Raw genomic sequence first — 72,089 nt, forward strand, 5'->3', positions numbered from 1 at the left:
GGAATTTATTTCTGGGAAGATTGCTAAAAAGAGATTGAGCATTCCAGAAGGATGTGTCTAGAGAACTAGATATCCTCTCAAGGTGATTTAAGACTAGGACACAAATAAGTTTAAAAGAACGTTTTTATTTGTTTTGTTTTTGTTTTTGTTTTGTTTTGTGAGGAAGATCAGCCCTGAGCTAACATCCATGCCAATCTTCCTCTTTTTGCTGAGAAAGACTGGCCCTGAGCTAACATCTATTGCCAATCTTCCTCCTTTTTTCCCCCAAAGCCCCAGTAGATAGTTGTATGTCATAGCTGCACATCCTTCTAGTCGCTGTATGTGGGACGCCGCCTCAGCATGGCCAGACAAGCAGTGCATCGGTGAGAACCCGGGATCCGAACCCGGGCCGCCAGCAGTGGAGTTCGCGCACTTAGCTGCTAAGCCACGGGGCCGGCCGCCTAAAAGAACGTTTTTAAAGCAATGTGACCTGTGAAAATTTTAGTTGGCCCAGAAAATTTCTAGGCTTTGTTCAAATTAACCAGTACTTTATTCTTCTATCTATTTTCACTTTTTTTTTTTACCACCTACCAGAGAAATGAGATGCCAAGATCTTCCATAAGGGATGTAAACATTTCCTCATCATGATAGTCTCTGACCACAAGGGGCAGACAGAAAATTTATTCCGAAGCAGTGAATCAACCACAGCGGATCTATGTTCAACATGGCAGCGTGGGGTGGGGTGGCAAAAGGAGCATTGTTCTAGGGGCGTAAGGGCCTAGGCCTGGCTGGGCCACTGACTAATTGCAGCTTGGGCAAGTCACCTCACCCCTCTGGTCTTCAACCTCTTCACCTGTAAAATGAAACTGGACTAGTCCAGTGGTCAGCAAACTTTGGCCCTCAGCTTGTTTTTGTAAATAAAGTTTTATTGGAACACAGTCATGCCCATTCATTTACATATTGTCAATGACGGCTTTCTCACTATGACAAAGCAGTTGTAACTGAGATTGTATGGTCCACAAAGCCTCAAATATTTGCTATCTGGCCCTTTACTGGTAGTTTACTGACTCTTGGACTAGACAATTTCTTAGGTACTGTTTCCTAAGCTTCTTCATGATAAGAATCACCTGGCAGGGGCTTATTAAAAATGTAGATTACCAGGCCCTGCCCGTGGAAATTCTGATTCAGTAGATCTGGTGCTGAGTACAGCCGTCTCTATTTTTAACTAACATTCTGTCAACTTCAGGCAAAGGCATGGTAAGGGCCTTCAACCTCTAAATTATATCAATGCATTATTGAATGTGTTTTTCCCTATGCCTTTATCTTTCTAATTATGTTTATTTTGATAAGCACACTAATTGGTCTGGGTAAGAGGATGAAGGTGGAAATGAGGACGATAGTTAAAATATGCTGGAGGGAGACGGAGTCTCTTGTGAGTCATCTTCCACGCATAATTCACCAAGTATGAGATGCACGTGGAGCTGATTAAGAGTTGGCACCATCTCAGGTATGAAGTTAGCTCCGTTCCTCGTTAATTATTGTGTTCTCTGTAACCTACCTCAGAGGTCTCTCTTTCTCTTTTGTAAGGGAATGTATCTGGTCCTAACATGGAAGGTTACATGTGAGAATGAGAATGTGACAAACAGAAACCAATAAAAAGACTGAGGCAGGGCCGGCCCATGGCTTAGCGGTTAAGTGCTCACGCTCTGCTGCTGGCGGCCCGGGTTCGGATCCCGGGCGCACACCGACGCACCGCTTCTCCAGCCACGCTGAGGCCGCGTCCCACATACAGCAACTAGAAGGATGTGCAGCTATGACATACAACTATCTACTGGGGCTTTGGGGGGAAAAATAAATAAATAAAATTATTAAAAAAAAAAAAAAAGACTGAGGCTGATTTTGTCAGGAGAAGAGTTTTACATGGAATGAGGCCGGGTTCAAAGCGACTTGACTTTCTATGAACAGCCAGACAAAGTGAGACAAAAATGTGTTCATTGTGTGAAAGCAGAAGATGAATTTCCTCCCGAGAGCTCAGCAGTGATTTATGATGCCAATTAGTTTTGTTTGCTTTTTGCTTTGGTTCTTCTGTTTTTCTCTCATTCACTCACACCCGACTTTGTCCTTTACGCCAGGCTATCTCTCGTGACAGTCACAGTTTCCAAAGAGCGCTTATAAGTTACCTCCCCACCCTCCCAAACCCCTGGAAGATTCCCTTTTCAGCAAAACTGGAAACTCACAGGGCTGGCTCAGTCTTCCCTTGAGGTTTATATCATGCATGTCTGGGAGCTGAGCCCTCCCTGAAGATGAGGAAGAAAAGATTCTTATATATTCTAGCATAGGCGTTTCTTTTGAGTTTGAGGAAGCCTCTAACGCCATGAGAAAGCAAATCAGAAAAATCCCAAGCAGTGCTTGTTGGTGGCCTTGAATCAGCTAGGATGTGGCTCATGGCCCCACCACCTTCTCTTTCTGTTGGGCTCACAGCGCCATCTCTTGGTCTCCAACTGACAATGCTCTTGATTCTGGAAGAGTCAAGAGATTCTAGAGTGCAATGGAATATCTTGCACTGCTCTGAGAGCTGCTGCCACCTGTAAACAATCTCCTGAAAGCGCATCTTGAATTAAGCAAGCCTCCTCCTGTGAGGTTGACTTTTGGATCTTGGCACCAGCGGGAGCCCCCACAAGCCGCTGAGTTTAGGGTTCTTACACCCCCTGAATCTGCCTTCCTTTGGTTAATGGCTGTCTTTCCCCACATCCCAGAAAACAAAGTGTTCCAAAATACCACTTAGAAATAGTCATTTCAGTCTCTGCACACACAGGTAACTGTGAGGCATCTCCTGGTCATTTTTTGGTGAACTACAAATAGCAACAAACCAAAAACACAAAAATTGATTTCTAGCAGCGAATTGCAGATCTAGTCAAACAATTTTATTGAAGATATTTGTTCTGAGACTGTTCAGAGACAAATAAAACAGAAAGACTGGGAAGGATAAAGTGAGCAGCAGGAAAATAGAAAAGAAAATGGGTGATGCCCACAAATGCAGTTCCCATTTTTCTACAGCCTATTTTGGTTCAGTGTTCCCTTTGACCTTTCTTTAAGAGTGGGAATAGGGGCCAGCCCAGTGGCATAGCGTTAAGTTTGCACGCTCCACTTCGGTGGCCTGGGTTTCACAGGTTCGGATCCCGGGTGCGGACCTGTGCACCACTTATCAAGCCATGCTGTGGTGGTGTTCCACATAAAATAGAGGAAGACGGGCACAGATGTCAGCTCAGGGCCAATCTTCCTTAGCAAAAAGGGGAGGATTGGCAGCAGATGTTAGCTCAGGGCTAATCTTCCTCACCAAAAAAAAAAAAAAAGATTAAAAAAAAAGAGTGGGAATAAAGAATGATCTGCAGAAAAAATGAAAACAAATACAAAGGAGCCAGGTCATAAAGCAACAATTTAATTTCATAAATAGCAAAATAAAAATTAGTTTAAGTCATTTGGGGGTCCGATGTCCTGTCTTTCCAAATCAACCAAGGACACATGTTTATGGCTCGATAAATGAGCACAATCCTTCTATTAAAAACAGGTCACCCTTTCCAATCAACCACCACTCCTAACACACACACACACACACACACACACACACACACACACACTTTTAGAGTCAGAAAGGGATTGAGAATTAATCTGATAAAGTATAGGAAAGCAGTGGTCTTTTTTCTCCCGAGGTTTTCATTTTGCAATATAAAGAGCCTTGGTTTGGAGAAGAGGGTCCTTGGCCACACCGATGTGCCCCTCTCTTATTTCATGGCATTCTTCCAAAAGCATTCTTGTTAAATGCACAGACTCTGGAGCAGACGGATACTCCGACCTTGAACAGGTTACTTGTGTCTACATCTTCTTCCCTCATCTGTATAATGGGGACGACGACAATAGTACCCACTCAGAGGGTTGTTCGAAGACTAAATAATATAGAGTAAAATGCTTAGAACACTGCCTGGCCTGTAGTCAGTGAGCATTATATAAAGTGGCGTCTATTACTACTATGATCTAAAAATCAGAGATTCTACTTCTTGTCTTGGTGGCCAATTTAATGCTTTCTCACCCTGGTGTTTACATTGTTTGCTCTCATATACATGAAGTGGTCCCTCACTATCCCAGGTTAAGTTTTTCATACAACAACCTGCTCCTTCTCTGCTTCCCTCTGAAGACTCAGACAGTGATAAGGGGCTTGGGAGGAAGAGTGGGCTCCCAGGGGAGTCGGTTGTTCAGAGTAGGTGACTAACAAGAAACCTGAGGTTTCAGTGGGCCCCCATAAATCCCAAATGAGTGGAAGCCCCATAGGTCATGAAAAGGATAGAAACGTGAGGACTTGTTAATATTTGTCTTATTAGTTTGCTAGGGCTACCAAAATAAAATGCCACAGACAGGGGGGCTTAAACAACAGAAATTAATTTTCTCATGGTTCTCGAGGCTACAAGTCCAAGACGGAGGTGTCAGCAGGCCAGTTTTCTTCTGAGGTCTCATTCCTTGGCTTACAGATGGCCACCTTCCAGCTGGGTCCTCACAGGGTCTTTCCTCTGTGCATGTGTGTCTGGGTCCTGATCTCTTCTAAGGACACCATTCATATTGGATTAGGGCCCACCCAAACGGATTCATTTTACCTTAATTATCTCTTTAAAGCGCCTATCTCCAAATACAGCCACATTCTGAGGTACTGAGGATTAGGACTTCAACATACAAATTTGGGGGTGGGGGGGGCGCGCAATTCAGCCCATAACATTTATTATAAATGTTTTAATGGGGAAAAAAAAAAAGCCATTGTTTTACTGATTGCAGAGAAGAAAATTCCCGGTCCTTTGCCCCAGAGATTCATCTTCTCAATCCTCAAGAGAAAGCATGTATAGCAAATTGAAAATTCTGGGGACTTAGATCTTTACTGGCTATTTTAGTTAGCGGTTTAGCCCAAAGCAAAGTTCATATGAGATATCAAATATGATCCTTCACAATAATTTTAAAATTAAATTTATTTTTTATTATCCATTTATCTATTTTTCCATGTAGTGGCTCATTCCTCCATCCATCCACCCAATTATTTTTTTAAAAATTCTATTGAGCACTTCCTGTAGGCACTGTATTTGAAAAACAGAGATGAGAGACAAAAGCGCCATCAACAAGGCACAGATGGGGGCTGGAGACAAGGGACAAATGATTACAATCATGACGATAGCATGTCCAGAGTCGGGTATATTTGCCTGAGGCTGACATGGGGACGAAGGATGGCCAGGGAAGGCTGCCTGGATAAGATGGTGCCCAGTTGAATCTTGAAGGAAGAAGGTTTTGGCCAGGTGAGGAGCACATGTGTGTGTCCCCAGGGTAATTTAAGGGAGAAACATAGGATATCTTTTGAACTAGCACCTTTACTCATTAATAAGCAATTTAAATATTAAACATACCTTTCACCCACTAAGGTATCTTGGCTAGGTCAGAGCTGAGATTCATTAGCTGTCTCTCACTTCCACCCCTGAAGACTAGCTTTGTCTTTATGCTCCGGGTGACACTTTCCGAATGGCCACTGTGTGTTTGGGGAGTGTTAACAGGGGTTTGGATTTGAATGGGACCCAGGAACCCCATGAGAAAGAATTTGAACCTTGTTCACAATCAGAGTTTATTATGAATATATCTAACGGGCTGAGACCCTGACGACAGCCGGGCTATGGAGAAGGACAATGGAGCCCCTGAGATTTGAAAACAAAAAAGCACTGAATGAGTAGATCTGGCAGGGCAGTCAAACTCAGTGGGAGGATGTTTAAGTCAGGCAGGAACAGCGATTCCAGGCAGTGTGGGGCTGTGCTTGCCCCTCACCCAACGCCCCCTGGCATCCCCCCTGAGCCCAGGAGGGCTGCCTGCTGGAAAGTGAGGACTGAGGTGTGGAGGAAAGGTGTGAAAGATGTGCTCTGCTAGGAGCCTCTTCTATGACGCGACAAGGGAAAGAGTTTCCCCAGGGCCCAGACAAGCACAGTCAGCAGGACAGGAAGGGGCCCAAGGCCAGCAGAGTGACGCGAGATGACAGAACACAGGGCTTATGGAGCTGCCAGACATTAATATAATTTAGGAGAGACACTCTCATTCCTTTCTGGCTCCTGAAGAAACACAGGAAAAAAAAAGGATGCTATCTGGACCCTGGCCTCGTGCAGGGCTATTGATTCAGTGAACTTAGGGACGAACTGTGAGAGGACCCACAAGCTTATGAGAGTGGAACATTAGGGTACACACATAAAATCCCCCAGACTTCCTAGCAGAACATAGGGCAGGAACGCCTGGAAAAGAGAGGACCACAAGTGGGGGAGGAGTGGGGCTTGGCCTTCTGAAGTCTGATCATTTCTGCTTATATGACCACAACCGGTCACATTATGTCCAACAGTGTGTGGCTGAGATATATTTTGCAGTAGAAATGCAAAATCGCACTCGTTTTTGAAACGAAATATAAGGTTTCAAAAATTTCTAGAGATAACTTTGCATTACCTTCAAATGTTAGAGTGTGATTTCACTCTCTTCTGGATAAGGGGGATGTCAGTGGAGTAACTGGAGCAACTTGAACTTCGGGGAGCCACTTACCCATCTGTGGGTAAGTTTGATGCACATGTGGGTGGGGAAGGCAGGGGAGATGAAAGATGAGGTGAGGCAGTGGGTGGACAGATCAGCCAGACCCTCCCTCTCCTCAGGGTCCCCGCTCCAGGGAGCTTCCTCCATGTCTCCGGGTGTCCGCAGCTCCCTCCCTGTTCTATCACAGCCACTGCCCCCCACCTAATGCCAAGTTTATCTCAAATTTTCTCCCCCTTCACTTGTCAGAACTTATCTATCTGTGTTCTTTACCAGAATATCAGATACATATTTGATTCGCAATTAAAATGTTAATATATGCAAATAGATCATATATTTGCATTTTTTACAGTGGTATCTCAGAGACAACTCCTTAACTCGAAGATTGATTCTTGGCAGAGGCATCTCAAGCATTCCAGGCGTGAAAGCTACCTGTTCATTTTCACCTTGGGTGTAAGCCTATGACAATTTTAATGTATGATATTGTCTTTTACTTTGCTCTGGAAACCAGGACTTCAATTATAGTGTAGTGGACACAAGTCTGGAATGTAGAGCCAGACGGACATGAGTTCAAGTCTTGACTCCAGCCTTCTCTGGAGCAGGTGACTGAAGCCCTCGGAGCATCAGTTTCCAAATCTGCAAAGGAGGGCAATACATCATCTCATAGGGCTCTGGTGGAATGTCAGGGAAGAAACTGGTGTCAAGTTGTGGCAGACACTCTTGCATATCTGCCAAGAGCCATTCCCCTCCCCTCCCTTCTCATAACAGAAACCACCTCCCATACAGATGCTGCAATCGGAAAGTTTCTTTCCAACCACAGGAGAAACTGGGGATGAGGCTGGGGAGACTGCTTCTCTGGCCCTGGCTCCTTGGGTGTGTGGAACTGTGGTGGCCCTCTTGAAATCCTGAGGGGTTCCCCTTACGCTGATGAAGGCAGAGTGACAAGATGAAAGAGCTCGTGTCCTGGAAGACATCGCGGAGCTGTGAGTTAACCCATGCAGGTCTCGACCACCCATAGGATTCTTATCATCCCCCCAAATCCCCAGGTGTTTCAACCATTTTCAGTTGGGTGTTCTGCTACTTGCTATCAAATCACTCTGATACAAAAGCATTTTGCACAGGTTCCTATGAGAACTTGGTAGTATTAACTACTTTTCTTCATCTTGATGTTCACTGATCACTCAGGATGATCCACTTCTAGGCATCCTGCTAATTTAAATAAAAGACCCAGGTGGTCTAGACAGGCAAGGGCCTCTGCACCCCCAGCATCTGTGCTCATTAGCTCCTAGAGACGACAGAATGTTTTGACTAGTTATCTCAACATATCTCAAACCTTCACACATCCCCAAATGAAAGATCAAATTAGTCTTTTCACAAAAGTAAAAGAGAATTGTATTTGGTGCTACAAAGGACCCTAACAGCTAGTCGTCGTTGATGGTATTCTGAAATGAACACTCTTTAAAGCAATGAAAATTCCAGGAGAATTTGTGTCCTCACCCACATGACTGTGGTAGAAATGTCACTCCAGGTGACAATATTTGTGGAAATATCTTTGCATCCTCCTGCATTCCGTTTGATCCAGGGTGATGTTCCTGGAGAGTTTCTGGGGGGCTGGTGGTGACTAGAATTCTTGGAAGGGCGGTAGGCACCTGGGCTGGTGCTGCCTGCCGGGTCCCCTCCCCCCAGCACCCAGTCACCCCGCCTGCCTCCTCACACCAAGAATTAAGCAAGCCCTAGCAGCCTGATGGCAGCTTAGGAACCCACCAGTCTTCCTTTTTTTCTTCCTTGATCAATAATGTTGTGTTGTTTTAGAATTAGACTCAGTTCAATAAGATTTTTTTTTTTGCTCCCATTGTAACTCAATCTAATTCTCATTTAAATCAAAAGCAAATTTGCAAAGCAAAAAGAACAATGGTGCCCTGCTAAAATCATTTAGACCAATGAGACACTTGGGAAGGACAGGGAGACTACAGACGGGGAGAAACAACAAAAACAGGCTAGCTGCCTTGAGTGCTTTTGAATTTTGCACATGGCATTCTCCCAGACGGAAAACCTGGCTTCCCAACTGTGACATCTCCACTGAAATTTTGGTTCACCTCCAAAATGTTGTATCTTGAGACCTCGAAAGGGACATGAGGAAACTTTTTTGGGGAGGTGGAAATATTTGATACCTTGATCCTGGTGGCGCCCATATGACTGTATTCATTTGTCAAAATTTATGGAACTATACATATAAAAAAAGCAAACTGTACTGAATGTAAATTTTAAACCTGATTTAAAATAAACAAGAAAATATAGTACTTATGGAAATTTCACAGGCCCAAACCCAGCCAATTAGATTAAAATCATTCCACTATCTTTTGTAAGGGTGTTGAGGGTTTTTTTTTTTAATGTTTTATTTACCTCTATTCTATTCTGCCTCTCACTTTTCTTCCAGAAAATACCATTTCAGATGCTACAAACTTGAGTTCACTATGGAGTCGTCGTGAAATGAATATTTACTCTTTCTTTTAAAAATCGTTGTATCTTGGGTCCAAAACAAGGGAGTCGGAGGGATATTGGAAGTAACACAGTTACACAAATAACTGTCGGAAAACATGATCTTCTCCTGGAACAATTTATCTAGCACACCTCTAAACAAATTCCTTCAAGTGACTTAGTTCAAAAATAATAAGAAAATCACTTATCTTTTCTGTTTTCAGGTCCTTCAGAAATAAATTGCAGGGTGGGTGAGATTGACCTTAATTGTACCAATCTCTGTTGCTGGCTCTGCCGCCTGAAGTATGGTATTGAGAGAAATCCAGTGATCTGCCACCATGCCTTCCAACTACCCTGGCCTCCTCGAGGGGCTGGAGAACTCAGGTGGTGACATCCGACACCATTTGCCATCTTGGAATCTCCTACACGACAGTCAGCTCCACACGGATGGGGACTTGTGTGCTTAGTTCTCTTCTGAGCCCTTAGTACCCAGCACAGGGGAACGCAGACGGCATTCAGTGACTAGCGTTACAAACAAATGAATGAATATACCGGATGATGGGTAAGGCCCTTTGCAGCTCTAAAAATCTAGAGACTGAAACTGTGCCAGGTAGTGGGCCACAAGTCAGGCACATTGTGCCGTTGGACAGAGAGGGTATCTCTGAAGGGTCTCCCAGAGACCTTACCCCACAGAAGCTTCTCTCCACTGTCTTTCATTGGGTTTCCTTTCCCTAGCCTCAGGTGTAGATGTAAGTAAGATAGAAACACCTCTGGGCAGTATAAAATGTACACCGATTATAGCAATGTACAAATTTCTCTGAACAAAATTTCTCTGAACAAAAATTTCTCTGAAAAAAGCTCTGAGGGTTTTTTTATTAGGGAGAGTGAAATATAGTGTTGCTTAAGGTCATGGCTGGAATGAGGTGAGGGGGGACAGACTGGGATCCAGGGAGAAGGAAGTGCAAATCTTGCTGATTTCACATGTGTGTCCAGGACCGGCCCCAAATGCCCATCCTGAGTTAAGGAATTCCAAGTGAATCGCCCTGTCTCTGTAAGCCACAGCGGCCCAACGTGCAGGAAGGCAGCGTTGCTTTAGTGTGTTATCAAATGGATCCATCCCCAGTGTACGTTTCCATGACTTAAAAAATATATGCACCCGTGTAGCCACTCCTTAATCAAAACAGAGAATATTTTCATTACTTCAAAAAAATTGCCACATGCCCTTTTGAAGTTAATCCCCGACCTGGGGCCTCAGCTGACCAGTGATCTGCTTACTGTCGATATAGATTTGTTTCACCTCTTTTATAAAGTCATATAAATGGAAACACGTCTGGCTTATTTCACACAGCATGATATTTTTGAGACTTAGGATGTTGTTCCATGAATCAGTAGTTCATTCCTTTTTATTGCTAGATAGTATATCAGCATGGCTTTTAAGGAAAAAAATTGTGTTCATTTATTTTACAGTTTAAGTAACCAATTTTATTTATTTAGCTTGATTTTGAATATAACATTTTTTTTAATATATAAAAAAGATACTTGTGGAGCCAGCCCTGATGGCCTAGTGGTGAAAGTTCAGCGTGCTCTGCTTCAGCGGCCTGGGTTCAGTTCCTGGGCGTGGAAACACACCACTCGTCTGTCAGTAGCCATGCTGTGGCAGCAGCTCACGTAGAAGAACTAGGAGGACTGACAACTAGGATATACAACCATGCACTGGGGCTTTGGGGAGGGAAAAAAAAAAGATACTTATTCATTTATTTATTCAAAAAATACAGAAAAATACAAAGACAATGATAAAAATTACCTGCAATTCAAGCATCTAGTGAGAACCACTGTGAAAGTTCTAGTATTCCTCCTTTCAGACATCTTCCTGTGTGTATGTGTATGTGTATATATATATGTATATACAAGCATACCTAGACACACATTTTTTAATAAATGGAATTATAATATTTATTCTGTCTCATAATCTTTTATTTTCACTCAACAATTTATTAATTGTCAAGTATAGATCTATAATATTCCATTCCATGTATGAACCATATTTATTTAATCACTTGTTTGCTTGGGAACATTGGTGGTTTTCAAATTTTTACTCCAACTATGAATATTCTGCTATATACATCTTTTGGCTCTCGTGTAAACATATCCTCCATAAACTCCCTATGATACGATTCCCAGGTCAAATATTAACACGCCACATCTTGAAGCCTATTGTCAAAATACCTTCCTGAAAGGTTAAACCTATTTATACTCCCAGCAATAGGGCTGTGTGTTCATTTTTCATATGTCTTTCCTGGGTTTTGACAATATTTTAAATTTTGCCAATTTATGTAAAAATAAAAAACAAACAAAAACCCACATTATTTTGAGCATTCCGTCCATTTTGTACCTTTTAATTGCATGATTTTCTAATTATTTCTATGAGATGATTAGGAGACTAGATATCTTTTTTGTAACTCTAGTTTTACACCCTGAAATGGGTACAAATCTACTCCTGAGCGTTGTTTCAGAGAAGTGTACTTGTCTCCACTTTTTCCCACTATCTTGCCACTAGAGGGCGCAGACACTGCAGAAATGTAATCTTGAACCGGGGCACTTCTAAGAGCGACCGGAGGCCCTGTTAGTAACCAGGCTTGGATGGCAGGCCTAATCCAGGACGGACGGCCGTTAGCTCCCCAGATCACAGCACACTGGTGTGGTCGTCTTGCTTCCAGGCATCATTTGGAATGATAACCAAGGATACCCATGTCTAGATTGGTGATACCTGGGTTATGTTTAGAGTTGGTCTAATAACCTCAAAAAATTTGTCAAAACAGCGTTTTAAAATTTCATTTCACTTAAAGATTAAGTATATTGCATATAGCGTACGATCCCTACATCAAGTCCAAATTAACGTTTTAGTTACCTTAAATTTGCAACGTGAGACAGAAACTCAGTATGAAAGAAAATTCACTATGATCAGAAAATGTAGACTTGGGGTTTTAACCAGTAGCTGGGGCCTTAATTTCTGCATTATTATTTTATTGATAATTATTCACAATTTATTATTATAATATAATTATAAATAATTATTTAGTAATAACTTATTAATTCCTATTATGTTATTCCTATACGCAGAAGATTCAGGCCATGAAGCTGCTGCATTAGCAGAGTAGCATTGAGTGGCATCTTTCTCCATGAAGATGTCTTGAATGCATCTCTTCTCTGCCTCTAGGTGAAGGGGATGCCTGTTATCTACCCGGAGAACACGCCTCCTCCCAATAGGTTCTGAATAAGAAGTGTCCCCACAGCTTCCTTCCCAGAACTGTGGATCATCAATAAATCCACCTATTAAAAAAAATCTCTTTGGCACTAAATCCTCCAGCATTCCTGTTCACACTCTCTTTCCCTCTCTCCCCATAAAGCAAACTTCTCAATGAGTTAGCCAATGTTGGTAGAGCCCAATTCCCACCCTTCAGCTCTTGGTGAGGGGAGCTCTGACTGCTCTGTCCACAACTAGGCAGAGATGCAGTTTTCCCAAACTCACCAGCGTCCTCCTAAAGAAATCCACACAGATGTAATAAATATACTACTAAGGATTTTACAAGCTTATATGGAATAGCATTTAGCAACCTTGTTAGAATCGGCGTAAAAACGGGGAACAGAGAGTGCAAGTGGGGATTCACCCCACAAACAGTGATGGAGCCAGCTGTGCATGCCAGGCACTGTTCCAGGAGCCGGGAATGAAGTGGTGAATTAGTCCAAGTCGCTGCCCCGTGTTGCTTACATTCTAGCGTGGAAGAGAGACAATAAAGAGTTGACTGATATAATGTTAGGGAGTGACCGTGCAAGAGAGAAGCAGCAAACACATGAGCAGACAGTGAGGGATGGAGGGTGCTCTTTGGGGAGCGGAGGGGAGACAGGAGCAGAGACCTGAATGAAAACAGGGAGAGAGCTATGTGAAGGTGTAAGGAAGCCTATTCCAGGTAGAGGGAAACGAAAGGGCCCAGGCCTCGGGGTTGGACCGTCCCTGGCCAGTTGAAGATCAAGGCCTGAGCCCCTGACCAGGAAAGAGTGAGGAGGAAAAGGTTGAACAGATAACCAGGGGCAAGGTTCTGCAGGGCCTCATCAGCCATGGCAGGAATTTTGCATTTTATTCCAGTGTGATGGGAAGCCACTGGAGGGTTGAGAGTGAAGGAGTGGTGTGATCTGATTAATGTTATAAAAGGTCACTGGGGCGGCTGTGTGGTGTGAAGGAGAAAAATAAACAAAGATTACTTTGCATAACTGTGCTGATAATGAGCTGTGAATGAGAAGTATGATTAATTCTGCACATGAAGTCCAGGAAAGAAAGAAGGAAGACAAAAAAAAGAAAAATTTATTCCAAAAGCCTGCTTTTCAGGCCCACGAGATCACTGTCCATTCTTTATGAATTTTCCCAAACCCTTCATAATCCTGCTCATCTCCCTATGCTAAACCGTTTCCAGTAAATTCTCCCCTGTGCTTCAGTGGTATTAAGTTTCTCAGGGGCACATCCTAATCTTCACTGGTTTGCAGCTCCACGGTTCTTAAAGATCAGCCGGGGCTGTCCTCTCGTTGCACGTGGCTGGTCTGACGCAGAGGTCTCCCCTGGCTCGCAGTCCAGGGTCTCCGAATACAGCAGAATTGGTACAATTTAAAGTCAGTGCCAAAGAGGCCCTGCCAAAGTAGCTCCTGTCTTTTTCCCTTTACACTGGAACTTAAATGAACCGAAGAAAATATAGAAATGTATCAAGAATAAATAGGACACCATAATATTATTGTTAAATAACAAAAATTCAGCTGAGTACATCTTTTTTTTTTGCTGAGGAAGATTCGCCCTGGGCTAACAACTGTTGACAGTCTTCCTTTATTTTGTATGGGGGTCGCCACCACAGCATGGCCGTCGACGAGTGGTGTAGGTCTTTGCCTGGGATCTGAACCCAGGCCGCTGAAGTGGAGCGTGCTGAACTTAACTGCTAGGCCACAGGGCCAGGGCTGGCCCCCGTCAAGTGAGTACATTTAAAGATCAAATTGGCTTTATTGTGTGATTCATGAATTGGGCAGCATCCCATCAGCAAATAGAAAGGCGCTCCACTGAGCTGCAGAAAGGAAAGATTTTTTAAAGGTGGAGAGGGAGCAGAACAAAGGAAATTATTAGCAAAGAATGTGTTGTTTTAGGCAAGGTGCCATCCTAAGGAGAACAGAACGGGTCTATCAGTGGATGACCTCTTAGTGCCTGCCAGGAAATTCCATGTTGACGGGTCAAAGGTTACGGTTCCTGGGAAGTTGAAACTGCAATTATGTTAGGTATCAAGTCTTCGTTTGCTGATGTGGGGCCTTAACATAAGTGACCCCATTTTGGGCCTGCTCTTCCCTTTTTAACAGTGTCAAGCGACCCCAGAATTGAGGGAGAATGGTTTCTCTGACATTTGCTAGCTTATCCTTTATCTTCCGCTGCCCAGGTAGTTTGGGGCCTGCCCTACACATAGACAGAATCAGCTTGGCCTCCCCCATGTGATACGACAGGCAGGGATCGCAAGCAGGGCCCCTGGGACACTGAGGCAAGCCTGGGTCCCTTCCATTTTTTGGAGGTTCAGGTATATATTTTTTTTTACACACACTTTGCTTTCTTAAGTTTATATATACTGTTTTAAAATTCAATAAAACATAATTTTATTTCCTTTTCCATTCTGTCCTAGACAAAGTTTTGAAACTAAATGTCAAAGTTGTTTTCTTCTCCTGACTACTGGTATTTTGGAAGACTTGCGTATCTCTTAAACTTCTTTTCCTCTGTGTCCTAACTGCAAAACAATTGTTCATCCTAAATGAAGATCATTAACACCTATATGCATTTTGTAAGCCCTTGAGGCACTTGTGTGACACACATGTATTTATTCTACACATACGTAATTTTTTTTTTTTGCTGAGGAAGATTCACCCTGAGCTAACATTCGTTTCCAATCTTCCTCTTTTTTCTGCTGAGGAAGATTCACCCTGAGATAACATCTGTGGCCAATCTTCCTCTATTTTGTATGTGAGCCACCACCACAGCGTGGTCACTGAGGAGCGGTGTGGGTCTGCTCCCGGGAACTGAACCCGGGCTGCTGAAGCAGAGCATGCCAAGCTTAACCAGTAGGCTACCGGGGCTGGCCCAACATATATGTAATTTTTATCCCCCTCTCTCCCTCATTCCTACTTCCATCCAAACAGCTTTTAGACCTGTCCATTTTTCTTCTGAAACGTCTCACTCTCCTCCTTTTCTTACCATCCTCTCTTTTTTTAACTGAAATATGTTTCACATACAACACTGTGTAAATGTAAAGTGTATGACATGTACGATTCATTTATATGTTGTCACGTGATTCCCATTGCAGTGATAATTAGAACCTCTATCAGGTCACATGATGTTCAGATGTATTTAAAAATGAGGAGATTTTGGGGCCAGCCTGGTGGTGTAGTGGTTAAGTTCACACGCTCCACTTCGGCAGCCCAGGGTTCGCAGGTTTGGATCCTGGGTGCAGACCTACACACCGCTTATCAAGCCACGCTGTGGTGGTGTCGCATATACAAAATAGAGGAAGACGGGCACAGAGGTTAGCCCAGGGCCAATCTTCCTCAGGAACAAAAAAAAAAAAAGGAGAATTTGAAAATACTGTGTGCTGTAGGATAGAATAAATGAGTAAATATTCTGATATTGGTGGCAACTAGGGTTCTCACTGTGGGAGAGGGAATATAGAAATACAGAAGAAAGGAAAATAAGGGAAAATCCTATACTGTAGGATTTGGATTTGAACTGGAGGTATCACTAAAAACTCGTTGTATGGATATAATGAGCCCTGTCCACTGAAAGGGCAGAAAAGCAATACAAACCTGGTAGCAATTAGCAAACTAGGCACTCTGATCTTGTTCTCTAAATACAATAACTTCCCTATCAAAAGGAACTTGGGATCCTTGAAGATATGTCTGATTTTATGTGTGAGACAAAGCACAGGTGAGTCTAGAACATCTTCTTGTGCCAAAAGCAATGAGGTGTTCAAAGACTGATGGAGATGTGTGAAAGGACACAGCTTGGAAGGAATCCCACTGGCCAAATTTGGGACCATTAGAGCATCAAAAAAGAATAATGGCAGCAATGGATGTGAACGTTTAGTTTTTTTTTTTTAAGTCAATGAACAATTAAGTAAGTAGATGGCAGAGGTTGGGAGCCAGATTTCTCACTGTTGCAATGGGAGGTTACAGACAAGCAAGGGGAGGAGGCTAGAGTGATCCATGTGGTAACGGATTAGAGTTGGAGACATCAGTATGAACTCACGTTCAGCTTAACGTAGACACAGATGATTACATATAGAAATATTTATAAATAGGTGTATATGCACAAGTTAGCGCCTTGCTCTGTCAGCTGAGAGGGTCCAGAAGTAACAACATCCCAGTAACAATGAGCATACCTAGCACCCAGATCTTGGTTTCTAATCTCATTCTCCAATTTTAAAGGAAGCAGGGCTCCTTGGAGAAATGGCTGACTTTAGGACTCAGGCAGAAAATATCCCAGATGAGCCAAGAGCATCTTGTTGTGGCACAAAATAAGAAAGCGTTCAAGACAAAACAAAAAAAAACCTAACCAAAACCGCACAATAATGAGAGTCCAGTCTATCAAAAGGACACAGGAAACAACGGAAAGAGCTCCCCCCAATGGCCAAAGCTGGAACAATTTGAGCAACAAAATAAAAAAAAAATATATTGGATTACAACCTAAAGTGTAAAACGAATATCCAGAGTCCATACTGATCTAAATAAACGATTGAGAACTGTTGAAATATAAACTGAGGTGTACTAAAAATTTTAAGAGTTTATATGAACTAGAATCAATTTCAACCCGGGCAGCACCAAACCGGAAGTGGTCAGGAGACTCCACCAACAGGAGCTGGGGAGAAACTTCAGAGAAAAGGCAGAAGCACCGTAAGCAAATGGTTAACTGGCTACAGCTTCAAGCCCAGTGGGCTGTTTGTGATGGGTTGTCCTTAGGTTTCCATTTCGTAGCCTGGAGGCATTTACAAACTTAGATTTTGGTTTGCTTGTTTAGGCCACCAGGCATGAGAGCCACCTAGTCTAATGGGCTCCGTGTTTAATTACTTTAACACTACATAAATAAATGGGGTGAAGAGACAAATCTCCTGAGCCGAAGAATTCCAAATAATTTTTGTAGATTCTCCGCCCTCAAGGGGGTGGAGCATAATTCCCTGTTTGTTGATAGAATGTACCTTTGATACCATGTGATAATAGCATTGTCATTATTAAGAAAATGATTTTATTCTCAGGAGACACATACTGAAGTATTCAGGAGTGAAGTGTTGTGATTTCTGCAACTAAATTTATGATTTAGCAAGAAAAAGGATATGTGTGTGTGTGTTTTTTTCCATATGTATATCCCATAGGTATTTGGAAATAGGGACAGAGATCAAGAAAATTGGCAAAATGTTAACAGTCGGTGAATTTGGTGAAAGATATGTTCATTGCATTCTCTTTCAACACCTGGAGATTCTCAATTTTTCAAAATAAAAAGTTGGGAAAAACAAATTCCAAAAATATTAAGTGTTTTAAATGTGCACATTTAACGAATGCTTTTAAAACAAAAATATGATAGAATACAATTATGCTGAAATACAATATCAGAATCAAACAGTAATTACAGAATCCATAAAAACAATTGGTCCATGGCTGTGTGGTCTGCTAACGGACACAAATTTGAAGCTGTATGAAGAACATTGTTCACTACCATGTGATTATCTTTGGGAAAGTTCTTTGGAGAGAACATCAAGGATCCAAATTTGAGGCCCTTCCTGAGTGTGAAGCCTGAGCCACATTCCCTCTCAGTGTAGACCTAGATCTTGAGGCACTGTTTACATGCAAAGATCTCCCCCAACGCACCCCCTGCCCTGGGGCTATTCTCCGCCACCAGGGGCTGGGAAATTCCCTCCAGTTAAAACATTCCTGTGAGGCAGGCGGGGGAGGCCAAGGCATTGAACTACTGTTCAAATGCACAACCGTCCCTCCTTTTATGGTGTCTCCCTAATCCCTTCCCTTCACCACAGCTTAGTTTAGAAAATTATCGCTTTGAAAGGCACAGCAGGAATGAGTATGGGTTGGTAAGGTCCACTGGGGGCAGAAAACAGAAAGTCTGAGGCTGGCAGGTTTCTGGGGAGGGAGACTCGTCAGGGCAGACAGATGTGGGGGGATCGGGCAGCTCGGGTACTTGGGTCCCCTGTGGGGCCATCTGGGATCCGAGGTGGAGCGGTGACACCAGAGTGAGAGGGGGAGCCCTAACAAAAGGGAGCAAGAAAGGAAAAGTGAGAAGAGGCCCTCTGATTTCACCTACCTGACTCTATGCCAGGTGCATTTTGGGGAAGAATGAAACTGGGGGGGGGGGGACTCCAATTTAGTATTTGGGGAGGTAGAATTTCCCTCTTCCCTTTGCTCTCCTACCTGACGAATTCTGAGGCGAGGCAGCCTAGCCTATTTCAGAGTGCACTGGCTGGATAACTGCTCTGTGCAGGACCTCAGGCCGCAGCTCACTCTCACCAGCCCCCGGTTGCAGTCAATTCACAAGGCAGCAGGTGAGCAAGGGTTGAAGTGTCACAGAGACCCTTACTCCTTGAGATCCATTCCACCAAGGTGCAAGCAAGTTGTCCTCATGTAGAAAGTACTCCAATGTTACCCGCCTCCCCCAGCAGAGTGGCTACTCCCGGGGAAGCAGAGGGATGAGGTTGGGAAGGGATGGAGAGGAGGTTTAAATTCTAGCTGAAACGGTTTAATTGTTCAGCTGGATGAGGTGGTTACAGATATCCATTGCGCTAGTATTTACAGTATTGGTTTGCCGAAAACATTTCACAAGAAAGTATGTTTTAAGTAGACCTCATACGTTACTTCAGGGCAAATTTTGGAATGCATAGTGTTGCACTGATTTTAGTTCAACACCAGAAGCATACTGACATGAGAGAACCCTGGCCTAGGAGTTAATTAGACCTGAAGCTTGAAATCTGTATTAGCTGCTAACTAGTCCTGCAATTTTGTGCCAAGAACTCCACTCCTTGTGCTTCAACATCCCCATCTTTAAAGAGGGGAAGCTGGGGCCGGCCCAGCGGTGTAGCAGTTAAGTTCTCGCTCTCCGCTTTGGCGGCCCAGGGTTCGCAGGTTCAGATCCCGGGAGCGGACGGAGGCACCACTTGTCAACCCATGCTGTGGCGGCATCCCATATAAAGTAGAGGAAAGTGGGCACGGATGTTAGCCCAGGGCCAATCTTCCTCAGCAAAAAGAGGAGGATTGGCATCGGATGTTAGCTCAGGGCTAATCTTCCTCACCAAAAAAAAAAAAAAAAAAGGGGGAAGCCACCTGTTCTGCCTAACTCTCAGGAGGATCATGCAAGCAAGTCCCATAAAAAACATAAAGCAATATATCAATGCAAACCATTATAAGTGGTACTTGGGGTCTGGACTATCCATGATGTTAAACTCATAATTGCTGGATTTTGGGGGTTATTAGTTTGAGCACTTTTGTAGGCGTAAATTATGGAGAGGAAGGAGAGCATTGTTCCAGAACCATGAACTGGGTTAGCAGGCTCCCTGATCACCACAAGGCCTGTGTTATTTTCCTTAATTCTGTTCTCAACTCGCTGAGTCTCTCTGAAAAATAGCAGCACTAGGGGCAATGAAATAGCTCTCATCTCACTCTGGTGTCTGTGTGTGGGGCGGGAGGTGGGGTGTGGGGGTTAGCAATCAAATTTTTTCCTCCTAAGCATGTACTTTAAAAGTAAAACATTTTAAAGTTCTCTTTATTTTTCCCTAAAGCATTTTCCCCTTCAGAAGTGTGTGTGTTTGAGCCATGCTGTAAATTCACACAAATTTATTTTAAAAATGCATTGTGATTTCTAGCCAGAGTATTGTCACTTTAAAACAGCCACTTGGGGAAGCTATGCTTCTTGCCCATGATCTCTACTTTGCTTAAAAGATATATGAAACTCTTCTGGGGTTGCTTTCAGAATTGAGTTACAAACCATACAAGAATATCCATCCCATGAGTCCAAACTGGGTTTTAGACCCCGTGTTACCCAGATGGACCACCCGCATTACTCAAAGAATAAACTTTAAGTTGTTTCTGGAAAGCAAAGCTCCAAACAGAGAGAAAAGATTTGACACCCCAGAGTATATTCAAAGAATCGATCTTGGGTTCTGAAAAGTTTCCAGAACTTTCTTGGCAATGAGACGGTTGAACGAACTGTGAGGACAACCCTGAAGGCAATTACTCTTATCTGGATGTATAAGTTTTAGTCCAGCTTCTTTTAAAATTGGGCTTTTAAACTTCATAATTATTAAAATATGTTTTGGAAGCACAATCTAATGAGAGCATCAGTGTTTTTTATAGCTCATAGATTGGACCAGTGACAAAATGATACTGGAATTTGCTTTTGGGCAGATAAACTCTCAGATGAATCAGACTGATGAACAATGACAAGGAAAATGAAACCCTGGGCGATTAGGCAAAGACATTACATTTTCAATGTGAGGAATTAAGTCTGGTTGGGACTTTTGATTAGGTCATCGTGATGGTTTTCAGACCCCACTGTCTCACTGAATGACTCACAGATTTGTTTTTTCTGTCAGAATTGTGTCTTGTCATTTTCTACTATCCACTCTAGATTCCTCTGGACACTGTTGAGAGGTTGAAATGCCACAACATAAGTTGAAAATCTTTCTTTCATTAACTAAATTTAAGTTAGTTAAAAGGAAAATGGAAAATGGAAAAATGATTGGGTTACTGTGACTAAAATAATCCTCAATCATAGATCTACTTACTCCTAAAAATAGCGTTAAGTATTTGACTTCTTATTCTAACCAAATTATTATTTTCTTATTATAACCAAGTTCTTATTATAATCAAATTATTAATTATTTTATTATAACCAAGTTCTTACTATAACCACATTATTAATTATTTTCTGGGGCTTAGCAGTAGACATTCTAAACATGTATTTACATTTACCTTTTAAACAATTTGAATGTATTTAAATGGACTTTCCATGGAAAAGCAAATGAATTGAAGTTGAATAGTAATAACTGGCAATAAAAAAGGAACTATTTCAAAGAAATGAGAAACTATTATTTCCAAATCACCTTCCCTAAAGTGGTACAACAATAAAAGACTGAGCAACCAAAAAATCTTTATAATTATCCTGTGTGTGTGTGCCATCAACGTACATTAAGACAAGGGTATTTCACTATATTGAGTGAGAAATCTATTCAGATTCAATGGTCTAACCTCAACCCACCAGCTCACGGCATCAGGGCAGGGTGGATGATCTAGTCTGACCTTGATTGCTGCCAGGGGAAAACTTCATCCAGGACAAAGCCTGACTCTGAAGGTCGGCTTGTTAAAGTACACCATAAAACTTTAGTGTTCCTTTCAGAGACCTGGCTAAGTCAACCAGATAATAAAAGGCAGATTTATAAGCCTAGTTGCCTGCTGGCACCTCAGTAATTTAGAGTTAAGTAGCTTGGATTGGCTCCCAGATGCTTTATTAGTCTGAGGTAGTCTTAGTGGACCAATCAAAAATAATGAAGGGGCAGGCAGGAAGGCTCTCATCCTGTGCCCCTTGACCACCTGGGCTGTGTCAACTCTCAGCTCTGGTTACAGTGCTTGCATTTCACCAGACGGCATTTCTAAGTCACATTTGTTCCCTAGGCCCTCCAAAATTCTCTTTGCAACTCCCATAGAACTTTCTAGATTTAGTGAAAACAGCAATAGATGCAGAAATGGGCACTGCTGCCTGCTTCCCTTCTGGTTAAAGTCAAAATGGAATATTTGGTTCAGTTCTTACAAACCAGAGGAAATTCAGGAGACCATGTCCTTTAAGTATCCCTCCCTCCCTCCCTCCCTCCCTTCCTTCCTTCCTTCTTTCCTTCCTTCCTTCCTTCCTCCCTGGGATACCAGGTCTGGCTCTGGTAAATTCATTTGTGTCCCAGGTCCAAAGTTGAGCTTCTGTCTGATCCCTAAAACGTGATCACTTCTTTTTTCTTCAGTCCTAGCAATTGAGTCTCCATCTTTCTTTCTGTCTTGGATAGTTGACCAATAATCAGCCTCTGAAATTCCCTTGCTTTGCTCTTGCTGGTCCCCATTCTGGGAAGGGAACTCCTGTTCCAGACACTTGGATGATGGCCCCACCACCTGCCACACACTCCAGGTGCCCATCTGCCCTCTTGGCCTCCCAAGGAATACTGACTACTCCTTTTCGGCTATCACTGTGCTCAGCTGAGCTCTCCAGAGACCCCTGGGTTGGACCTTCCAGATGGTGGCTGATGTATGGGACTACCTCCTACCACCTCTTGTACTGATGTTTGGGCTGAGTGGTCACAACAAGAAATGAGCAAATGCTTCAGGATTACTAGGTGGTAAGTTTCTCCACTTCAGAGACTGAGTCTTGCTCAGCATTTTATGCCCAGGGCCTAAGTGTTGGCCTGGCCCAGAATAGTTGCACTAAATCTCGGTTCAAGGATGGGTGAATATGTTGTGTCCTCCCCGGGGCCCACAGCTGGGTCTTTCATGCAGGAGCTCCCACTGGGTCTCTTTGTTCTGCTTAAGTGACCGTATATACTCATGCTTCTAGATACCAACAATTAAATCGCTCAGTTGACAGGAATAAACATTCAATGGGCTTGTTGGTGTTCATTAATTTTACCAATATTTGCTGAGTGTTTTACTGTGTGTCAGGTAATACTAGGTGCAACCTATGTAAAAGTGAAATTTCATGGCTCCTGATAGAGGAATTTGCTGTCTGGAGCAGTGTTTCTTAAACCTTAATGTGCACATGAATCGCCCAGGGATCTTGTTAAAATAAGATTCTGTTCTGTGGGTGTGGGATGGGGCCTAAGACTCTGCGTTTCTAGCAAACCCCCTGCTGATGCTGAAGCTACTGGAGTAGAAAGGGTCACAGGTGGTCCTCAAAGTGTGACCCCAGGATTGGAAGCTCCCGGGCCCATCTGGGAGCGTGTTAGAAATGCAAGTGCTCAGGCCCCATTTCAGAACCACTGAGTCAGAAACTTTGGATGTGGGGCCCAGCCAGCAAGCCATCCAGGTGGTTCTGATGCATGCCAAAGTTTGGGAACCCCTGGTCTGGAGTGGGGGTCCTCAACTCTGGTCGTGCATTAGCATCACCTGGGAGAGCTTTTAAAAAACACAGGGCCCCAACCCAAACCAATGGAATCAGAATCTCTGTAAGTGGGGCCCAGGCATCAGGGTTTTTTTTTTTTTTTGACTCCCCAGGTGATATTAAAGAGCAGTGAGCTAGAAGAACGCTGCCACATTAGCAGAAAAATACAATCCAACGTCATAAGTGCTACTACTACTGCCATCTAGAAACAGTCTGCCTGGGGCGTCAGGGGGGCTTCTCGGAGGAGGGAACACCTGAGCCGCCTCTTGAATTTAGCCAAAGAGTTTGTCAGGGATACAAATAGGGACAAAGCATTCAGGCAGAGGCTGTGTAGAAGCACAGAAGTGGGAGGCTGCGGGGGTGGTCGAGGGCTTTTCCAGACCCTAGTGGATAGGGTCAGAGCAGAGGAACGAAAGTTGGAGGGAAGGGAAGGTGGAGTGGGGGCTGGGCACCTGAGAGGAGGGCAGGGCAGACTGTGTCCTGTGTAACTGAAGGCACTGGGCACATTTAACCTGGAGCATGACTGACCAAGTGGAGAGCAGCCTTCAAAACTCTGAGCACAGTCCCTCATCAATTGTGGCCAGAGGATAGCAAAGTGCCTTCTCACTGGTCCCCTCCTCTGGCTTTCCAAACATCTTCTACAACGCTGTCCCGTGACGTGTTGTGACCATCTTCCTCCCAGATTTAAATCTTTCATCACTCTCCAGGAGAGAATCAAGGCCCTTCAAGGTTTGGGTCTTGTTTTCCTCTTTACTCTCCCTTCTTTGTACTCTCCAGCCTAGTGGGTCTATGTAATCAAGGACTTACAATTCCCCAGGTGTACCAGTGGGCTCTCTCTTGCATGAGCCGCTGGCTCACTCCCCCTCAGTCATGATTGGCTCCTGTTATGGGTTGAATTGTGTCCCCCACCAAAAAAATATGTTGGAGTCCTGACCCTAGTATCTCAGAATGGGACCTTATTTGGAAATAGAGTCTTTACAGAGCTAATCAAACTAAAATGAGGCCATTAGAATGGGGTCTACTCTAATATGACCGTGTCCTTATAAAAAGGGGAAATTTGGACACAGAGACAGATACATACACAGGGAGAACACCAGGTGAAGATGAAGGCAGAGGTTGGAATGATGCTTCTACAAGCCAGGGAGCACCAAAGATTGCCAGCAAACCACCAGAAGCTAAGAGGCTTGGAACAGATTCTCCCCCACAGTCCTTAGAAGGAGATAATGTTGCCGACATCTTGATCTTGGATTTCCAGCCTCCAGAACTGTGAGACAATAGATTTCTGCTGTTTAAGTCACCCAGTTTGTGGTACTTTGTTATGGCAGCCCCTGCATTTTGTTCCCAAACCCTCTGATGTTATCTCTATGTCACTGGGTATGTTCTTGTCTACTTCCCAACTCCTTCTTGAGAAAACGGCTCCATCTTTCACTGCTACATCCCCAGTACCTAACTTAGGGCAGTGGATGGGCTGCCAAGGATTGGAGGAGGGGGAAGGTGCTATTCTGAAGAAGAACCGTGGGATTATTCTGCGCTGCTTCCAAAAGCGCCATTAGAACAAGGGGTGGATGCTGCAATGCAGCAAATGTCATTCTAGAAAGGAAAACATCACTACCTTCTCTCTTAAGTGAAATGGTTGAAATTTGTTAATAATTTTCTTGTAACACGCATTTTTCATACAAAAAGACAGCAAGTTTGTTTTTGTTTTGCTTTTTAACTATTTGGGTGGTAGGTTACAGGTGGTGTTTATTTTCTTTTTATACCTTTTTGTATTTTCTAACTCTTAAGTGAGGAGCCTTACTTTTATAATTAGAAAAAAGAAACAGAATAGATAGATGGGCTTTTGCCACCTATGAGGGCATTTGCCATCCTCCTGAGTCCCTCGCATCTCCCATCTCCCTGGGGCGCTCTTCCTTCTTTAGGACCCTCTGGCACCTCGTCTGAGCTCTGAGGAGCGGACACCCTTACTGGTTAATGTCTTATGCATTTCATCAGCCATTTCATCTGCCAACTTGGTGGCAGCACCCATTTCTTTCCCTCTGAATGTCCCATAGCAGCTTTCTCCAGGTGGCCACCAATGAAAACGCGTGGGGTGAAACCAAGAATACACACCATCCTCCAGAATCTCAGGTCCTCAGTCTCCTCAAGGCAAAGGCTGACACTGTCCCCACTTTGAAATTTCCCCTTTCCCCCTGTCAAATAGGCTGCAGCATCCCTCACTGGATGGTGGAAATCCCCTCAGGGAAAACAGCCAGGTCAACCAAGTCAGAGGAAACCGACTGAGCTCAGAGCTACACGTCTGTGTCTGGAGACCGTGGAAGGTGTCAGGGACACCGTGGTTCCAGGTTCCTTTAAAGGAGTGTGTGGGTGGGTGAGCCAGCTCGGATTTTCCAGCAAATAATCCTCATATAATATTGCTGGCCGGCACAACCATTTTTAAAAAGCAATAGCTGATACTTACGTCATGTGCAACCAATGGGGGAAACTGGGTGAAGTGTACAGGGAATCTCTCTGCGCTATCTTTGCAACTTCCTGTGGATCTATAATTACTTTGGAAATAAAAAGTTAAAAGAAGGAAAAAAATAAACAGATGGCTGGCTGTAGTTTGCCAAATCCTGATATGGGTCATTATTTTGGAGTCTGTTCTCAAAACAGGAGAGACCAAAGAGCCTGCATGAATTAAGGATTTGGATGGGTTTCCATTGTATTCATTTCTCTCTCTCTCTCTCTCTCTCTCTCTCTCTCTCCTCCAGCTGTTTACCACACTACAGAAGAGACCAATACCATAATGCTACTAAGTTGCTGAGGGTCCAGCCCCACCACAAAAGTAAAGAATCCAAACTTCCTAAAGCACAAGAGAAGAAAAATGAACAACTCCCTTGGTGTTCCTTAATTCATATTTTTTACAGGTGCCTCTGATCCTCAAATGTTTTCACTATTAAAAAAAAAAATCTATTTCTGGAAACTGAAAAAGCCGGGATATTAGGTGTCTGATAGCAACAGGGTTAAATGACTTGCATGTTAGGCCCATGTTTTGGGTTAAATTGTGTTCCTCTCAAGAGATGTTGAAGTCTTAACTCCCAGTACCTGTGAATGTGACTGTATTTGGAAATAGGGTCTTCACAGATGATGAGTTAAGATCATCTGTTAAAGTCATTAGGGTGGGCCCTAATCCAGTATGACTGATGTCTTGATAAAAAGGGGTAATTTGGACATAAAGACAGACAGAGGACAATGCCAGGTGAAGATGAAGGCAGAGATTGGGCTGATGCTTCTAGAATCCAAGAACGCCAAAGATTGCCAGCAAACCACGGGAAGCTGGGGGAGAGGCAGGGAGCAGACTCTCCCTCACAGTCCTCAGAAGGAACCAACACTGCAGCAACTTGATCTCAGACTTCTAGCCTCCAGAACTGTGAAAGAATACAATTCTGTTATTTTCAGCCACCCAGTTTGTGACTTTGTTGTCACAGCAGTCCTAGGAAACTAATATAGCCTGGCCCCTTGGCAGGCTCCCTTCCTTTATAAGATGTCACCATTATTAGCTAGCCCATCTAAAGCCGGAGGAAACTGTGAAGAGTGAAAATAAATATTGAAGCACACATCATTTGAGGCACTGGGATAATGAATATGAAAGTATTTTGATTAGTATAAAATTGCAGAGAATGGGGCCCGCTGAGTGGTGTAGCGGTTAGGTTCGTGCGCTCCGCTTTAGCAGCCCGGGGTTCGCAGGTTCGGATCCCTGGCTCGGACCTACGCACCGCTTGTCAAGCCATACAGTGGCAGGCGTCCCACATACAAAGTAGAGGAAGATGGGCATGGATGTTAGCCCAGGGCCAATCTTCCTCAGCAAAAAGAGGAGGATTGACAGCAGATGTTAGCTCAGGGCTGATCTTCCTCACAAAAAAAAAAATTGCAGAGCATGAGCTATTATGATATCTGTTACTTCAACTGAACCATAGCAAAGAAATGGATAGAAGATGTTGACAGGTTAAGAATTAGGGGCAAGTTCTAGCATATTTTTCCGGGACAAGAATTTTCACAGTACTCCCTGTAGCAAAAATACCTAGGAGCTACTGAGCACATACCATGTGCTAAATGTTTTATGCCATTATCTCATTTAATACCTACAGCTTCCCAACGAGGTAGGTACTGCTATTATCCTGACTTTGGAGACAAAGGAAATTAGGACTAAGTAACCTGTCCCAGGTTGCAGTGCTACATCATGGTTGAGCCACAATTTGAACCCTTGCCTCTGAGGCCACCCTACGAACAACTGCAGCACCCCACTTGACTGCAAGGGGAGTAGAGCCCCCCGGTCACCCATCTCTGCTCATTCCTTGGTGGCTGTATGTCCAACAGTCCTTCTTCTCCAGCAGCTAAGTAGCTATAAATGAGAAGAAACAGGCAACAGTATCTAATAGATTCAACTAGAGTTTTTAAAGGAATCTATACACATAATATCAGTTCCTGGGTTGAGTTGTGTTCCTCTCAAACAGTGTTGAAGTCTTAACTCTCAGGACCTGTGAGTAACTCATAACTCATCCAGTCCCTGTGACTGCACAGAAGGGAGTGAGCAAACCCTGCTTCCTAGAAGGAGACGCTTTTTCTAATCAAATGCCTTAAAATACATACTCTCGTGCAGACGTGATTCACACCAGGGCTGGGGATTTGGGGATGAGGGTAGAGAACACGTGGGCACTTCTGGACTCTGGCAGAGAAGGGCAGAAATGAGAGACAAGCCATTCTAGAGGAAGGAGACCACCACTCCACCCAGAGATTCACTGAGGGAGGACCAAGGCCAGCCACAGGGACTGACCAAAACATCCTGATCATCCTTGCAGGGGGAAGCTGAGACTGAGGCAGAACTAGGGGAAGGAAATGGCTGTCTCAAACAATTTCCATACGCATTTTCCTGTCTCAGAAGGACTGACTTTGAGTTTCAATGAGGAAATGCATGTTGGTATTTTTTCCCACTTAACATCGACAGTTGATTGTTCTGACTGCTTTCTAGGGCTTTTAGGCCAGATGCAGGCAGGGTGGGTAGCTGGCAGCCTGTCTGTTACTCACCCCTTCAACATGGCGCCAAGGCTCTGATGCAATACCAACGCAGCTGCCCGTGCTACGGGGAGACAGCCAGCAAGGCCTTCCGTCTCACCCCACAGGGCTGTGCAGCAACATTAAGGGCAAGCAGGGCCCACTTTCTAGCACTTCCTGTTTTACTAGGCTGGGTGCTAGACTGAGTGTCATGACTCCAAACTCACTTTGCACATCTCTAGCAACTGAGTGGTGGCTTGATGTAGGGGAAGTTCCCCAGGGCCTTGGAGAAAAATGAACCTCCTGACTTTGCCACTCCCAGCTTTGTGGCTTTAGGTAAGTTGCCTAATTTCTCTTAGCATCTGTCTTTTCCTACCTAAAAAGAGGACTTTTCTGTCTGTCTTGCAAGGTGGTTGCATTGACTAGAGATATTCTGTCTCTACTCTGACACTTTGTTGGAGATCAATAAGTGGTAACGATTGTTATCCAGTGATTGGGGAGACTGTGTCAGCTCTGTTGGACCATTGGCTCTACCACCTGGTAATGTTTCCACAATGACAATCACATTCCACTTTATCCGTTCAGTAAATATTGAATACCTTCTCTGTCCCAGGCACAGGCTAGCCACTGGGCCACTAAAGACTTGGGCAGGGATCCCACCTTCAAGAAGTTTAAATCTCTAGCACAGGACATAGGACTTGTACTTACAGGGCTATAAATCAAGGCAGAAAGAGATGAGTCTCTGTTCCAAATAGGTAAAGTCGGTTGGTAAACAACATTTCTAGGTCTGGCTCATGCAGAGCCAGTGTCCTAAAGAGCCAGTAATTAGCAGGAGACAGGGGACCTGGGCCTGGTTATCTGAGGTGCTGACAGACATCTGGAATAAGCAGTAAAGAAGAACTCGGGAGTTTCTCTGGTCCCTGGGGCACATTCGGCCCAAGCTGCGCCCATGTAATTAGCATCAGGACCAGGCCTCTCTGGCCATAACCACAGTGGTTATTGGAGGGTCTGTTTATGTCTCCCCAGCTGGTTGACCATCACCCCCACCCCTCCAAATATACTAGTAAGATCCTCCTCCTCTCATCGCAAAAGGATGCACTACCTAGTTAAGCATCCCTTTCCCAGTTCCAAAAGGAGAGGAGTCAACACTTGGAACCCTCCTAAAAAAAGTTTCAGACCTCCTCGAGGAGAGGCGGAGACAACCAAGATGGAAGTCAGTTCAGTCCACAACCGCTGAATAGATGCTCATCTCGGGAAAGTCCCAGCCAGCTGGAGGCGACTAACACAAAGCCATGAGTTTTTCTGCATATTCCAAAGATTCCACGCACCTGCAGAGATCCTTAACAAAGTCATTACCATCACAATGAACCACGGCCCTGGGAAGTTTGGGCACTGTGGTCTTCTGTATTCATCTGCAGGGGTTTGGGAAGTGTTTTTCTACAGAGCTGACTTTCTGGTAAACAAAGTTTGCATCACAGATAGGATTACTCTCTCATTCCTTGCTTTTCAAAACCAGCTCAGGAAAGGTGTATGTCTCCAGCCATGAATTATTGCCTTTATGACACATCTGAACAAAGGTCAAGGCAAGAGTTAAAAATAAGTATGTCAAAACACCATATGATTTCATTCATATGTGGAAGATTAACACAAGGACAGAGAGAACAGCTTGGTGGTTACCAGGGGGAAGGGGGTTGAGGGGTGGGCACAAGGGGTGAAGGGGCACACATATATGATGACTGACAAATAATAATATACAACTGGAATTTCACAATGTTATAAACTATTATGACATCAATTAAAAAAAATAATAAGTATGTCAATAGGCGGAAGAAATTCCAAACTGAAGGCCTGATTTCTAAGAAATTCTAGGGAAAACACTCAACTTAAAAGCCATACAAATGAGATAAGGCAGATAAAAACCCCGGACATGTGTTATTTATAAAGTGATTATGTGGCTACATAGGGGCCGATGAATAAGAGGAACTTGAGAAACTATTAGTAAACACAGTTATTATGACCTAATACTGTTAGAAAAGGAAATGGAAGTTTGGAGTAGGTGTTCAGGCTAAAAATAGAATTGAACGTCACTGAGATTCTGACATTATAGAAAATAGCCTGCAATGGTTAAATTACAGAAAATTTCACTGATTAAAAGCTATAAGGGATGGATAGTGGGTTGCTGCTTTTTGTGTAAGAAAAGCCTACCGCAGGGGATAGTCTAACTTGTATTAACTCTCCTGATTCTACACTGCCAGTCCAGAAAAGAGTTGTTTATATTTTTCTAAATATAGACTTTCACATCAGCATCCTCCTCTACCACATCCAGAGTCCCAGTTTCTTACCCCAGCTGTCCCCAACCCTGTCGCCCCAGCTATTGAGTAATTCAGGGCCAGGCAGGTGTCGGTAAGTGTGGCTACTGTTTCCCTATATGCAGGAACTTAGCTTTCCCAGAGTTTATGACCTTATCCTCAGAGTGGTTTATAACTCAAACTAGGCAATGATGTTTTTCTATCATAACCATAGCATAATGGAATGAAGATGCCTCTCACCTAAGTTGCTTTTGGTAGAAGTAGAGCTTTTCAGAGTGTTTCTAGACGGTTATGCCATGTGATGGCATCCGGCAGGTCTGTCAGACCACCTCTCCCTGTTTCTGCTCACTCCCTCCCACCTCTCTGTGCTTATCTTTCTTCCCCTTGACTTAACTTCATCTTTAGATAAGACTGATTACAATTCAGTGCCACAGAAAAAATGGCAGGTGAAATAGAGACAGCAAAGGAGAGATATATATGTGCTTTTTTCATAACTGCTTAGAGATTCAATCAATTTTCCTAATGAGTACAAGATTTGATGAGGTCACCCTTCCCTTTCAAGGTGGTGATCACGAGCCTTCTCAGAAAGGTTACAAGCAGCATAGAGCATTTTGTTTACCTAATTCTGTTTAGCATATATTACGTAGACTCTTAGTAGTAGTTCCAAGGTTCAGGAACGAGGAAAAAGCCCTCATCTCTGACCACTGCACTCCAGTTCATTTGCTGATGCTGGTGCTGGTGGTGGTTGTAGTGGGCTTTGGCTTTGCCTGAAAGCAGAGATGCACCAAAACTCAGTATCTACTCAGGTGAATGGACACACCTTGATTGCCATGCAGAAAGTTTCCAGTCATTCTAGTATGATAATCAGGAAACGTTAACTAAAAGTGTTATCAAAAGGCTCATGGCAAACAAAAGTGGAGCAAATAATGACAAAGGTTCAATAGGGGGACTTGAATCGGGCACTAATGTGTTGAGGCTATGTACTTGCAGCAGTGTAAAAAGGAGCTATTTCCTGGTATGGCTGCCTAACACTGAGATAACGTGCAGGTACCAATGGAAATTTGTACAGCGGGATGGGAAACATGCTGCTCTTTTACTTGTGTGCCTACATGTTAATGAAACAGGAGTGTAGATCGTGATGTCACACATAGCTAGGCATAGCTGTGAGGGGGCCAGGATTCCAAATCCAGAGCTTCGAAATAGGGATATGCAAAAATCACAAGTTTTGACTTTGAGCATTATAGGCAAAGTATATCACAAAAATATTATGTTTTCTGTGTTGGTTGCCATAGTGAGTGAAATGCACTGGTCTATGATTGCTAGGAGTAGGGGTGGGGGGTGTAATTTGAAGCCCAAACATCTTTGACTCTAGAGCACTGGCTTAAGGGAAAAAGCACATTTCTGTTATATTGCAGAGTATTTTACGTGTTTAATTCTCTATCCTCACCCACGCATCACATGGGTAAATCAAAGCAGAGACAAAATACATAATTTTGTCTATGACAATCTCCAAGAGCATTTTATGGAGTCTTATAGGCTTGGTGAGCCCTGAAGTCTGCTGAATTCCCCCCTTCCCTTCTAGGCACTCCTTTCTTCTGTCATTTTCCCTATGGCCCTTGGTGGCCTGAGCCCAAATGCACACACCTGCGGCTACCATCAATAGGTAAGTGTTAGCATGAGAATGAGTCATGCTTTTTGGCAGCTTGTTGTTGGGAAGGGGTTTGTTCTGTCTTGGCGTTTACCATAAACTGTTTGGAGAGTTCTCTCTACCCACCCTCTCCAGTCCCCACCCCTTTTGGTGTTTACCTCCATCAACAACTGGGATTGTGCAATCTGAGGCCTCATCACTATCCCATAAGGTTTAGAATACAATTCAAAGTATTTTCAATATGTGTAATGAAAAAAGGGTCCTATCCTTCACATCCTTCTTCTGGATTTTGTTGTAAATGTATATGAAAATAGAAAGAACTCTTGCAAATCAGTAAAACAAAAAAAAAAAATGAAGGCCAGCAGAAAAATATAGCAAGCACATACCTAAACAAGTTTTAGGAGAAAAAAATCAAAATTGTAAATGAACATATCTTAAAGGATGGTTTCATGAAAAATAAAGAAAATGTGAAGTAAAATAAGAGGGAAATACTTTTTTCTTTTCAAATTGACAAATATTAAAATGAAAGACAATATGCAGTGTGGCAGGAGACTGAAAATTTATATTCTCATTCACTGCTGGTGGGAATGTAAATGGGTATAACCTTTCTGGAGGGCAGCTTGTATCAAATCATTTTCCTCTGGGGAGAAAAAGAAGTAAATGCATGGATGACCTCAATGAAGTCAAAGAAAACATTGGTAGAAAACAGTGGAAAATATTTTTATAAGTTTGATGGGATAGCACCTGCTTAGAATAGAACCAATGCTAAAACCCATAAAGTGAAAGATAGACAAGTTTAACTACCTAAACAAATTAAAGCTCTATATGCAAAAATATAACATAAAGTTAAACACAAATGTCAAATTAGTGAAGATAATTTCCACGGTGTGGATGACGGACAAATGTTTGGTGAGGGAAGGTAGAGCGTGCGTTCTCTAGCGCCAGGAGAGGGAACGCCATACTTTCTGCAGAGTAGCATATGAAAAATTAAAATGTATTTGATTCAACAATCCCACTTAGAATTTACCTATTCGGAGACATGTATAGAAGAATGTTAAGGTAGCTATGTTCAAGGATGTTCTTTGTAGCATGTATATAATAGCAAAATACTGAAAACCAACAAAATATCCATCACTGGAGGATTTATTATTAATTACGGCATGTTCTATTATTTATGCCACTTAACGAGAGAGATATATGGAAAAGATGTGAAGATATATCACTAAGTGTAAAAAGAAGATTACAAAACAGGATATGCAGTGTAATCTATTCTAAATATATAGGTATATATGGACATATATTTGTATATTAATATAAGTGTCTAGAAAGTTATATACTAAAAATAATGAGTTATCTCTGGGTAGATTGGATAACCGGGAATTTACCTCTCAATTCTTACATTTCTAGGCCTTTGAATTTTTTATAGTGAACAGACACGGGTTACTTATATAAAAAATATATTTATATTTTAATAGAAAAAATGAGAAGATAGAAAGATTATGTTTTTCCTCCATTCTCTCTATTTTGTATTTTCAGTGCACACAACAATTCAGCAATGTTATGGGCATAGTAAATCGTATTACCCAAATTTCATTTAAGAAAGAAAAATACTGTAATTTAAAGATCACAAATGAGAGGAGAAAATTCATGTCACCAGACCTATTAGGATTGTAAGAATGTGATAGTTTTTGATTTATATCTTATTCATATTTTACTATATATTTTCATTTTGTGTGTGTGTGTGTGTGTGAGGAAGATCAGCCCTGAGCTAACATCTATGCCAATCCCCCTCTTTTTGCTGAGGAAGACTGGCCCTGGGCTAACATCTGTGCCCATTTTCCTCCACTTTATATAGGACACCGCCACAGCATGGCCTGACAAGCAGTGCATCGGTGTGTGCCCGGCCACCAGCAGCGGAACGCATGCACTTAACTGCTACGCCACTGGGCCGGCCCCTATATTTTCATTGTTGTAAAGCCAACATTGTTGCTGAAGAAAGAACATGCATTTTCAAGTAAAGAGAGCATGTTGATATAAAAAGGAATTTCACCATTATAGAAATAGTTGAAAAGCATCCCAATTACACTCAGCTGTTTTATCATGTGGCAATGGGACCATATAGGCAGATACCCCATGGCAAATTTTAATGGAGACTTTTGCTGTATTGAAAATTGCCTTTACTGTAACCAAAGACAGATAGTTCCTTTTTCAAAACTTTTTTGACTATGCAGATGAGCAATCTAATACTTAAAAAGATTAAACTAAGTTCAGGTCTTGGAGTGTAAGTATTCAACAAAGTGTTAGTTCCCCCGAAGTCCAGAAACACGAGGTAACCTGCCCAAGATCACATACTGAGTTAGAAACAGAGGCAGAATTAGAACCCAAGACTCCCAGTCCTAAACTTGTTTTCCTTCTCTATTTTATAAAATGACTTTAATTCAGGAATTCTATTCCTTTTTAAAATTTAGTGTTTTTGGTTATAGCCTCTCGTTATTTTCTTCTGTTTCTTTTAAAAACTTAATGAGTTACATACATTTTAGCAACTATTTCTGAAATTTATAAAGGATATAAAGATTTATTTTTCTTGAAATATTTTTGAGGACTTCTTTTTAATGTTGCGCCATTTAAAAAATCTAGAATTATTAATATCTTGCCTTCTTTGAACAATTCATTATGCTGCTTCTTTCTATTTCTTTCAATGCTACAATGAGTATTAAATTAAAGACACCTACTCAGATAAGTACTGTCCAGCTGGGAGATCTATCCTAGTTTTGAGTCTTATGACATTGGGCCTTCACAATAAAACTTTGGCTTGCATCCTTAATTCTTTAAAAACAGACAGGCACACATTTCCAAGTTTCTTCTTGTATCTGAGTAGGGCAGGAAATGACTCTATCTGATGCTGATCTAAAAACAACAAGGCCGCGTCCTTATGCCTATACAAACACGTAGAAATGAGAATCTCTAGGCGTTATAGAACCTTCAATCTATTAGAATGAAAGTCCAGATTTTGCTCCAAGATTGTGTTCTCCATCTTCCACAAAGAATCCTAGAAAACAATCAGAAAAAGCCTAGAAATGTTCTAAACTAGAGATGAGGTCACAAGAATGCTTCCTACTTTGAGGGAAGTATAACTCCACTGTTCTATGAGATCAATCCTTTTAGGACAAAACTCTAAATGGGTATGATTCCATTAGAAAGTATTACAGCCTATTTATTACAAAGTCTTCCTGGATGACACTTTTCCAGAAAAGCTCCCACTGAAGGCTAAATAAACGACAAGCTACTCATGACCAAAATATGACTACAATAAATCCTCTTAGTTTTACAAAGTTGTTTTAGGATTTTCAAAGTGATTTTATATATATTGGGTCATTTGAACAATCAAAGGAGAAATTATATTGTATTGATATGCTTTCAAATTGCCTGGACTTAACCTTCCTCGGTGGAATTCATAAAATGTTGAAGTGATCCAGCAGCAAGGACTTTAACCTTTCTCAATGTCTCAGACTTTACTGTTGATATTCAAGTTCAAACATGGATCTCTTCTCTTTTATGAGCTGCGCAAGAGAAATCCATAAAAACAGGTTTGATTGGGGCCAGCCTGGTGGTGTAGCGCTTAAGTTCACACTTTCCACTTCGGCAGCCCAGGGCTCGCGGGTTCGGATCCTGGGCGAGGACCTGCTCACCACTCATCAAGCCATGCTGAGGTGGCATCCCATATAGAAGAGCTACAACTCTACAACTATGATATACAACAATGTACTGGGGCTTTGGGGAGAAAAAAGAAAAAAAAAGAGGAAGATTGACAACAGATGTTAGCGTAGGGCCAATCTTCCACACACACACAAAAAAGTACTTGTTAAAAAAAGAGAAAAACAGGCTTGAGAGATGGTATGAAATAGTGCAAAGATCCTCAGCGTCAGGAACTTGCCTGAATTTCAAAATCAAAAACTCTTATGTTTGAAACTAGATTTTTGGTGGTGAACATGATGCAGTCTATACAGAAGCTGAAATATGATAATGTACACCTGAAATTTACACAATGTTATAAATCTATGTGATCTCAATAAAATAACTAAAAAAAAAAACTTTTATGTTTGAATCCCAACTCTGCCCTCACTTTACTAGCTAAGTAGCCAAAGGCAGTTTTCATATCTTGTAAAATTGAAACAATAGTTATTTTACATGGCGGCAGTGGCAATTAAGTGAGACACTATATGAGATTTATACCCATTTACGTTATCTAACCCATTTACATTATCCTAGTTATCTAGGAGCCTATAAGGATAAAATGCAAAAACAGGAGACATATTTACTGAATAACAGTGTAGAACTGAAAACTTGTGACTTAAAAACAAAAACAAACCCTCAGCTAAAAATAGCATCTCAAAGAGATTCCCCTCCCACTGGAAAGTGACCTCAGAAACCACAGCAACAAAGAATCTTCTCAAGTTATGGGAACTAATGGAGGGCAGGGGTGACTCTGGAAAACTCAAGAAATAGTATGTTTTATGCAAGCCATCACTTTTCAGTCTCAACTGGTGAGAATTTTGTGCTCCAGTCCCCGAAGTTCTCTTCAGGTAGTAGAGTGTTCTCTAACTCCATTGGAAATATTTAACATACTATATCTATAGGTTACGACCTTGTGATAAAAAAAAATATCTGTAATCAGAGCAATCATAGAGACAGCGTATTTAATTTTATTGACTAGTCCTAAAGTAAAATCACCCTTTTTGCTGGGGGGAAGGAGGCTTTTTTTCTCTTCCTCTTTTACATAGATGGATATCCAAGGAACTAAGGATAGAAGACTTCCGCTTTTTACGTAGGAGAGCTCACCCAAGTAAGAAACCATTCGACTACACAAACATTCCTCGTCCTTCCAGATGCCATTTTTCTCTTTATATTATTTTTATTATACTATTATATATTGTGTTTGATTAGAAATATATTGATTTGTTTAAAATTATTTCTAGGCTCCTGAGAAAGCATAGCAATATGTATATTTCCTCTTCTCAGTTACAAGATATTCCTTAACTCAGAAATTAGAAATCATTGCCTTTTATAACTATATTTATTTGCCCTGGTTGTTGTGTCCCCCCTGCCGTGTGTGTGTGTGTGTGTGTGTTGGAATGTGTCAGTAAAATAATTTTGGACACTGTGACCAAATTGTCATGCAAAGCCATGGAATCTATAGACTTCTTATCATTAAGAATTGTGTGGTCCTTTCAGTTATAAGATCAATAAGGTTTAGGGATATAATGTACAACATGGTAATTACAGTTAACAATACCATATTATATACTTGAAAGTTGCTAAGAGAATAGATCTGAAATGTTCTCACCACAAAAAAAGAAAAGGTAACTATGTGAGGTGCTGGGGGTGTTAGATAATGCCACAGTGGTAATCATTTTGCAATATATAAGTGTATTAAATCAACACGTTGTACGCCTTAAATTTATACAATGTTATATGTCGATTATATCTCAATGAAGTTGGGGACAAAAAAGGGCTTGTGTGGTCCTAAGAGTGGAAGTTTATGAAAAGAATCTAGGTGAGATGAAAAACACATTTACACATCTTCAGATCCAAAGAAATACAAAATCATTAAGAGACTAACAGAATGGGAATTGCAGAAGCCAATGGGTAGAAGAGCATGAGGGAAGGTCACAACAGGCTATGGGACCTACGAATGAGGAAGTCTCTATTCTAGACTATAAATAAAGTTTAGAATGTTCCATCAAGTGTCTGACGAGGCTTCAAGAGCTTTTCAACTCCCCAAATTACATGAGAAGATAACCACCAAATTTGTGTAGTTTGAAAGGACAGTTTCTTTTTTAAGAAACATCTTTCAGGAATTTGAATTAGGTTTAAGAGAATCAAATCTTTAGGATTAACATTTGGAGAGGAGATTGTGCATGTGTAGTCCTCTGTGTACTCTAATGTAAGATAATAAGATGTGTTCACTCATATGTGGAAGATAAACAAACAGAGATAAGAGAACAGATTAGTGGTTACCAGAGGGGAAGGAGGTGGGGGGAGGACGAAAGGGGTAAAGGGGCACATATATATGGTGACAGATAAAAACTAGACTATTGGTGGTGAACTGGATAGTCTATACAGAAACCGAAACATAATAATGTACACCTGAAATTTACATAATGTCATAAGCCAATATGACCTCAATAAAATAATTAAAAGGAAAAAAAAAGAAAATATGATGTGCAAAAAATTTTGACCTATATGTTATTCTTTGTAGCTAGTGTTTAAGAAAATTAGGCCTAATTTTTTTTATTTTTGATGAGGAAGATTCACCCTGAGCTAACACCTGTTGTCAATCTTCCTCTTTTTCTTTTTTAATGTGAGCTGCCACCACAGCACGGCTTCTGACGAGTGGTGTAGGTCTGCGCCCAGGAACTGAACTGGGGCCACCAAAGTGGAGCTCGATGAACTTAACTACCAGGCCACCAGGGCTGGTGCATATTAGGCCTAAGTTTAAATGGAGTTACTAGACCAACTCCTCCCCACCTGGACTCCTGTGTAGCTGACTTTCCAAAGCCTCTTTTCCCTGCCTCTGCCCACCTCCTCAAGTACAAAAGTAATCTAAACAGTACATCATTAACTTGTTCAAGATCTGGTCAGAGGGGTGCCACTCAAGCCCCCACTGCATGACAATACAATGGTGGCCATTTTAAAGGTGTGCCCATTGATGCCCACAGTCAACAAGGAGCCAGTTCAGGGTCCCCCCCCACCTCTCCCATCCCCCCCACCCCCTGCCCAGCCAAATACCCAATTAATCAGCACTGCTCCTTCACGAGGTAACTAATGTTAAACATCTCGTTTGTTCATTTATTTATTTTACAAAAGCTCTTAAAGCATTTAAAATTTGTCAAACTTTTGTTTCTATCATTTGTAGATTTTTTTAAGATTGGGAGCAAGTCATGCCTCCTACTCACTGTCTTCCAGAAAAATGACAAAAATAAAACAAAACCAAATAAGACCAAACAAATCAAATAAGAAAAGGATGAGAAAATACAACTTTTACACATCCCAACAGGTGTCAGAGGTTTTGTTTTTTTAAACTGCTAAATGCATGGAAATCATAATGTATTTTCTTGTTTCCAGTTGTTCTGTAAATGCCCTGACCTCAGCATGTTATGGGCACAGAAACATTGCATAGATTCTCTGAGATTACATGGTGCTAGCTAAAAAAAAAGCTAACAGTGAATGAGGTTAGACTGTGCTTCTCAAACTTTAAGTTGCATAGGAATCACCCAGAAATGTTAAAATGCAGAGTCTGACTCCGTAGGTCTGGACTGGGGCTGAGATTCTGCATTTCCAGCTTCCAGGAGGTGTAGATGTTCTTGGTCCCCTAATCTCATGTGGAGTAGCCAGGATGGTAGCGATGAGTTACATCAGTCTAGAACTAGAGAGTTTAGCTTTGCTTTGGAGGCAAAAATTGGTAAGGCAAGCTCTGCCAAGAAAGAAGTTCATTCTGTACATGGCATTTTTCTTTCTTAGAACACTGGCGGGTGGTGGGGTGGATTTTTTCACACGTCATATCGACACTGATGGGTCTCTCTTACATTTGAATTTTTCCTCCTTTTCTTGGATCTCTGTCATTCAGTGTATTAATGGAGATTCCACCGGAAATTGCCTAGATCCCTTGAAATTCAGGACATATGAAAAAAAGAAAGTGGTTCTATTACTGAGGTGGGAGCCAGTAAATTTTGGCTTAGTGACTATTTGTTTAAATAAACTTCTCTGGTAATAAACCTTTAGGGCAGGGAGGCTAAGTTTTGAGGCTGAGATGAAAGAAAGCACTGGCTGAAGAAACAATGACCAAAGTCATTGAATTGTCACTTCAATGCTGTGAGTGTGGATGCAGGTGCCCACCAAGGCCTGACAGCAACATCCCTTGGGGTTAGTTGTGACCCAGGCATCAAAGAAGGCCACCTGGAAGCCCAGCTGCCAGGAGGAAAATGATAAGCAAAGGAGAAAACAAGGGTGGGGGCCCCTGTGAAGAGACCAAATGTACCCTCACTTTCATCAGCAGCTAGGATCAGCTGGGCAGTTTACTGAGCCCTTGTGTAGAGCTCTGCAGGACTCAGATTAGAGAGAGAGAGAGAGAGAGTGTGTGTGTGTGTGTGTGTAAGGATAGCGATGGGAAGGGCAGTCCCCACTGCTTCAGATTTTACAATAGCTGGGTCAAAATAACTAAAGAAAAGACTGTGGACAGAGCCATTCCGGGCAAGTTCTACTTTTTTTTATCACTGTAATCAGTATTGTTATTACTACTGAGTGCTTCCTCTTTGTTTGTTCTTCTAAGCCAACCTTTGTCCTCGATGCCCAGACTCTAATTCTCCTGGTAAGACATTTTGAGTTCCAGAAGGATAACCAAATGAATAACTGGAGACAGGTGAGTAATAACCCATATGCAAAACCACAGCGCCTGCCTGCCATATAGAACCCCACACGTGGAAACAGAAAGTAGAAGTCCAGGGTTTCTAGAGCCCATAGGACTTCAGAGGGCCACTGCCCTCCTGGAAGGGGGAAGGGCGCGAATGATTTCAAAAATCCAAGGGCTTTTGAAGTCTGAGTTGAAATAAAGAGAAGGGAGGAAGCTGGACCTGAAAAAGCAGGAACTCTTAGCAAAGCCAGCTCACTGGGGCAGAGTTGCAGGTTCAACTGCCCTCGGCGAAAAATTCTCTCTCCAATCAGTTCCACTGTTTTCTCTTATCATGCTGCCTGATAGTCTAAAAATAGAGATTAACGTGGAACATTATCTTCTTAAAATGCAACCCTCTCTGGGAATGGTAACAGTCATCAGCCATTCACACGTCGTTGTGAATTACCTTAATTTAGAGAGTGGGAATTAGAATGGAGGAAACTTAGAGAACAAGTAATCAGCTAAGCCTTTATTTTACCCATGAGGAAACCGAGGTCCTGGGAGAGGAAGCTTCTTGGCTCAAGAACAGGGAAGGCGTGTGGCAGAGTTAGGCAATAGCTACTACCCTCTTGGTCATCCATGTGCTCAGACAATTCATGGCGCCCCGGCAGAAGTAAAGACTGAATTATTTAAAATCCTCATCTGTTGAGAACCTCCTGGGTGCCAAGTGCAGGAAGAAGACCTGAAGACACAACAGTCATGGCCTTCGCCTCACCGAGCTTACAGTCTGGTTCAGGAGACAGATCAACGAATATAAAGTCAAGTACTGCCTCCCAATTAATTGAGCAACCACACTTTTGGATATGTTATGAAGAAAGAAAATGAGGACTAGACATCAAGAGGGAGAACTATTTCAGATTAGGTGGCAGAGGAAGGCTCAGCGGCATTTTAGCTGAGATCTGGAGGATAAGAGAGTCAACCTCAACAGAGTCTGGGGCAAGTGTAAATAGGTGCAGAAGGTTTGAGGAAAGAAAGAGCTGGTGTGATCTAGACGCTTGGATATTGGACTTTAAAGATCTGGGTTCAAAGCATGGCTCCACTACCTACCAGCTCTGTGCCCTCCACGCCTTAGCCCTGGGATTTTGAGGTCATAAGATACAGGGGCCAGACATATTGTCTTCATCTTGATGGCCACTGAGATGAGAAGTCACCAATGTCAGATTTCACTCAACTTCTACTTTGGATACTTACTGCTAAGTTTCTGATGCCATACAGCAACTTCTTCCATTTCCGAGGAGTACAAAATTGTCTTTTACTCTCGCACTGGCTTTCTTAACTCTAGTACTTTAATATTGCTACCTCTGGGACTTCATCTCAAGATCCTGACAGGTTTCCCAATCACACATTATATTTTTACTTCATTGTTCTGTGACTTGGTCAGACTGAAAAAGATACCAATTCACCTGACTCTGGTTTTATCATCACATTTTGCTCTGTATTTTAATTTCTACTGCCACTAACAAACGCCAGCGTCTGTGAATTTCTTAAATTGCCACTTGGAGATTAAACGAAAAGGATACCATTTAGTGAATACAGAAAAAACCTTGCATCAAAATTTCCTTTATTTTCCTATCATTTCTTTGTGAGTCCCATTAGGATGGCTCCTACTACCCCTTTTCTTCCTTCCTTTCTTCTTTCTTCTTCCTTCCTTCCTCCTTTCTTCTTTTCTTTCTTTTTTCTGTTTCTTTCTTTCCCTCCCTCCCTCTCTCCCTCCCTCTTTTCTTCCTCCCTTTCTACCTTGAATTGATGTATAACATACAGACAGAAAAGTGTGATAAATTTTTACAAATTGAACATATTCACACAAACAGCACCCAGATCAAGAAATGGAATATTATTAACACCCCAGAAGCCCTTCTATGACCCCTTTAGTCACTAACTCCTCTAAGGCAACCACTATCATGACTTCCAACAGTACAGATTAGTTTTGTGTGATTTGGAGCTTTTTACAAATGAGACCATACAATATGTACTCTCTTGATCTGACTAGTTTTGCTCCACATTGCCTGTCATATTTACCCATGTCGTTGCCTGTGTATTTCCTTGTGGGAATAGACTGCAATGGACTTATCCACTCTACAGTTGCTGGGCATTTGGACAGTTTCCAAGTCTGGGGCCTCTACTAATAGTGCTCCTATCAACATTCTCGAACATGTCTTTTTGTGAACATATATACATTTCTATTTGATGTATACCTAAGCAGGAAATTGTTCCATACATTTGACCTTCATTTGCATATTCTTTGAGTAATTAATATGAATGCATGCTTTTAAATATTCAATAGCTGTGCCTCCTACCCTTGCCCACCAACCACTCATTCTCCTTCTTTTATTCTTTTTTGTCAGGAAGATCAGCCTTGAGCTAACATCCATGCCAATCCTCCTCTTTTTGCTGAAGAAGACCGGCTCTGAGCTAACATCTGTTGCTAATCCTCCTCCTTTTTTCCCCCCAAAGCCCCAGTAGATAGTCGTATGTCATAATTGCACATCCTTCTAGTTGCTCTATGTGTGACGTGGCCTCAGCATGGCCAGAGAAGCGGTGCATCGCTGCGTGCCTGGGATCCAAACCTGGGCCGCCAGCAGCGGAGCGCGAGCACTTAACCGCTAAGCCACGGGCGGGCCCCTCATTCTCCTCCTAAGAAGCCCACCATAACTGGTGTGTAAAGTCACTTTTTTTTCTTTTTTGGAACTGCCACATTTTATCAATGTTACAATTACAGCTTTATAATTACATCCTAATGGATTGAACTGCTGTCCTAATAATACTAATAAATCACATATATACATTACTCTACAGTTTATACCACATTTTTTTATTGATGTCTTAATAGTTTATAACATTGTGAAATTTTGGTTGTATGAGGCAGGTACAGGGTTACTATGACCATTTAACAGAGGGGGTGACTGGGCCGCAGGGAAGTCAACTGTCTGCCTAAGAAGACGTTGGGTTTGAAGTGGGAGCTGGGAGGCAATCCAGGATTTCTGACCCTAAAACTTGGTATTGTTCCTGCATTAAGGAATCAAAGTTTATATCTGACAGCAGTGATGTGAAAACTGGCAGAATCCTGTATCCAGGGCTTCTCTGCCTCCCGAGCACCCAGCTCGTCAGAGGCTCTGCGCCTGAGCCGAGGTCTCCTTTACCACAGGGCTCCACCACCCAGCATTCTCGGGGCCTCGAAATAACTCCCGTGCTTCCCAATAACAGTTTGAGATCCCATGCTCCTTTCCCGCCAGAATTTTCTTTACTAAGATAAATTTGGATATTTGCTCTTGCATGTTTCCCAAGAGACAGCTCAAAAAAACAAAAAGGTCCCCTTACAATGAACCAGCGAGTCCGCCCCCCACTCCCCAGCCTGCTCATGTGTGTTGAGGTCTAAGGCTCAGAAAGTGATTCATTTCCTCTTTTTCTTTTAGTTTCCTTTCTCTGCCTGTTACCTCTTTCCTCTCTCTGAGGAACACAACGCAGCAGTCCTGTTTGAAATCGCTGAATCCTGGTTAGAATTCGGCCTGTCATGCTTAGACTGAGCATGGAGGTTTTGAATTTCCCAGGAAGGGCTTCCGTGTCTGGGATGAGGAACGCACCCATTTTGAAGTGCCTTCGGGGATGGAATGGCTGGTACTTTCTTTCTCTGCTCTCCTCATTCTGGAATGGTGGTGGGGAAGGCAGGTGGAGAGGGGATTCAATCATCCAGAACCTTCTCAATGTGACACACACTGTGGTAGCTGATTTGCCTGTATGATCCCTTTCCATTCTCAAAAAAGCCCTGTGTGGAAGGTATCATTATTATTCTCCCTTTCCTAAATAGGAAACCTCAGCTCAGAGAAGTTAAGCAACTTGCTTAAGCAAACGTATTAAGTAAATAGTGAAGCTGGAATACAAATAAAATGGAAAAAAAAAGCTATAAGAGAACTTTATACGAAATTCCCCCATTCGCTTGTCTTGTGTCTATATATTATAAGTTGTTGAGACTTGGATCATTATTTCAAGTACTTATTGTTGTCAAAGAAAAAGAAGCTGATTATTTTAGCATTTCAACTACCACCTCAAGTTTAACAGGTTTAAAAAATTCCCCGGGGGTTTTGATGAAGTTGAGGATGAAGTAAGATTGGCTCTGGGTAGTAGAGGCAGCTAAAATAGTTTGGAGGAAAGGTGGCAGTGGGGGAGAAAGGTGGTTCCCGCCCTCAGGGAATGAGCAGCTTTATTTTAGGGGGCCCGTAAACAACCTGTGACACCTTATACCAATGAGCCAGAGAAAGCGGAGTGTAGACCTGGTTGCACGGACGATGGGGAGATATCTATAAACTCTTCAGCGAGGGAAGGAATGTCAAGGAATTGATGTTTCATAGGCAGATGGAGGGTGAGGGGGCTCCACTGGCAGAGAAGCCCAGGCCAGAAAGGTTCTACCTTCTTCACAGGTGGAAGACTTCTGCAATAATGTCAGAGCGAAATAACACGCTCTGCAGGCGGAGGAATTTGAGAAGGAAGGTTAATTCCAAAGGTCACTTTAAAGAAAGGTGCGCTAGGATTGATGACAGCTTGAGTACAGGGGATAAAGAAGAGGTGAGAAGTTGACCACTGATTGTGGTTTCAAGAGTTCTAGTCTGGGAGGCTGGAATAATGATGTCTCAGGTTTCTGCAAAGGTGGCCTTGAAAGGGCCAATACCTGGCTGCCAGGGGCTCCACAAAACCCTCTCTAAGGCTCTTCTCTGTGCTTTCGCTGGGCCTGCGTCATAGCCGAGGGAGAGAGAGGGAGAGAGAGAGACAGAGACAGAGACAGAGAGAGCTGTGCCAGAATCATATCTGTCCCTTGCATCATAACTGAGAGAGAGACAGACAGACAGAAAGCACCATCCCAGAATCACATCTGTCCCTCCCATAGTCAAAGAAGAGGAGTGTGATGAAGGCCAAGCCCTGGCTGCCCCAGGAGCCCGCGCTCCCCCCTTCACGTCTGGCATTTCTGTGGGAGCCTCCACCTTCCGCCACGGCTGCTGCAGCTGCTGGGCAGCCTGTGCCCCAGCTATCAGCCTGGCAGGGCAGGATGAGACCCTGAACTCAGCCTTTGTTCTTCAGGAGTTCTGCTGTGTTCTGGCTTTGTTCATAGTGTTTTTCGCTGACCTAAGCTTTTACATTTCTCAGAAGTCAAATGTGTTCTTGAGATTTGGTTTTCATGAGCCAATCCGATTCCAAGATGGTGAAAATATTCACCCACGATTTCTTCAAGGACTTTTTCATGTGTTCTGTATTTATATTTAAACCTGTGAACCCTTCGGAGTTTGTTTTGATGCAGATAATGAGGTAGGGATCAGACACTCATTTATTGTTTTTCTGGATATATAGGCAATCATCTTTTTTTTTTTTGTGAGGAAGATCAGCCCTGTGCTAACATCCATGCCAATCCTCCTCTTTTTTTGCTGACTGGCCCTGGGCTAACATCCATGCCCATCTTCCTCCACTTTATATGGGACGCTGCCACAGTGTGGCTTGCCAAGCAGTGCGTTGGTGCGTGCCCAGGATCCGAACAGGTGAACCCCAGGCCGCCCCAGCGGAGCACGTGCACTTAACCGCTTGCGCCACCGGGCTGGCCCTAGGCAATCATCTTAAAACCATTTATGGAATAATCTTGTATCCATTGAATTGAAATGCCACCTTGATCATATACTTCATTCTCACATATTTTAAGGCCTGTGCCTTTAAATCTCTGTTCTGTGGCTGCTGGGTTCACGCTGGCCATCTCTCTCTCTCTCTCTGTCTCTCTTTCTCTCTCTCTCTTTCCCTCTCTCTCTCTCTCACATGTTTTCCATCTGTCCTCTTCCCCACGTGAATAGTTTGTGTGTGTGTGTGTGTATGTGCATGTGTGTGTGTCTTCTCCTGGGCACTGCTCCCTCTCCTGTCCTATTTGGGAATAAGAACAAACTCTCACTCATTTTTTTTCTCTTCAGCTCTGGCAGGTGGCTTTTTTATTTTTTATTTGACTATACAGGGAGCCTCCCAAAAGCCTTTAAGCAGAGAAGGGATTCTATCTTTTAAAAATAAAAATCTGATCACTCTGGATGCACTGTGGACAACGGATAGAAAGATTTTAAGAAGGGACATGAAATGAGCATTAGAGAAATTCACACTGGCTGCAGTGTGAAGAACAGAGGAAAGAAAGGCAGGTGTGGAGGGGGAATCAGGGAGGAGGGCCTCTGCAGTGGCCCAGGGGAGAAGACGAAATGACCTGGAACACAGAGAGAAGGAAGAGAGTCAAGGGGTGTTCAGGATGCCTTAATGCAGATTGGCTGTGAGATGCAGGGCGGGTCCTGGGTCTCCTGCTTGAGCATCTGGAGGGGGTTGGTGGGATGGCATTGTGTGTGGAGACTTCAAATCTGGAGGATGAGTGGATGCTCCAAGAGGTCTCGAGTTCACTTTTTTTGTGTGTGTGAGCAAGATTAGCCCTGAGCTAACATCTGCTGCCAATCCTCCTCTTTTTGCTGAGGAAGATTGGCCCTGGGCTAACATCCATGCCCATCTTCCTCTACTTTATATGTGGGATGCCTGCCACAGCATGGCTTGATAAGTGGTGTGTAGGTCTGTGCCCGGGATCCAAACCTGCGAATGCTGGGGCGCCAAAGGCGAGCACGCAAACTTAACCACTACGCCACTGGGTTGGCCCTCGAGTTCACTTTTGAACCATGCAAATTTGAAGTTTGAGAACATACAGGTGGATGGGGAAAATTCCAAACTGAGGTTTGAAATGTGGGTGGTATAGGGACAAAGTCTCAGAGAACAGGCTGTGAGAATGCATGCGATTGTGTAGGGGGAGAGGAGGGGTCGCTGGGCATGCAGCAGCCTGTTCCAGGAGGAGGAGCAGGAAAGGAGACTGAGGAGGGCCTGGAGAAGGAGAAGGAACACCAGAATGCTTTGGACAGCGCTAATTCATCCTTCCTTCCTTCCTTCCTTCCTTCCTTCCTTCCTTCCTTCCTTCCTTCCTTCCTTCCTTCCTTCTTTCCTCCCTCCCTCCCTCCCTTCCTTATTTATTTTTTGTGAGGAAGATCAGCCCTGCGCTAACATCCATGCCAATCCTCCTCTTTTTCGCCGAGGAAGCATCTTCCTCCACTTTATGTGGGACCCCGCCACAGCACGGCCTGACCAGCAATGCTTCGGTTCTCGCCCGGGATCTGAACCAAGGCCGCCAGCAGCGAAGCGCGCGCGCCCAACTGCTACGCCACCGGGCCGGCCCCGTGGGCAGCGCTAATTCTTAATTACAACCTCTCCCTCTAAGCTCCCAAACTTTTAAATCAGGAGTTTTATTGTTAAAGAGAAATAATTTTATAGAAAAAGAGAAAAAAAGAGGCAGATCTTAAATGCCCACTGCCTGTGATCTCTTTTGATTACTGTCAAGCTTTCTTACCAACCAATAACTGTCATGAACTAGGTGTAGAGTCAGAAGTTCTGGATTGCAGTGCCTACTAGTTTACTTATTAGCACTGTGAATTTACATAAATGATTCAACCTCCTTCAGCTTTCGTGTTCTCATCTGTGTGTGGAAATGTGAAAACCTAGTCCACAAAAGTGTTTTAAAGTGAAAGATCCTTCTCAACATGTCCCATAATGACCATGAATTTAGTCAACAAATATTTGTTGGATATCTGCTATGTCCTAGCACCAGGGGTTTAGGCACTGGCAATAGTGGAGAACAAGCCCTATAAGGTCTGAGCTCACGTGGAATTTGACTTCAAAAAAGGAAGTAGACAGTAAACAAGTCAACCAACCAAATAAAATAGATTTCATGGTAGATAGTCACATGGAGGGTAGGAGGGGCAATTTTAGACAGATAGTCAGGAAGGGCTTTTCTGAGAAAACAGCATTTGTTCTGAGTCCTGAATGGCCAGAAGCATCTAGACATGGAAAGATCAGACATGGAAAGAGCATTCTAGGCAGAGTCAGGGGCAAGGACAAAGGCTCAGAATCAGGAAGGAACTGGCTGAATTTGAGGAAGGAGGCCAGGGGGTTTGGTATCAGATGCACTGGTGTCCCAGTACACTCCCAGGGCTCACAGTTCTTCTATGTCTGATACTCAATCCACAGTGTGGCTGTTCTCGGTGGATTAAATTAGGCATGAATGAGGATCATCAAGAATTTAGCCTCAATCAATTTCCAAGTCTATGTGCTAGGGTGAAATTGTATCTCTTACTAAAGGCAGCAACTATTGATTACTAAAGGTAGCAACTTTTTTTTTTTTTAAGGTAGCAGCTATTGATTATCCACACAGCTGGATAACAATTGCTAGTAGTAACACTCAAAGCTCCGGGACACTCAGAACATCCTCTAGTTCCCTCTTCCCCTCCTGTCACCAATCGTGTCTTTGTTTTGTCCCTTCTGCCTCATGTGGATCGTGACTACCATGCATTTCATCTCTGCCTCTTCCCCATTCCACATGACAAATGCAATGGGTCAATTGTGTATGTGTTATTATTGTTTTTATCTTTTTTCTAAACCCATTCATCCTGGAGATCCAGGCTTCTTTTGCCTCCTGAGGATAATTAACAGATCTTTCTTTTTTCTTCCCTTATATAGATTGTTTAAATTGTGAAATAGAACACTCAACCAGAGAAGTATACAAAATACAAATTATTTTCACTTAACTATCCTGTAAAATTATTTCCATATGTCACATAATTTCACAATAAATTATAATCCATTTTTTTTGCTGCTAATTCATATATATTTTATTTATTTATTTATTTTTTTGAGGAAGATCAGCCCTGTGCTAACATTTGCCAATCCTCCTCTTTTTTTTTTTTTTTTTGCTGAGGAAGACTGGCCCTGGGCTAACATCTGTGCCCATCTTCCTCCACTTTATATGGGATGCCGCCACAGCATGGCTTGCCAAGCAGTGCATAGGTGCATGCTCGGGATCCAAACCGGTGAACCCCGCCGGGCCGCCGCAGTGGAGCGCGTGCACTTAACCCCTTGCACCACCGGGCTGGCCCGTATTTCTTTCTTTCTTTTTTTTTTTTTTGGTGAAGAAGATTGGCCCTGAGCTAACATCTGTTGCCAATCTTCCTCTCTTTGCTTGAGGAAGATTGTCGCTGAGCTAACATCTGTGCCAATCTTCCTTTACTTTATATGTGGGACCCCTCCACAGCATGGCTTCAGCCAAAGTGGAGCACGTGAACTTAACCACTACACTGCTGGGACGGCCCCATTTTATTTCTCTAACTAGACTGTAAACTACTTGAGGTCAGATATCATTTCTTAAGGGCCTTTTCATCCTCTCCATTAGTGTACCAACATCATCTTAGAAACTTGTTAAAATGAGTATCTCTAGGCTGGTGCCCCACACATTGTGCTTCACTAGTCTGAGGTCAGGTCTGCATTTTAAATAAGCTCGTCAATTGATTCTGAGGTATTTACACAGATTACACTTGAACAATCATTGTTTTCTACTCTCACACAAGACTGAATTACCTTCTTGCTAGTTATTCGATAACTACCTAAAAATAATTTTTTATCATTAGACATTCTGGATTCTAATAAACACAGCATTTACTAATAGTTTCTTCAGTGAAATCCTTGAAACTAGTTGGATTTATTTAGTTGTTGAAAATCAATAATTCGGCTAACTTAAATATTCAGGCAGTCCTGACCTAGTCCCATCATTCAACTGATACTTGTTGAAACATACCCCTGCCTATTTGTCTTCTGGAATCTTTGCAGTTAAAAAAAGCACAAACATGCTTGATGATCACTATTTGTGATGATCCAGAAAAAAACAGAAAAGAAATTAATAAACGAGTGAGAATAAAATGAAGAAAGGAAACTTTGGGAGATTAAAAAAATTTTTCCCTCTGTTTTCCACATTTTATAATGTGCTTAGATATTGCACTAACATAAATTAAATTTATTTTCAAGCTCCATCAAGGCATTTATTGAAAACCTGTTTGGCCTTGTGAGTGACAAGCCTGGGTGGACTGGAGGGTGGGGTGACCCCACAATCTCCACCTAAGAATGTGCAGTGTACATGTGCTTTCCATGGCTGACAGATTCTAAACCTGCCCCCTCAGAAGCCATCTTATTTCTTATCTTATCTATGCTGCTTTTCTTTCTTTCTTTCTCTCTTTCTCTCTCTCCCTCTCCCTCTCCCTCTCCCTCTCTCTCTCTTTCTTTCTTTCTATTTATTTATTTATTTATTTTGTGACGAAGATCGGCCCTGAGCTAACATCCATGCCAATCCTCCTCTTTTTGCTGAGGAAGACTGGCGCTGAGCTAACATCTATTGCCAATCCTCCTCCTTTTTTTTTTTTCACCAAAGCCCCAGTAGGTAGTTATATGTCATAGTTGCACATCCTTCTAGTTGCTGTATGAGGGACGCGGCCTCAGCATGGCCAGAGAAGCGGTGCGTCGGTGCGTGCTCAGGATGGGAACCCGGGCCGCCAATAGCTGAGCTCGGGCACTTAACCGCTAAGCCACGGGGCTGGCCCTATACTGCTTTTAAGCTTTATTTCAGGCTGCTTAAAATTCATTGTCAGGTTTACCAAGGGCCTTTTGGTTTGTAAAATATGCAAATTGAAAATAGGAGGAAAAAATGTATATGTAGAACTTTTTTCTAAAGGCAATTGATAAAGGGAGATGTTATGGGTTGAATTGTGTCCCTCAAAAATATATGTTGAAGTCCTGACCACCCACCCCCCCCCGTTTCCCATGAACCCCCACCTGTGAATGTGACCTTATTTGGAAACAGGGTTTTTGCAGATGTAATCAAGTTAAAATGAGGTCATACTGGATTGGGGTGGGCCCTAATCCAATGACTGATGCCCTTTGAAGAAGAGGGATATCTGGACACAGACACACAGGGAGAAGGCCATGTACAGACTAAGGCAGAGACTGGAGTGATACATCTATAAATCAAGGAATGCTAAAGATTACAGGCCACCACCAGAAGTTAGAGGAGGCAAGGAAGGATTCCTCCCCTGGAGGCTTCAGAGAGAACATGACCCTGCCGACACCAAACCTTGATTTCAGACTTCTAGCCTCCAGAACTGTGCAGAATTACATTTCTATTGTTTTAAACTACTCAGTTTGTGGTACTTTGTTATGGCAGCCCTAGGAAACTAATATGGGAGAAAATGTTAGTTATATTTGTGCTGAAAAATATCATGTCTTGGTCTAATAGAATGTGGTCCTATCCTAGCCAGGAAATATGAGAATTTCAATAAGACAGAGGTTGAACTAATTCCAAAATTATATGCACCCCTATGTTCATTGCAGCATTATTCACAATAGCCAAGACTTGGAAGCAACCCAAGTACCCATCAATGGATGAATGGATAAAGAAGATGTGTTGTGTGTGTGTGTGTGTATATATATATATATATATATATATATATATACCCACACGTGCGCGTGTGTGCACACACACACTGGAATAGTACTCAGCCATAAAAAAGACAAAATTGTGCCATTTGCAACAACATGGATGGACCTTGAGGGTGTTATGCTAAGTGAAACAAGTCAGACAGAGAAAGACAAATACCATACGATTGCACTCATATGTGGAAGATAAACAAACAAACACACAAATAAGAACAGCCTAGTGGTTACCAGAGGGGAAAGGGGCAGGGAGAGGGCAAAAATGGTAAAGGGGAACATGTGTATGGTGATGGATGGAAACTACACTATTGGTGGTGAACACGAAGCAGTCTATACAGAAACTGATACATAATAACGTACACCTGAAATTTACACAGTTCTAAACCAATGTGACCTCAAAAAAAAAAAAAGTTTGAAACAGTGATTCTCTTTGTTGACACTACCATCTTGTATGAGAATTACCGTAATATATATCTTCATGAGTCACACTGTCTCTGGTCTTAGCTCAACTAATCTTGTCACACTGCAGGCAGAGTGAGCTTTCTAGAATCTGGTCATACCACCCACATGCTTAAAACCTTCAGTGCCTCCATTTCCCCTATTTGCAATAATACGCAAACTCCTCAGGTGGCTTCTCTTTCCATTCACCTCACACCACATTCACCTCACACTGCCCTTCAGTCTCTGCATGGAACATACTTCTTCCCTTTGGCCTCATTGCTTGGCCAACTCCTATGTATGCCTCAGGTCTCTATGTAGGTGTCCTTTCCTGCTTAATTGCCCTCCCAGGCAGTCCCATAGTCCATCATAACTTCCTAGCATAGCCCTGATGCACATCTTGTTGCACCTGCCTATGTCCTTATCAGTATCATCCTCTAGCCTTGCTACTCAAAGTGACGTCCGTAGACCAGAAGCATCAGCGTCACTAGAGTTTGCTTAAGATGCAGAATCTCAAGTCCAGCCAGATCTCCACAATCAGATGTGCATTTTAACAAGACACTCAAGTGATGCTTATGCACTTTGAATTTGAGAGGTACCAGTCTCTCCAACGTAGGTTCGATGGGGGTAGGCAGCATTGTCTCCCCGGAACCTAGCACAGAGTCTGTCTTAAAATAAAGAGAGATTTAACTGATCAATGTATCAGGCTGATTTTGTGTTAACAAACATGCTATACAGGAAAAAACAAGTCCTCTTTTATCAGAATAGACACACTCAAGTCTACAGCCTATATATTTTGTCACAGGCTTCTTTTAAACTCCCTCTCACTCATCTCTCATATCCTCTTGTTTTCTTGCCAAACTCTATTTTCCATATGAAATACATGAATGACTATTCCATTACTAATCATGTTTTCTGTTCTGTTTTGTTTTTTTAGTAATTTTTTTAAGCACTCTTAAGTGACAACACAGTCATGGCCAGATTTGCACTGTCATTTTTGAACTTGGTCTGTGAAAACTGATACCTGGTAATAGTTTTAAAACTGTCCTCAGCAGTCCCCCCGTTTTTTTTTTTTAAACAGATAATGGGGGATTCTAATGCTTCATGATAAATCTTTATTTTGTCAGTCCCAGTAGTCAAAATATCTCCATATGTTTATATTTCTTGCAGGCTCTCATTAATTGATACATCCCTTTTCCAGAGAAGTATACAGTTAAGAGAGCCTTTCACACTCAGCTTCTAATTATCTTAATAGCGTGTTAGATCTGAAAAAAAGTTTATGGACTATCTCAAATGCATAATCTTAAAAAGTCCTCCATAAATGGCTGATTTTGACCCACCTCTGAAGCCCGCTCCTTCCACTTCTCTCCTCCCTTTTCCTTCCAGCAAGTTGAGTTTGCAATTCCCTAAAAGACACAACTTGCCTAAGGTTTGTATCTAGTGCGGGTCAGGTGGCCAACAACCTTTTATAATGATAACGTTAGAGGACAGGATTGATACACCTTTTGTACGTAAACAACAGCGTAATTTGCTTTTCTTTTGTTGAATGTATTCACCGCATTTCAGGGTGCGTGATTTGATCAGAAGTTTACTAATTTATCCAGTCAGGAAGTTAATGGTGTTCTCTAAGTATTAAGTCAGTCAATTGAGCCTGGAGAGGGCTCTAGTGGTTTGGGGATAACCAGTGTCAAGACAACAGATTTCAAGTCAGCATCTCCGCGGTGCTTCCTGTGTCATGTGGTGCCAACTCCTGAATTCTGTCCACTCTTATCCCCTTGTATTTACCACACTGAAAACTAAGTTGTTTCAGCTCGGGTAGTTTCGTTTCATGCTTACAGCGTTGACTATACTTCAGCAGGACCACATCATAAACAAATATATGCAGGTTTGTGTTGACTGAATGATTTAAGGTAAATAAACAAGCTCAAATGCCTACTGGGGCCAGATAATGTAAATGAGAAAGCAAACAGCAGGGAGTGTGGCCAACCCGCCCAAGGTCTCTCTAAGGGGAGCGGCTGCAACCACACTTTCAGCTTGCTCTGCACGGTTGGAAAACGGATCCCAGGTTGTCAGAGCTTCTCATTTTCCAAAAGATGACAGAAATCCCAGCTTTTAATGCAATCTTTCTATTTTTAACTGTTGGTAACCAATTCAAATTTTCATAAGACATTTTGCAGACCAATACTGACAACCAAACCCAACACTTCTAGGAAGCCACGCAGCTCTAACAACCAATTTGCAACCTCTGCATTAAATAGTGCAGATAATATAAGAACACTCATTTTCTAAGAAACTGTGATTACTGGGAAGACTGCAGTGGGTAAGAGCTCCTGCTCCTCGTGGGCCTGCCTGGGTTCGGATCCTGGTACTGCTCTCTACCTATGGGAGTTTGGGCAACTCACTTAATCTCTATAAACCTCAGTTTTCACACCTGTAAAGTGGCCATGAGATAAGAATACCAGCTTCATAGTGTTGTCCCGAGGACAGAATGAGACAATGCCTGCTGAAGCCCTTAGCACGAAGCACCCTCAATACCTGTTAATTCATACGAATTAGTCCTTCTCTTCATAATAATGGAGTTATGCAAGGGCCAGCCAAGCATCCAGCAATAACTGCGTATTCCCAGATCCCTCATTCCTCTCTCCACAAAAGCATTTGAAAGTTTTCTATACAATGACTACTCTTTTTTCTGTTACTAAGCATTTAGAACGAACAATAGCGACCTATCCAGAGGGAACATACTCTACTTGTTAAATCACAGTCCTGACTCTGGCAGAGAACAAGCCCCCTCTCTCCCCCATCCATACCCCCTCCCCACACACACCACCTTGCAAATCAAAACAGTGTTTGCTTGCTTGCTCGGGGTTGCAAATTTGCAGTAACTTCCCAGCAGTTTCAATCTGGTACTTTTCTCACATGGCCTCTGGCCTCATCTCTACTGTTATTGTTCTCTTTATTTCACTTCCCCGGAACTAGTACCCACACTCTCCGAGATTGACAACTTTTCTTTTCCGAACTCTTTCCGAGGGTTGTTTACACAAGTCTCTAATAGCCCATTTATGATAAGGACGAGGCTCCTGGCCTCCCCACCCCCAACTCTCCCGCTAGGAGAACCTTTCTCCTCTCCGACTCCTAGAGCCCGCCACAACTGCAGCCGACTCGAAGTCGGGGGCTTGCAGATTCTCAGTCTCCACCTCCTTATCCCCACCCTCGTCTGTTAAAGAAGTAATTTCGGGGCTGGCCCGGGTCTCGGCCGCCGAGAGCCCTGCGCCCCCCGCCGCGGGTCGGCGCCACCGCGAGTCGGGAGCGGGTCCCGGCAGACCGCGCCGGGTGGCCGGGCTCGCGCGCCCCCAGCGCAGCGCCGGCGGGGCGGGGACAGGGGCGGGCACCGGCGTCCAGTTTCGCTACGTCACTGGGAAGTCCCCGTAAGATCAGAGCGCGGGCTCGAGCCGGCCCCCGGGGCCCAAAGCTTCTCGGGTGCGCACGCAGTCGGTGTCCAGTTCGGTCCAGCCCGCCCGCCTGGTCCGGTCCGTCCGCCCCGCGCGCAGCTCTCGTCCTGCGGACGCAAGGTTGTTATCCAAGGTTGGGGGACTGAGTTCCCGCCGCCCGCTTGCGGAGATGCCTGCGAGGAAGACGCGTAAGTTTGGGCAGCCGAGCCCCACGCGGGTCCCGGCAGGTAGGGGCCCCTGGGGTCCACGGAGATCCAGGCCGGGGTCCAGGTCTCAGGAGGGGCGAGGTCAGCCCGTCTGCACGGGGTCTCAAGGTCGGGCCAGGTCTGCGCCTTTGCACGTGCTTTCGGGGCGCCTCCGGAAGTTCTTCTGGGGTTTTACCCAGGACCGTGGAGACGGCGGGAGAGGGAGCCCGGTGTGCGGTTGGGATGCAGCTGCATTTTAGCGGATGCAGAAAGCTTCTCCATCGCTCGGCCTCCATCCCTCCTCGCCCTGCCCCGGGGCCACGAGTTGAAAAAAAGCGCGAGTGCGGGCGACAGCCACGAGGAGAAAGTCGTTGTCAGGGCAGGTGAGGGCGGGAGAAGCTCCAGGAGCGGCCTGGCCTCCCAGCGCTTGTTGAGACAGGCCCTTTTCCTCGGAGTCGTGGCCCTTGGAAGGCCCTGCTCTGTTCGCTACCACTCTCTCCACCCCCAGCGCGAACAAAAGCAGTAATAACGCTTGACACTTGCACAACTCGTCCACAAAGGACTGATGGAGGAGTGTGGAGGCCCCACAGGGACCACTGCATTCAGGATCCCAGCAAGTCGTGCTTCCTTGTTAAGAGTGTAACATTGTAACCATAGGTATTAGTTGTAGAGAGAGGATAGGAGGAGAACAGTTGGTCCCCAATTTTTTTAATCCATCCATCTTCCCTTCACTCCCTGCCCCCCCATATAGCCCCATCAAATAACTTTTCAGGTCACCCCTCTCCTTTATAAATCTTGTCAAACAAGGCAACTGTCTGCTAAGGGGCAGCAGCAAAGAAGGCAGTAGGGCTTGGCTCGAAATCCCTATGCCTCATACATACTGCGATCACATCAAGCTCTAGTAGGCTGCCTTTTAACTTAGTTTCATTTTATAGAGCCCGTGGGGCGTGCCAAGTGGTACATTGCCAGTGTGACTGGCTAAGTGGGCACCAGACTCCTCTCTGGCTCTCGCTTGGGAGAGAAAAAGCTTTGTCCACCTTTTGTGGTGTCCCAAGAGTTCTGACCATGTTTTCAAAAGGTCTAACCTGTGCATAACCCTCACTGATCTAACTTAGTTGGAAAGGTCCCTCTTAAACTTGTTAGATAGTAATATTTATTGTAATGTGATATAAGTGACACAGAACATTGTATTAGTTCCCCCCCCACAACATAACGATTTGATATATGTATATATTGTGACATCAGTACCACAAGTTTAGTTAACATCCTTCACCACACATAGTTACAAATTTAAAAAAAATTAGTACACTTATAGATGTATAACTGTAACAAAAAGATTAAGGAAACAACTAGGAGCTATTTTTTGCCCTTTTTTTTGGTGAAAGGGATAATTTTTCCTCTTATAATTCAGGGCTTCCAAAATTATAAACTGAATGATAATTGTTTTTTTAGAACAATTTTTTTTTAGGATAATTAATTTTGGGGGATGTGTTAATATATCCCACTCACTGAAAAGAACATGTCTTTGTAAATACTTAAAAAAATGTTTGACTCTGTAGCCTATAAAGAATGGCATCTTATGAGATTTATTAGATCTCTTGTTAGGGATTATGAAAATTTCACCCAGCTCTTGTACAAAGAGAAATTGGTTGAAATGTAGGTTTAAAAATCCGCTTTGCTATACATTACAGTTTTCATTTATTTTGAGCCTAAATAGGGTCTTTGCAGAGTCTATTTACAAAATAAACTGGATTTTAATTTGTAGTCATAATGATTTTTAATGTTCATGATCATGATCTTAAAGTGGATGGAGAAGAGTCTGATTTGCTCTTTGAAATATCCAAGAATGTTGAAATTTTGGTCAGTATAGATTTGGTGTTAATTTCATTTACTTAAAAATTTACTTGGAAATTAGATTATAAGCATTATTTTTCTTAAGTTAATATTCAGTTAATTACAATATCTCTATACTAAAAAGTAGTAAACGTGAATTAAACATCACTTATTTTCTGCTTCACTCATCTCCATAAAAGCAATGGATTGGTGCAGATTGGGCTCGTAGGAAGAGTTTGGCTCCGAGTAAAATGTAAGCTTCTAAATTATTTTAGAGAATGTGGTCTTAATTTTGGAATAAGGTTTTATGAGTCTTTTATGAGGAAACTTCAAAGAGTTTTTTCAATGAGGAAAAGAAGACATTTAGATTTGCCTGTTAATGAGGGCATAATCTGAGCTATGAATTATTGCCATTTAAAAAAATAAATCCTACTTGAAAACAACACAAAAGAGTTTAGAATTTGAGTTCTGTTCCCCCAACCAACCTTAAATGAGAGAGAAAAGGATGACATCACCTCAGGCTGGCAAAGGCTTACTCACTCTTTGTGGTATTTGACATATTAAATGTCCGTATTTGAAAGTAAGATAATATTTGCCTCATCTAGGTTGCTTTTTAAAAAAAATATTTCAAAGTAAATGTCTTGTTTCTTACCTTAACTAGTTTTTTGTTTGTTTATAAGTCACAATGTGTTAGTATATATCGTGTGTGTGTGTGTGTGTGTGTGTGTGTGTGTGTGTGTTTTCTAAGTAGCCTTTCTCACATTCAGAAAACAGGTGTACATAGAGCTAAAGTTAATCCCTTGGATGGGCATAAACTTGCTGGTTGCAGTTTGCAGTATTGTCAATGTAATTTTGATGTTTTGCTTTCCTTTTCAGAGCTTGAAGTTGAGTATGCCATTCAAATCAGGAGAATTGGAGACAAACTGAATTTCCGGCAGAAACTTCTGAATCTCATAACCAAACTCTTCCGCTCAGGAACCTGACTGCTTCAGAAGCCTCTGAATGAGGAGACTCCTTTAAAATGGAAGATTCCCCAGTAGGTGCAAATTGCATCAATTAGAGGAGAGACTGCCTTGTAATGGAGAGGAATGTGAAGGAGCTCTCACTTGCTTCTGGCTGCCCTTGGGAACAAAGATGGAATACATCAAAAATGAATTTGTGTTGGAGGTTTCCCTGAAGTCCTTCTTTGGGATGTGAGAACATTATGAAGCCACCTTGTTCATTTTAAAGCAAGGATGGAAGAACTTTGAAAATAGGATATTAATTATTTATACGTTTTGTTTTTGCTTAGATAATTGTTCTAGTATTTTTACTAAAGGTTGCTGCCCAGCCTGGTATCAGAGAAGTTGACAAATGATCAGACTTGGCAGGGTTCAAGAAACAGAAGATGTTCAGTGTTTGTTTCTACTTTTGGATGACAACTCCAGAACAATGTATAATATTTGGTTTATGTATTATCTTGTTAAAAGTAAAAATTTCCTTCTGAGAACACTGAATGTCATAGTGAATGTTGATTTTATAGGTCACTACAAGATAAAAAATAATACGGTAGTTTGTTTCTTTTGACTCAAAATGTATTGCTTCTGTTCAGATGACCTTTCATTCAATGTGTTCCTGTGGGCCTTAACTAGAAAATATGTACTTTTAAAAAATTTGATAGAAGTATAGGAATGTTACTTGGTGCCAGTAAAATTCTTAGAGGTTGAATATTGAAAGATAAAGAGCATGGGGATTTTGTATAACCAACGACAATGGAAAAAAAGTGAATTTGACTTTTTATTGCTGTAATTAAAACTTAGTAAAACAAGTATTCTCAAGTAACTGTTGGTAAGAAAATGAATGTGTTTCGAAAGAAGTTTCTAAAATCTGTAAAATGCTCTTTCTCATGCTAGTCAGTGTGCATCCTATAAAAAGTGATCTTTTAGGAGAAATTAAGCATGTTTTTATCATTGGGATATACTTTTTAAAAAAAAACAGGAACAGGTTGCTCATCCAGAAAATCCATTTACATACATGAATATATATATATACACACATATATATAATTTGCATTAGAGTAATGTTAATATGTAGATTATAAGAAGGGGGTTTCATGTATTTCATTTTTTTAATTATTGAAAGGCCAGGTTATCAAAAAAGTCCCCAAATATATAAAAAAGGAATAATAATGTCATGATTGAACTTAAGCAAGAATAATTTTATTTATTTTACCTATTTATAATTAAAATATTTTTTGTTAGCTTAAAATGTCTATTAGGGAAAGTTGTAGTTTGGGGTTATGAGACAAGGGTTTCATAACTACCTGAACTCTTATAGTAAGAATATTTTAATGATATTTTAATATAGACTGTAGCCACTTTAGATGAAAAATTACCTCAGCATCTATTTTTCCTTCAGTATTCCTTAAAGCTGTTTATTTAGTTGCAAAGATTTTTTGCGGGGGGGGGGGGGGCTTCTGCCTAGAGGCAGATATTTTGCCATATGGATATTTATAGTCTATAACTGTATTTATACATATATATGCATAAAATTTGATACTGTAGCTGTAAACTATTAAAAATTACCAAGAAGCTTTGCTGTGTGGTTATTTTCTCCTCATGTAGGCTACTGAATGTTCATTACCAAACCAGAATATTTTAATTGATTTCCATCAGCACCATTTCTGTCCCAGTTCCATGGTAGGAATAGAGAATACAGGAGCATTTGGCAAGCTTTCTGCTGTCAAGTGACTTACACTTTAGTTGGGAGAGGAAGTCAATGCCAGGCAAGGTCTTGAGAGCTGCTGAGTGCCTTACGTTAATGCCCGGAGAGGGATTTATTTAAAGTAGCCTACAGAGATTCATGATCTAATTAGAGGTATGGTCAGCCCGAGTCCTTGGGTGCTCCTGAGTCTGTCTGCCAGGCAAGAGGAGCTTCTGTGCAGTTTCCTTTTAGGTGACCTCATGCTTCTCCCTCTGCCCCAGCAGCAAATATTGCTTCATCTGAAGCTAGTCATGTGCAGAAGTAGGTGTAACTCAAGTGGCCTTCCTGTTGAGTGTGAGAGCTAAAAAGATACCCCTGGTTTGTAGCTTCAATCTAGAAGCCACACCTTCAACCCACTCCTGCCCTCAAAAAGAGTCAGCTCAAATCCTGAGTGTAAATTGCTTCTCTTAGAAGGGGAGGGAGAGAGGAAGAGCTGCAGTAGGCAGGTGACTAGAGAGAGACAGCTAGAAAGCTGGGGGATGAAGGCGCTGTGGAGAAAGTGGTGTGTACCAATACCACAGCTCCTTCAGGGGAAGAACTTCGTATTGCAGGAATCGGAGGGCGAGACTGGCTTCATAAAGAGTGGGGGGGTTCATCTGTGTGATTTGATTTGAAGGTCACTGGAGGAGTAACTCTGTCCCTAAGCCTCTGCATAGCCAGAATTGAACCTTTGGTGTTAATTAGTTTTGCTAAAAGTACCCTTGGTGCTCTTTTATATAAGGAGTAACACAAGAAGGCTTGGGCACGAATCACAATCTTCTGGTATGAGAACTCTGTGTTTTCTGAGAGCTGTATTTTAATGTCAAAGAATTCCCAAGGTGTCTACATAATTGTAATTGTATCTGATGATGGACAAAAAGCTTCTAGAAATTAAAAAATACTTTGACTTGCATTTATATTTAAAAGAAATCCTCAATAGTCTGTATATTTGCAAAGCATCTATCTATCTATCTATCTATCTATCTATCTATCTATCTATCTATCTATCTATGAATGAGATAAGTTGTTCTTCAGTCTGAAGACCTTGTGCGCTGTGTTTTGAGTTTGTTAATCCCTTGTGTAACTGCCCATATGCACATCCCACTAGGCAGGAACAGCAAAAATGGTTAAAATCGTGTCAAACTCAAACCTTTGTCAGAGGGAATGATCCACCAGGAAGATAACCGACATCTTGAAAATAGGTTGGTAACTGGGAGTGATCACGTGCAAAAAGCACCCCACCTTGGAATCCTACAGCTGGTCTTTCGAGCTAAAACCATTAATGAGCTGTGTGAGCCAGGGATTCCTCTGAAATCAAGAGACCCAGATCATCTTTAAGGTCACTTATAGTTTGAAACAAAAAATGGGATGACAAAAGGGTCCGCAGAAGGTCTCCCACTGTACTCCCTGTCCTATAGCCCTATTCCCAACCTCATTTCAGACAGTCTAAGAGAGAACTGAAGAGTTTGCAAAAAGAAGTAGGGCAGTGGATGTGAAAAGCCAAAGGAAAAAAAAAAATCTGTTTTCGGGGTTCTTCTCCCAAACATTGATTCTAAGTCCTGGAGGAGGTTGGGCAGAACTTCTGGGTCTTGTAAGCATTTTCTTGGAAATGAGAATTCCCCATGCATTCTGGCTTCCTTGAAGGTGCTGTCACTGTCAGGGCTGCTTATTTGTAGCTGAAAATAGATGGGGTCACCTGACAGAACACACCCTACCGTGTAATCACTTGAATATCCTCGTGTAATAGGTCATGGTTCAAGAGCAAAAACTTTGTCAATACAATCCAGGCACTAATCTTAGCTTCTCTTTTATGGACTTTCAGAAGTCAGTTTAACAAATTCAAAGTGAAACGGTCACACCCACTAACTGTCTTCTTCCAGATTGGCTACTTTTTTAAAACACCAGAGAAATGAGACAATTGATAAGAGTTATAGACGAGGATTTAGAATTTCTTTACTTGGTAAGTGTGGGTCTCAGACTGACCCCCAAGTCAACTCTCTACTCTCTGTGGTTAGAAACTGCACAGTGCATGGAGCCTGGGCTTGAGTTTAGATTGCAAATAGAATGTGCAAATAACCCCTTGATGTTTCTTGTATTTTAGAAAAGGCTTCTCTTCTTTTTGTCATGCTCTCACACTAATGATCTCTAATGGAACTTATGAGATTTGCTCATTTCCATTTCCACATCTTTACTCAGTTGTTTTCAAAACCACAAAGTTCCTCTCATCGCAATTGTCATTGACTTCTGACTTTGGAATCAGCCAGTTATTTTGCCACTTACTCTTTGCAGAACTCTGGGTAAATTGCTTGATGTCTATTTTCCTATAAAATGGTGTAAAATACACCTATTTCAAACCATCTTGAGAATCAAATGAAGTGAGAATGTTCACGGTGTCTGGCGCATGGCCATGCTTGGAAAATGTCAGTTAACTTTCCCTTCAAAATAGGGGGTTAGATATTAGCTTCTTTACAAAGCTGTGGAAGATCTTGCCCAATTAAGATTATTAGACTAAAATGAAACCTGTTGAAGGAAGGCAGTAGGGTAGTGGTGGTGTTGGAGAGGAAGTGGCAGTTTTTCCCTTGATGAGGCCATCTGGTTTTAATCTGTAACCTCTTAGTGATGGTAAAACATTTATTTTCCCCCTGTACATAATAGGTTTCACGAATACTGTCAAACTGCCTGAAGTCCCTTGCACATATTCATATAAAATTCGGGTCCTGATTTACACAATACCACCTCGAGAAACAGGAAGAAGGTCCTGTCTAGTTATTTTGGACTTGACTAGATTTGGGCAAGGCTGTTTTCAGGGGAGAATCCAGAAGGGCAGGCTCTCCCCTTAGATGAAACTGTGAAAATTTGGTAATTTGGAGAACAGAGGTCAAATCCTGTCAGCTTTTGTTTTTGGCTTTAGGGAACATGAGTTGCATTCACCTATAGGGTTTCTATAGGGCTAGTTGGAGTCTGTATTCACGTGTTGTAAGCTTCCACAAAATAAACACTGCTTACTAATCACCCACGATGTGTCAGGCACTTCAGACACATAATTTTATTATTTCATCTAGTGCTCACAATTATTTGGAAGATGTGATTATCTTCTTTATTTAGTGGAGGAAACCACCTCAGAGAATCAGCCATTTTCCCAAAGTCAATTGGCAAATGAGTGGAAGACACAGGATTTGAACTTGGGTCTTTCTGACCTCAAAGCTATCTTCTCTTGCCACTACAGCACAACTGCCTCCCACATGGGGTTGAGGGAGGGCCCCCTCCCAGAGCAAAGCTGGTTGTTTTCCAGCCCAGCGCCTCATTAAATACAGCCAAGTTTTATACCCCTGGGTCTTCTGAGGGTGGAAGGTTGATTATTAAACCAGCTGATATGTGAAAAAGACTGATAAGTGCAGCACCAGTTTGCATTCCTCGAGCACAGCACGGCAGCTAGTTGCTTTCCAATCTCGAGTGATGAATATGCAACCTCAGGAAACTGTCTTATGTTATTCCAAGAAGAAACCAGAGTGAGCCAGGAGGGAAGGTAATGCGCCATCTCATCCCAGGGAGGGATTTTGTGATGGACAAGCATGGAATTAACTCTGAAAGACACACACTCCCCACTGGCTCGCTTGTCCCCAGCTAAGACCAAAACAGCACCTACTGAGACAGACCTGCAGGAGCTATTTGTAATGGGAAAGAAAAGGATTCAAAGAAGCCTGTCAAAACAGCAATTTGTGTGTTTTGTCGGCTGCCCCGCCGTGTCCGCCCTATTTCAGCAAAGCCAACCAGAGGTTAGGCAGGAAGAAGAAATTGTTGCCACCATTTTTTTTTAAAACTAAACAATAGAGAACATCTGAATTAACCAGTCTGCATTCTTGGTGATTCATGTGGACAAGTGTTGCAGGAGGGGCAGGGAGCAACGGGTGGTTGTGTCGATTATGAAATCTTTTGGTTTTACGAAGTTCACTTTTTAGTAAGAGATTCCCAGATCCTCTGTTTTCAGGAAACATACACATTTATCAGTTTATCAAAAAGCAGAGGGGAAAACATCCTCCTTTGCCTATCTCAAAAAAAGACACATACAGCACAATACAGCACCTGACACAAAAGTGAGAAAAGGGCTCCTTTCCTCCTTTTGAAATTTTTACTGATGTCGAGTCAAAAAGAACAGATTTCTGAGAATTAGCAAATCAGAACTAAAACTTTCATTTAACTTTCAAAATGTAGTTATAGAAGCATATGAGGAAGTCAGGCTAATACTTCACAGATGACTCCTTGGGGGCCTGGGTAAGTACCAGCCTGGATGATAAATCTGGGCTTTTCTTCCAGACTTTAAATTCACATAAAGGGGGAGAAGGATGGTAATATGGCCTAGATGTGGCTTACTTACAAATCCCACTTTTTTGAGAGTAAGCTGGTGAAATTAAAAAGTGTATATTTCTACATGTTTAGAAACACATTCTGCTATAATTTTCAACCTAAATCATCTACAGTTACATTGGAATTCTCTTCATCATAAATATTTCTGGCAGGACATAGATATCAGCCCCTTTCTTTATTGCAACATTTTACTGTTTCATTCCTAAAGCCTATGGAAAGTCCTCTGGTCTGGGTTTGCCTGGGAGTGTCCTGGTTTGGAAACTGAAAGTCTCATGTCCTGGAAATGCCCTCAGTTCAGGGCAAACCACATAGCTGGTCACCCTTGTGTGGCTGTACTCTAAGGATCTCCATCTAAATAAACTATATCCTGCTTCTTTTTTCTTTTTGGCTCATTTGTGAGAAGGGGATAAACATAACTCCCCAGCCCTGTGGAATCACAGGGTTCACAAGGGGATTAAAAGAGATGATGGATGCAATTCTCTCAGCCCAGGACCTGGCCGTTAGTAAGCCCCCAATCAATGGTTGCTAAAAAAAGAAAAAAACACCTCTGGGTGGATTACAAAGAATTTCCGAAAGCCAAATGTTATCCTGATTTCGTTAGAATTATTAAGTACACACTGAGTGAAGAGATGGAGAAAGTCTTTGACTTCCGGACTTCACAGTTTAGTTGAGGAGACAGCTGAGCCCAATCAGATGAAACATCTACAAATGGTCCAGAATTAACAGTTATGAAAAATGAAGGTGTTCACTGGAGAAAAGAAAAAATTCAGGAAGGATCAGGAATTTTTAAGTTCAAATGAAGAAAGATGTTGTTTATCAGATAAGTTATTTCACATATCAAAATCACCAGTGACTCAGAAGTCTTAACAGGCTGGTCTACCAAGTTATCCCTGGGACGCTTCTCCAAAGGCTAGTCTTCCTTGTTTGACTTCCTCAAACATGTTGTGTTTTTATCATTTTGTAGTCTGTCTTCCATCTCCATTTTTTCATAGATACTGTTTTCTTAAAGGTCACCAGCAGCCTAACTGCCACATCCCAAGGCCTCTTGTTATATTGCATCATGTTCAACCTCAGAGCATCACCTCCTCCTTCCAACTTATGTAAAGTGATTAGCATACCGCACCATGTGCCTTGAGTCCTCTTAACTCTTAGCAACTTCCTCTTTCCTCTTGGTTTTTAAATGTCAGTTTCCCAAGTTTCTGCTTTCAACATGTTATCGAAGAGTAATGACCTCACGTGCTCACTTTAAGCTAATTAATTTCCAGTTTTCATCTCCATCTAGCTTCTCCCTCTGCCACCTAACTCTGTCATCATGCTAGATTTCTTCACTTTCTAAGATTTGTTTATAGTTTTCATTAAATTTGAGTTTTGCCTTCTTGTTTTTACTTCTCAAAGCTCTGTTATCCTTCAAGGCCAATGTCAAAAGCCATTTCCTCTGAGAAGTATTTTCAGATTGCTCAGATCAGAAAAGAGGTTCCATTTTTTATTTTTCCAGAGCACATTTTTCTTATGATTACACTTATTTCACTCACATTTATGTTAATGGATTTTATGTCTGCTTGTGCAACTTGATTATAAGCTCCTACAGGTGTAACATAGATCTAATTTATTTTTTAATCTTCTGCATCACTTAGCAAAATGGCATTCATTCATTTACTTATTCATTCATTCATCCCTAAAGTAATTTTTGACCACATGTGCCAAGAAGTACATTTGACACTAGATATACAAAGATAAAATAACCAAGAACACATGTCATAGCCTTGAGTGTCTCAAAGTTTAGTGGGAATATCAAGACAAAAACAGATAATTACAATTAATCTTTTAAGTACAGTGCTAAGAGCTGAGCACAAAGTGTTGTGGGAGTTCTGAGGCTCACAAAGCATAAGTGTGCATCTGTGTGTATGTGTGTGTTTGGCAGCAGGTATTGAAATCTTCATGGAATAGATGTTGCATGATATGAGTGTATTAGGTATATATTGCTGTGTAACAAATTACCCCCAAATTTAGCAGCTTAAAACAATACATATTTATTATCTCACAGTTTCCGTGGATCATGAGTCTAGGTGTGGATTAGGGGGCTCTTCTGCTTCAGGGTCTCTCACAAGGCTGCAGTCAAGGTGTTGACTAGAGCTGTGGTCTCATCTGAAGGCTCAAATGGGCAAGAATCTACTTCCAAACTCTCTCATGTGGTTGTTGGAAGGACTCAGTTCTTTGACAGTTGTTGGACTGAGGGCCTCAGTTCTTTTTTTTTTTTTTCCTGAGGAAGATGCGCCCTGAGCTAACATCTGTTGCCAATCTTCCTCTTTTTGTATGTGAGCTGCCACCACAGCAAGGCCACTGACAGATGAGTGGTGTAGGCCCGCGCCTGGGAACCAAATCTAGCTGCCGAAGCAGAGTGTGCCAAACTTAACCACTAGACCACCAGGGCTGGCCCCAAGAGGGTCTCAGTTCTTAACTGGAAGCTGTCTAAAAGCCACCCTCAATTTCTTGCCACATAGGCTTCTCCAGCTTGCTTCATCAGAGCAAACACTCAAGAAGAATGAGAGAGAGAGAGAGAGGGAGGGAGAGAGAGAGCAGAAAAAACAAGATAGGGATCACTGTCTTTTATAACCTAATCATGGAAGTGACATCCCATTGCTTTTGCTATATTCTATTTGTTAGAAACAAGTCACTAGGTCCAACCCACACTCCAGGGGAGGGGATCACACAGGTCATGAATACCAGGAATTGGGGATTATTGAAATCCATTTTTAAAGGCTGTCCACTACCACAATTCTTAAAGAATGAGAAGTTAACTAGTTCATTTCTCTCAGAGGAACTAGCATGAGCAAATGCATGATGAGGAGAACTACACAGCATCTGAGACACTCGGTGCTGCTGGATCTTACAGTTTAAGGCAGGAGAGAGAAGTAGGGCCTGGTGTGTCATATTAAGGGGCTTGGACTTTATCTTGTAAAATGATTGTGCTGGTCTAAGTGGGAGTAACCAGTAAGTCGATTTTTAGATATCTCAGTCTGTGCCTATATAAAGGATGGATTTGAGGAAAGTCTAAAATCTGAGAAAGCACAAAGGATGTTGTTATAGAAAGATGGTGAAGGCCTCAATGGTGGCTGTGGTTAAGGGTAGAAGAGGGGACCGAGCTGAGATATAAAGAAGAGGTAAGGTTGATTGACTTTTATTTGCTGTTCTTGTGGGACATTCAGGTGGAAACGTCTAGCAGACAGTGTGGATATACAACTGTGACGCTCAGGGAAGAACTTGACCCAAGTTTGGGAGTCATATGAATATCAGCAGTTGCTACAACTGGAAGAGTTGAATAGAGAGTGAGATAAAAAATGAACCCCAGGGAACACAAGGGTTTTAGGGATGTGCAGAGGAAGAGAGGCCTGTTAAGGAAAATAAGAGGGAATAATCATAATGGTCAAGAGACTATTTGGCATCACTCAAGTCAGGTGAGGAAAGGAGGTGACCAATAAAGTCAGATACAGCAGAGAAGTCCATCTTGATGAAGACTGAACACCATGTGCACATTCATGCATTCACACAAGCCTTTATTAGAGTTTACTTCACGCCTGGCACTGGGATAGGTGTGGGCCGTGAACAAGACAAGCGTTATCCCTGCCCCCAGGGAAGTCACAATCCAGTGGGGAGATGAACGTCAGAGACAGTTATAAGCACCCAAAGGAAACAAACAGGGTGCCATGAATGAAACAACAGGGAACAAAATATTCAAGCAGGATCTTCCTAAAAAAGCAGAGCAGAGAATAGCCTCAGGGTTCCCATTGAGGAAATCTCTTCATCAAGCCAGGCAGGAAGGCTGGCGTTCAGAGCCCTAGCAGCTCTTCTGTGGCTTCTGCACCCCAATTTGCTGTTTAAATCAATGGGGCAATAGGTGGTGTATTTGTTTCCTGGGGCTGCCTTGCAAGGTACCACAAATTAGCTGGCTTAAAACAACAGATATTTATTTTCTCACAATTCTAGAGGCCAGAAATCTGAAATCAAGATGTCAGCAGGGCCATTTTCCCTCTGAAATCTGAAGGGGAGAATCCTTCCTTGCCTCTTCCTAGCTTCTGGTGGTTGCTGGCAATCCTTGGCGTTCCTTGACTTCTGGAAGCATGTATCACTCCAATCTCTGCCTCTGTGGTGACATGGCATTCTCCTTGTGTGTCGAGGTCTTCACATGGCCATTCCCTCTTCTTATAAGTACACTAGTCATATTGGATAAGAGCCCATCTTAGTGACCTCATCTTAATTATATCTGCAAAGACCCTCTTTCCAAATAAAGTCACATTCACAGGTACTGGGAGTTAAGACTTCGGTGTATCTTTTGGGGACACAATTCAATCCACAACAGGAGGTATTCAAGATAATTAGTAAACTTCGCTAAGACCAGTTTCAACAGACTGATGAATTTTAGTATTAATTCGTGATTTGCCTGAGATCTGCTCAATAAAAACATTTGATAAGTTAAATGGCTTGTTGCTTTCCTCACTACTTGTGGTACCTTGCTAGTTTTGGTCAGATAAAAGAAATTCTGTGAGTGCTCAGCACTAAGAGAGGAGGAAGAATATTGACCTGGCTTTTGTTAGCTCTGGTCCTTATTGCTGGGCTGAGGCTCCTCGCCCAGCCTCACTCATCATTTGCCTAAAGGAAAGTCTGACCTGACAGGGAGGTCTCAAGATGTCAGTGTCTCCCTTGAAAATGTGTGTGAGAAGGTTGTTTTTCTGCAGAGGAGGTCCATTGTATTTGTCAAGGGAGCCTGTGACTCAGTAATATTTACGAGCCGTTGGACTGGATTGGTGGTGGTTCCTACTTAGCTGTGTTTGAGAATCCCCTGCGGAGATTTAAAATATCCCATCCCAACCCCAGAAAGCCTCATTCAATTGGTCTGAGGTGGGGCCTGAGCATCAGTATTTGTCAAGCTCTGCAGGTGATTTGTGCAGCCAGACTGAGAACCACTGCACCAGATGATACCTACCTCTACCGCCCTTTCTGGCACTAATATTCGGATTCTGATCCCATCCAAGCTTTAAATAAGTAATAGGGCATATCCATCAAAACTGTCAGTGCCAAGGCAGGAGGGCTTGTTGAGGCCCATGAGTATTATGATTTAAGATGCTTCTGGTGTACGTCTCAAAAATTTCCCTTAGGCTTCTGGTGGATTCTGTTGCTGCATGGAGGCAGGCGGCTGGCTCCTGAGGCCTCTCTCCCCTACTTCCTATACCACTATGTTTTCAGAAAGAATCAGCACAACAGAGGGAGATACTGTATAGCTTCCAAGGGTGTGAGGTGGGGGCGGGGGGCGGGGCAAGCAAACCCCTACTAGGCGCGTGGCGGGGTGGGGAGATGTCAGAGAGAAAAGAGGCAAATGAGAGGTGATGAGGACAGGGCATCTAACGAGAACCTGAAAAGCAAGCCAGTTTGCACACCTGTTGATGCTGAAAATGGGCCACCATTGCCTTTGTACGGTGACTCAGCAGGTTAATTTCCAGGAAATGTTTTTTCTTTTTCTTTTTTTTTTTTTAATGAGCTGGTGAAGGGGAACATGCAAACAGGCAAGTTAATAGGACTGAAAAAGATTTCAGCTTCTGTGTTAGATATGGAAATAGCTTTAATTGTTTAATTAGCTCCCCACAAAAATAATCTAACGGCCACACTTCTCTACTTTTCTCAGCAGACTGGTATTGTATAAGCCAGGGGTCTCTCTTCCATCAAAACACAAACCAAGGCTGGATAGAGACTCAGATAAGATGCCGGTCCACAGTTAATTGCCCAGAAACCCACACAGCCTCCCTCTTTGTTGTCTATCTCACCGCAGACAGGAAAAGCTGGGTGTGGGGTGTTGTTGTGGATCTGGTCAGGCACACGGCCCCGTGGGATTTGAAACTGCCCTGCGGGCAGCTGGGATGAATCAGCTTGCGTTCTTCAGCCAACACAGGGGGCCTGGCAGGGTGGGGCCAAGTGCTACTGAGCACAAAAGACCTCCGCTTGGCTCTATTTTGAGTTTCAGGGTCTTGTAACAGGTTCAGTAGGAACTGCAGTGTGGGCTGGGGAGCCAGGAGGGATTAAACGCTGTCTGTAGGTCCTTGTTTTAATAACAGTTTACCCTTTCTGATTGTTTGATGTGTGCCAGCTCCTGCATTAAGTGCTTTGTAAGTATAATTTCATTTAATCCTTCCAACAACAGCAGGGCTAAGTATGATCATCTCCACTTTTTTTTAACAAGGGGAGAAACTGTAGGTCAGAAGGTTTGGAAGCCTGCCCAAAGTCAGAAGACTGAATGCAGAGGTAGAGACAGAACGGAGATCCATCAGATTCCAAAGCCTGTGTCCTTGGTCTTCATGACAGAGCTGCCTGTGGGGAATGAACTCAGTGAGCATTGTTGGGAGCCTACGATAGGCCAGGTGCTTTGCTGGGCACTGTGGAGAATGAAAATGTGGAGCCACTAGCTTCTAGGAAACCTACCCAGGTAAACTGGAAAATGTTCATTTTAGTCTCAGTTCTATCCTTACCAGTGGCATGACTCTGGCTAATTTATTGAGTCCAGGATTCCTTTCTGTTCAGCTATACAATGGAGGTCACAAGACTCTTGTGAACGCAGACAAGAGAAGGGATGGGGACAGCGTGTTGAAGAGTAACACAAGCTCAGAGAAGTGAAGCTCCTTCGAAAGATACCTAGGTTTCAGCTGGGCTGGTTCGGAAGCTAAGTACTCTCAGGCCAAACTCAGTGTCTTCATGCATCCAGACGCCTCTCTTTCTATTATCCCTCACATTCTGTCACTCCATCGGCAAACTCTGTCAGCTGCACCTTCTGAGTGCAGACAGAAGATGTCCCTTCTCTGTTCTGCTTAAGTCGGAGCCACCGCCATCCCTCACCTGGATCATTGTAGTGGCCTCCTAATTGGTCTCCTGCTTCTTTCCTTATTATCGCTCCAATTTCTGCTCAAATATCACCTTATCAGAGAAGCCTTCACTGAGTATCCTTTTAAAAATTGCACCATAATTCACTATACCCCAACTCTGTTTCTTCACCACTTGGTCTAGATTTGTCGATTTGTTAACAA

General features: G+C 42.6%; 1 protein-coding gene across 1 annotated transcript; it reads left to right on the forward strand.

The window, feature by feature from the left end:
• The first annotated feature begins 9,600 nt into the window (after nt 1–9,600).
• On the forward strand, nt 9,601–59,757 carry PMAIP1 (phorbol-12-myristate-13-acetate-induced protein 1). Its single transcript, XM_058556620.1, has 4 exons — nt 9,601–9,604; nt 55,606–55,854; nt 55,900–56,106; nt 58,813–59,757. The coding sequence occupies exons 1-4, from the start codon at nt 9,601–9,603 to the stop codon at nt 58,917–58,919; spliced, it is 567 nt and encodes a 188-aa protein (XP_058412603.1). The 3' UTR covers nt 58,920–59,757.
• The last annotated feature ends 12,332 nt before the right edge of the window (nt 59,758–72,089 follow it).

Source organism: Diceros bicornis, chromosome 16, assembly GCF_020826845.1.
Source record: "Diceros bicornis minor isolate mBicDic1 chromosome 16, mDicBic1.mat.cur, whole genome shotgun sequence".
Lineage (NCBI taxonomy): Eukaryota > Metazoa > Chordata > Mammalia > Perissodactyla > Rhinocerotidae > Diceros > Diceros bicornis.

Coding starts and splice junctions, on each gene's coding strand:
- PMAIP1 (XM_058556620.1), top strand. Junction 55,855..55,899: donor CGGGGCGGGGACAGGGGCGG/GCACCGGCGTCC, acceptor AGTCCCCGTAAG/ATCAGAGCGCGGGCTCGAGC. Junction 56,107..58,812: donor GATGCCTGCGAGGAAGACGC/GTAAGTTTGGGC, acceptor TTTCCTTTTCAG/AGCTTGAAGTTGAGTATGCC.